Source organism: Lytechinus variegatus, chromosome 5 (assembly GCF_018143015.1).
Source record: "Lytechinus variegatus isolate NC3 chromosome 5, Lvar_3.0, whole genome shotgun sequence".
In the NCBI taxonomy this organism is placed as follows: Eukaryota; Metazoa; Echinodermata; class Echinoidea; order Temnopleuroida; family Toxopneustidae; genus Lytechinus; species Lytechinus variegatus.
Window position 1 is genome coordinate 21966814 of NC_054744.1, and position 60948 is coordinate 22027761.

The window sequence follows — 60948 nt, forward strand, 5'->3', positions numbered from 1 at the left end:
GCAATAATTTCTGCTATATGGGCCCCAAATGGATGAATTCCTTTCTTCCTTGAAAGACACAGTTGGTTTTAACAGACATACTTTATGTAGGTTGCTCTCTATACATGCAACCAACATTTGCATCCTGTCCGATGGACAGAGTGTTTTCCAACTGCATTCACACAGGTCAGCACTAAATACAGCAGTGAGGCACGCTGCTAACACGTATAGCATCATTAAAAAAAAATTAATGTGTGTTTTGGCATGCATGGGATTTGAACCGATGCAGGTTGAGATCATACAAACTTATGCGGAAAAAGTGTTCTAACCAACTGAGCTACAATGCCTCCTTGTACATGTAGGATGTCCTTTTTTTTATAGGCCCTTTGTGTATTAGGCTTTGAATGTGCAGATTATTGTACAGACGTACTAAACATAGTCCAACTTTACATATTGAAAAAATAAAAATTACAAGATCTTGTAATATAATAAATCTAGAAAATGTGTCCTTTTTCAACAATTATTATCCATCTGATATTGAAAATTTCACAATGAAAATTTGATGAAGGAACATGAGTGCAATTTTAATCACCAGCACCAATCTTTCAAAAAATTGCTATGCTTCATATTCACTAAGTCTCTCACAGGAATAGTGCAAAGAAAGGAACAAACTTTTTTTTTATTTGAAAATGATGATTGACAGAGTAATGTGATGCTGCGATGAAACCAGTGCTAAATTGCACCAATCTCCAGTATCAGCTCATCTAGTCTTGGTGAAAGACATTGCTAGGCTCTAACAACCACTGTGGTCAACTTCCTTATGTCGGTCAAGTGCCAAACATTTACTTAAACTAAAGGCCAAGTCCACCCCAGAAAAATGTTGATTTGAATATTTAGAGAAAAATCAAACAAGCATAACACTGAAAATTTCATCAAAATCGGATGTAAAAATATTAAGTTATGGCATTTTAAAGTTTCGATTATTTTTCACAAAACAGTGATATTCACAACTCGGTGACATCCAAATGAGTCAGTCGATAATGTCCATCACTCACTATTTCTTTTCTTTTCTATTGTTTGAATTAAACAATATTTCATTTTTACAAATCTGACAATAAAGACCAACTTGACTGAACCATATTATTAAACAATGCTAATGTTCAGGGAGGAATTAATTGTTGTTTCACTTGACAGTGAGGATAAAATTAGAATATTTGATATTTCATATAATAAAATACAAAAGAAATAGTGAATGGATGACATCATCAGTTTCCTCATTTGCATACTGACCAGGATGTGCATATAACCATGATAACTGTTTTGTGAAATTAAGCGAAACTTTCAAATGTCATAACTTACATCCGATTTTGATGAAATTTTCAGTGTTATGCTTGTTGGATTTTTCTCTTTTTATTCAAATCAACTTTTTGTTGGGGTGGACTTGTCTTTCAACTGTATAACCCTGGAGTTTATTTTAGAAATTCTCAGTGGATATATATACCAGAAGTTTGGGTCTGTCCACAGAAATGTATCACTGAAGATCATATCTAGAATGCCTTTCCACTACTGGAATAGACTGCAAAGATTGAATGAGAAATCGGGAGAGCTAGGGCAGCGATTGTGGTAAAATTGATGCAGAGACACTCTATGAGTACTGGAAAGAGTCTCTTTCAAATATCGAGAACAGGAGCAACAGCGATAATTCTAGGTGAAATAAAACACTAGAATTTCAGACTACCAGAAGTCGAAACCATTATATATTTGAACATCAAGCTGGGCTGCAAATCTTCAAAAATTTACCCATTAATTTCAATCACAGTGTTTGGTCTCATGGAAGTCAATTCTTGGCATGGAAGAATTCTTTCATGGGTGTGTGCAGTAAATGCAGTTGGTCAATAATCGAGAAATATTTTATGCAAAAACAATTCATTCAGTGGCAAGAAAGTTCAATAATTTTATGGCATTATTATTATTGGATTAGCTAGACTTATCATTTGACATGCATTCATTTTAATTCTCAAATGAGAGGAGTGTTTAATGAGGAATTTTGACAGTGTTTTCACTATTACTCTCAGCCAATCAGATTCAAGTACATGTACACGTAGCTGAAAAAAGCCAGGCACTCGGGGTGAGGGGGGGAGGGGGACTGTTTCCATTCATTCTAATTACATGTACAAGGTGGACACCATGCTTGTCCATGGACTTTCAAAACAGATCCTTGACGAGTATCACTCTTCGATCTCAGAATTTCCTTATTATGTTTCATGCTTTTCCCGACCCTAATTAATGCCTTAACTACATTTTCCTGATAGGGTGAAAATCATACAGTACTCCATGTATCCAGGATTAAAAAAGTATATCACTCTTTCCCGATTTCAGCAATTTTGATATCTTTTTCTACTACATAACATGTATGTACTTAATGACAGCCCCCCCCTCCCTAAAAATCATGATTTTTCATTTACTGATCAGCAGAATAGATCGTGAATCGACAAGAAAACGATTCTTCCGTCAAACTATAATCATCCTGCTTGTGGGCGATGTATCTTAGGTATATCTCTGTAATACCCCAGAGACAATCTCCCATCTGATATGATCTCCTCCTAATGAACCCAAGCTTCTATCAATCTCCTTAAAGCCTGCATCAATTAGAAGCATAATTGAGATACAATTATGGTTCATTTAGACTAAAGGATTTCAATGCAGAAAACTTCACCGTTACTTTGCTCCACATGTAAATGCCCGCATCGAATTGTATTCTAATCTTTATAGCATTACTCTTTAAAAAAAATGAAATTGATGAGAGTATAAAATGTATTACATGTACACCCTATTTTCATCCAGTTAGAAAACAATATTTCCTTGAGTTAAACAAAATTCTACAACTGTTAAAAAGTTTAATCAGCCAAAAGATAGAAAAAAAGGAATAAATTAATTCTGGTGGAAGGTCGGTAAACAGGGCTGTCAAGCCTGTCATAATATTAAGTCCAGAGCTGCCAACCTAAAGAGGAACATTTCAGTATTCTTTAAGCTGAAAATCAGTATTTCGATGAGGAAATCAGTATTTTCAAAAAATACCATAGGACCACACATACAACTGAAACTTTAAAAATTAGTATTTTACATGAAACTATCAGTATTCTTCTCACTTTTCAGTACTAAATACTGAAAATCAGTACTACTTGGCAGCTCTGCAAGTCCAATGGGATGGTCTTCCACATGAGATAGTGTACAATCAGAACTTAGTATTTACTGCTCATTGCTGTAATAGTCCACAGGGAGTGGATAATGCGCATACACGGTTTTGGGCAATCAATAATCCAATTAAAACCTAGGTAACTATATACATGTATCTGTGAAGTATACAGATCGACATCCAGATGCGACAAGCGCTGCATAAAACTGTATTATTATTACTATCATTATTTGTACATTGTAGTGGCTTCATTCTTTGAATGTGAACATGCTATCCGACACATTGACACTGATTATCAGTTTTCAGCTTTATTAGCAGAGCAGAATTAATGTAATTGGTCTACCAATACCTAAGCATATCAAGGATAAATTGATGATTGCGCGCAAAAACCTTAATCACAATACCAGCGAATTCCCAAGCTTGGTAATTAAAGAAGCATGATAATTATGCATGGGTTTTCTTTCTCTATATGGATGATAATAATAATAATAATAAACTGTATCAATTATGCCAGCTAATTCCCTAGCTTGACAATTAGAAGTATATGTAGGTTTTCTCTTTTCTATCTAGGGATAATAAACATTATCAATGGTTTCCCAATTAAAATGAGGAAGCACTTTGTTTCTTAATGATTATTAAATATGATTCCTACATCTGCATAATTATCATAAGGGATAATCTGTGCAGGTGTAATATTCATGAAATTAATGAGGTATACGACAATCAACTTTTGTATTGATATACAATGTATTTACTGGGGCTTTTAACAAGGGTTACTGTACTCTTCACTTTTTTTTTGGGGGGGGGAGGGGTCATAGAATACATTTGTGCTTATTTTCTCTTGGTATACTGCCATCCTATGACAAACACTAATAAAAGCATGGACCTACCAGCAGGTCCATGATAGAAGTTACTCTTTTTGTTTCCAAATTATTATTTTTTTTTTTGATTTGGGATAGTTTCTGTATGCTCTACATGATGCTAAAGGAATTGGAGTTACATTCATGTACATATACATGTTACACAATGTATCCCTCAAGGCCTCAACTTTTTTTTAAATCAAGTCAACTCTCCTAAAACAATCACACATTTTGCTCATTTGCAATGAAACTTATTCCACACAGTTGCTTTCTTTTTTTCATGGGATTGCAAATTATGTACCTACATGTAGTCTGCAGGCATAGACCCTGATTGACATTTCTGATCAACAAGTGGGTCTTTACATTAGCCTAGCATTGCTGTTTCAATTCTGAATGAGAGATGGATGTTTACTTTGTTATTCCTTGTCCAATTTTGATGAAATATTCAGTATTTTGCTTGTCTGACTTAATTTACTTAAATCTGTTCAAATCATGTTTTTTTAACCTGGAGTGCCCCTTTAAGTGAGCAACCAGCTACTGTAGTCGCTAGCTAGTTACTAGCTTGCAGCATGCTCAGATTTAGGTACAGGCGATTTGCCCAGTATTTATCTTCATTTTTCTGTTTTTATCAAAACCACTTCAGTGTCATTTAAAGAGTGTAAATTGAAAATTAAAGGAAAATGAAACCTTTGGATCAAGATAGCTTCAGTGAAAACAGAAAATCAAAGAAACAGATCAATGAAAGTTTGAGAAAAATTGAATAAATGATAAGAAACTTATGAGTATTTGAAGTTTAGATCATTATTGCAATGTTGATCCTCCTGATTGGCAATGTAACAAATATACACCATGTATGTGATGTCACATGTAAATAACTTTCCCATACTTCACTTAATCTGCCTTTTTTATCACTTATATCAGTAGATCATGTATTCTTCCTATAGGAGGGCATGTAATACAGATTTTCAACAAATGCATTATGGTAAAGAGGTTGTATCGCCATAAGGAAGAACAAAAAGATACATTTTGGGGGTATTTTACAGTCCACCAAAAGGAAAGCTGTTCACATATGACATCACAAATCTTTGCAGGATTGCCAATAGGAGGATCTCTATAGCATCAGTGATTGCAACAATTAAATGCTCATAACTTTGTCATTATTTGTCCGATATTTCTCAAACTTTCTTTGATCTTATTCTTTGATTTTCTGTTTCAACACAATCCCACATGCTCCCAAGGTTTCATTTCCCTTTAAATCTGTAAAAGAGGCATCCCTGTAACTTCAGTCCTTTGTCACCAGTATACCTTTAACACTGAGAGGATAAATCTGCTTGTATTGCAGGATTTCCGCCTCTTGCAGAAACACAGCTCAGGATATTTCCTGTTGATTAGTTCAGGTTTTTCCTCCCCAAATCCCTATTCTACTGCATGTGTGTACACGTAATCTCTTCAGAGAAAATGGAGCTAACGTGCTAAAAATCATGAAAATAAATATGTAAACAGATATTTGGCAACTATGTAATTTATACTGTACATCTAGGCCATATAATTGTAGAAAAATTGTGATGAAATTAACTTTTTTTATTTATCTATTTTGAAAATTGGGGCTATTAAATGTGTGCAAAAATGGCTTTTTGGCACAAATAGGAATATCAGATGAACTCAAGAAACATCATACTTGAAGAAAGCACTTTTAAAAAAAGGATGCACCTAGTTTTTAAATCTTTTTTTTTTTTTTAGTTTATTAAAATCTCTTGCCCAAAATACATGTATTCCTCAATAGATGATTACATTGTATCTGGCATCTTTACACTATCATCAGGAGTCTGTTTCATAAAGAGTCTAACGCCGTGTTTATACTTCAACTTTTCAGGCCAGAATCAGTGTTTCCAAAAGTGATTAGTCCAAAACACGGCTGCGCCCATGCTTACTTTCATTTAAATGCTGTTTCAAAATGCCGATCGTAAACTCACAAAAAGGTGCGTTTGTAAACGTCGTTTGACCAGAATCAGGCTTTCTTGGGAAGTATAAACAGAACCACGATCGTAAACGTGTTTAAATGACGTCATTTGGTAAATGCTTCCGGTGGAATGAAAATCCGCGCAGTATCCGCAAATACAGTCGTATTGCTCCATGTTATCTCCACGTTGTAACAACAATCGGATAAAAAAAACTTTCGAAAAAATTTGACCTCGCTTTACGAAGCGAAGCCAGCTGGAGATCGTGATTTGCTCTGAAAAGTTAAACATAAACAGCACTCCCAGAACCACGTTTACGTTCGGCGGTTTGAATCGACGTTTGACATCGCTGATTCTGTCCTCGCAATGGAAGCATAAACACACCCTTATACAACTATTGTAACTCTGCCATTATTTGAACTACCATGGTAACAAGGCTAAGCAGCCAATCACAACCAAGCTTTCCATTGGAAGTTATAATAATGGCAAATTTACAAATATTTCTATACAGTCCTTATGAAATTGACCCCACTTGTACTTTCAACAGTTTCAGTATTTATAATCTTTAATGATCAACCTAACAGCATCGTTTTTTAAATATTTTTTTAAATTGGAATAGTCACTAAAATCAAACATTTCAACATAATGGTGTAGCACTAGCAGCTTGGTTTTTGTCCGGAAATGCTATTGTGCAAAGCACCCTTTTCAATATACATACAATACATGGCGTTTCAATACATACAGCAATATGTGTATAGAGAAGACACATTACTTTGGAAAAAATAGTTATCTCACAATCTGATGTTTGCATAATACATGTATGCACCATGTACATGTACACATACATTGATAACCCAATAAATAGGGAACCCACTTCTCATACGATGAAGGAGAACGTGAGAGGAATTCCAATTTTACTTCCTGTCCTCAAAGCTCCACTCAGTGTTGCCACTTTGATAGGAGAAACAAATTTACATAACGTTAGACACGATCGCCAGATTGAAATAAAAACGACAAATAAAGCACAGTACATGTACCTAGTGTCAAAAAGATAAGAAAAATCCATAAAGTCCCCCATACTAGTAATTTAATTTCATACATGAACTACTGGTAAGTTGTGTGTGTGTGTGCATACATGTATATTACTTATTAGTAATTTTTGTCCCCATTCTAACGTAATTTCTAAATTTCAAGGATAGGAAAAGGCAAGAGCTACATGTACATGAACAGTTGATTCACATGGCCTTTAATAAAGGCATCAGAAAGGTATTGTGGCCAAGTGGAAAGTTCTGGAATTTGAGCAACTAGGTCTATGGTTCAAATCCCACTGCAGCACTTGTTTTCTTTTGTAAGAAATTTACAGTTGCCATTCTCCAGACATGTGTATATACTAGATGGGTGCCCAGCAGGAAGAAACATGCATGCTTACATGCCCAATCAGGGTAGCCATGCTAAAGCCAGGGTAATAATATAAGAATTAAAGCACTTGATATCATTATCATTTTTTTCTGATTATAATCACCAACATAAACAAATTGATTTTTATTATTTGTGTATTAATGAATGAGGACTTGTTTTGATATTCTGCTGATCATAGTTTGATTTCATATCCATCCAGATTTGGGCAAAAGTATTGTATTTACAATAGTGATGTGTGTACATGTATGCCTGCCCTACACTCTATTATGGCACAAGGTAAGAAGTTTCACTTTTGATATGCATACATGTACATGATGTAGACTACAGTAAGTGTTCTGAATTATTGATCTGGTTTTAGCACAGTGAGGTCATTTAATTTTAGTTCAAAACATCAACTCACCTGCTTCAGGGTTGAAATAGAACATTTTCAAGGTTTAAAACCATTTAGACAAGGGAAAATTACTGTACATGTCTATATAGTGACTGATATATCTGCACTTGTGTTCTCAGATATTTATAGGCCCCCATCAAGCATTTTACGTCACATCAAAGAACATATTTACAGTGGATAGAACACTGTCTGAATGATGAAAATCCAACTATTCCCTGGCCTTGGTAAACTCGTAATAAATGTTGCACACTATCTCCAATAAATGAGCACAATTTTACCTCCCAGGTTCGCACTATTGTGGTCAAGACTGTTTCATACTGAATGCAAAAAAGTAATATGAGAATAAATCTTTTGATTCCTTTCCTCATCAAGGACCTACATGCAGGAGACTATGTGTAGGTCCATTCTCAATTGCTCCTATGAATCCATTAATATTCCAGCATATAAAAAGTCAAGAGCTGTATCCTGTTACTATTAAAGCATTATAAATGAGCGAAAAGCAGAATCATTTATCATCCTCAGTTCATTATGCTCCCCATTAGAATTCATCCATTTGCCATAAGATTCGTCTTGAACAAGGGTACACCAGGCTGTACATATTTAAAGGTCATGCCAGTCCACCTCAGAAAAATGTTGATTTTATAAATCAAGAGAAAAATCAGACAAGCAAAATGCTGAAAATTTCATCAAAATAGGATGTAAGATAAGAAAGTTATGACATTTCAAAGTTTCGCTTATTTTCAACAAAATAGTTATATGAACGAGCCAGTTACATCCAAATGAGAGAGTCGATGACGTCACTCACCCACTATTTCTTTTGTTTTTTATTGTTTGAATTATACAATATTTCAATTTTTACGAATTTGATGATTAGGACCTCCTTACCTGAAGCACAAAATGTTAAAATAATGGAATTCCACGTGTTCAGGGAGGAATGAAACTTAATTTCACATGACAATGACGAGAAAATAAAAATATTTCATATTTCATGTATCTAAAATGCAAAAGAAATAGTGAGTGAGTGATGTCATCAACTCTCATTTGGATGTACAATGTAACTGGTTCATTCATATAACTACTTTGTTGAAAATAAGCGAAACTTTAAAATGCCATAACTTTCTTATTTTACATCCAATTTTGATGAAATTTTCAGTGTTATGCTTGTTAAATTTTTCTATTTTCATTCGAATCAAGTTTTTGTTGGGGTGGACTTGTCCTTTAAAGAACAAAGTTTAATATGAAATTCAAAATTTTTAATCATTTTGTGAAAACAATTATGTGCATGTATCATCATGAATACACAACAGCAGAAGGCTTGATGATGCTACATGTATGCTCCCCACTTTCCTTTTTTCGTTCTTTTTTCATAATCATTTGACATTTTCACATGTGTACATGTATGATTGACTCCCCAGTAAAATTTGCAGGAATAACACACTTTAAAATCAGTTTTCAATCCAATGTTTATGGAAAAAATGAATAAATACAATTTCATGTTATTCACAGAGACATGCATTGAACTGTTTTATTAAACCAGAATTATGCATTACATTTAATAATCATGTCATAACTTTGTTATTTAGTGTGCAATTCTGATGAAATTTTCAGTATTTTGTTTGTCTGATATGACTCATCTGTTCAAATCATATCATTTTCAGCCCTTTAAAGGCAGATGCCCAGCTGACTGAAGGTTAGGGGAGGCAGAAGTCCATTTTGCAGTGTGAAAGCAAATTATGAGAACTTTTACAAACCAGCGAGTAGTTTAATAGGCACGGGTGCTGTACACGCCTCTGCCTAGAATATAGGCTAGGCCGACTGCTGCTGAACTCATATTTTACCATATTTCTAACTTCACTAAACAAGCATGCTTCAAATCTTGAGAGGTGGGTCTGGCAGAACAAAAATAGCAACAGGAATAGCTCATGAATATTGATAACTGCTCTCTTGCTCCTTCTGTCAAACTATACCCATAATAATACAGCGTAATCTAATATTTCTGCTGGGTGAGATACAGCCTTGTTTTCTATTGAACTGTATTGAAGAGCAACTTGTTAACATCTCGGTTGCACCCGCAGGAAGGTTACCCGCTGTTCGGCATTTGGGTGCTTAATGGTCTGGGAGTTCGCATACTGTACATACATGTAGCCATTACAACATGATTCCACGTGACCGGAAAGAGGCGTACATGTATGCAGGTTGTAGGCCTTATAGTGTTGAAGGGGGAGTAGGGACAAGGGGTGCCAAAGGTACCCCCCCCCCATAACGTGACTAATACTTGGTTTCTAGGCACGGTGCTGCTGCTACTCCAGCTGATATTTAGGCTTTCTAAAGCATGAAATAAAACACTGTTCAATAGCGCCAAAAAGTTGAGAAGTTGCGGCGAGTGGCACATATGCAGAATTCATAAAGTTAGAAAGTTACACTCGAATCATTAATTCCTTGCTTACTCATAACCTACATTTTGCAAACTCACATGATTACATTGTAGTGTCACAAAAACTCACAATGGTCTTGATTTAATTAGAATCACTTTATCGCTTGTGCAAGCAATAGCTTGTCATGTCATAAGGATGTATTGATCAAGATTACAGGTTCAGGCTACATGTAGGTGGTTTCAATCCGCCTCGATCACAAGAATCCCTGTTTGATTACAAGAACTTTTTCAGGTTATATTCCCACATTCACATCACCCCGAAACATATATGCCCTTCAGGATAAGTTTCTAGCATGCCCAGTATGGTCTGATATTATGTAAGCAAGCAAGGTGCGAGATTCAAAATCGCTACCTCAGCAGCAACTCACGGTGCCCACGACGAACTACACGCTGGGCTAAAAGTTCCTGTAATTTGCTTGTTATCACACTGCCAAAATACCTGCGAAGGTTCTCATAATTTTGAGAAGTACCTGCTATTTAGGAGGCATTTTCTTTTGGGTTTTATGATGCATAATTTGATTTCACACTACCAAAATTACCTGGTATTTTCTGATCGGGGTACATTTCCCGATCAGCAAATACCTGGAACTGACGAACTTCGAGGCGATCTGAAACCACCTATTGGGGAATCATACCCCGACATAGCAAAGTTCATAATTATACAAAAATCCATAACAAAATTGTGCTTCATGTTGTTCTTGTCACAGACTGATCTTGGTCAGGATTCTTGGGTACTGTTGATTTTGTTCTTGATCTAGAAGGCATTCTTTGAGCTCAAATTTCTTACTTGCCAATAAAGATTACCTTGAGATCAATATTGTAAAAATAATAAGTAGGACAGGTTTATGGTGAAACACTAAGTAGAAGTCATGTGTAGTACAAAAAGGACTGTTCAGTATGTACATGTACATACTGCTCTGAAAAGATTATTGCTTCATTTGCTTGATCAACATTTTGACCAGTTGGCTATTGGCTAAAGTATTAGCTCATCAGGATTTTTGTGAAAAAAAAACTTGTGTAGTGTACCAATCATAAATCATATAAAATGCTATGGACAAAGGGCCTGCCTACACAGTTAATTCAAAATTGAATTCACAGAGCAAGAATACTAGATGGCACATTGAACCTCTCTAGATACTAAACAATGTCCAAAATGCATTATTTTTACAATGTACTTTCAATTATCACAAGGACACAGGATAATTTATGGTCTAGAGACTTGAACTAATAGGGTGCTGTTTCTTTGATTTGCATCTGTGGCCAGGTATACATGTAATCATCACCACACTGTTGGGTTAAGTATTAGCTCATTAAACAGGGACTGTGTCAACACAGACAGTGTGTAATGAGTCTGGGGTGCACTTATGGTGTACAGTATAAACTGTTCCTTCAACAACTACGGTGCATTTTTTTTTATAGAAACCACTTTTTTACCCTAGAATCATGATTCTGCAGAATCACAGTTGCAAAGAGTCAAAGTGAAAATAAACGTCTTTCAAATCAGAAACATGAAACACTGAAAAAGGGGCGTTTGGAAAGATGTTTCTATAGAATCACATATTAAAAGATTGTATAAACGTAATCGTGATTTGAATTATGATTCTATGTGTCGGGCTACTTCCAGTGTATGTGCATATATATGTTCAGTGTATGGGTCAAACTGCTTACTGTGAGGTGCAATGGAACTGCCAGAATCCGAGAAACAGCTTTAGAATGAAAGATCGGGCTTGAGGCATCACGGCAGGGATGGCAAGAACTCTGTATTAAACTAGATAAACTACTAAGAGTGGGGAATATGCAGAGACCAGGCTTGATGCATCCAGGTTGGGATGACAAGAATTCTATTAAGAGAAACTCCTAAGAGTGGGGAATGTACAGAGGTAAGGTTTGATGCATCCAGGCAGGAATGGCAAGAACTCTGTTAAAGAGAAACTCCTGAGAGTGGGGAATGTACAGAGATCAAGCTTAATGCATCCAGGCAGGGATGGCTAGAACTCTGTAAAATAAACTCTTGAGAGTGGAGAATGTGCAGAGATCAAGCTTGATGCATCCAGGCAGGGATGGTAAGAACTCTGTAAGATAAACTCCTGAGAGTAGGGAATGTGCAAAGATCAAGCTTGATGCATCCAGGCTGGGATGGTAAGAATTTCTAAGAGAAACTCCTGAGAGAGGGAAATGTGCAGAGATCAGGCTTAATGCATTCAAGGCAGGGATGGCAAGAACTCTGTATAAAGAGAAACTCCTGAGGGTTGGCAATGTGCAGAGATCAGGCTTGATGCATCCAGGCAGGGATGGCAAGAACTCTGTATTAAGAGAAACACTTGAGAGTTGGCAATGTGCAGAGATCAGGCTTATTAAATGCATTCAAGGCAGGGATGGCAAGAACTCTGTATTAAAATAATCTCCTGAGAGAGGGGAATGTGCAGAGATCACGCTTGATGCATCAAGTCAGGGATGGCAAGAAGTCAAGATCTATGCTAAAGAGAAACTCTCGAGAGTTGAGGATATGCAGAGATCAGAATTGATGCATTCAAGGCAGGGATAGTAAGAACTCTGTAAGAGAAACTCCGGAGTGGGGAATGTGCAGAGATCAGGCTTGATGCATCCAGGCAGGGATGGCAAGAACTCTGTTTATAAAGAGAAACTCCTGAGAGTGGGGAATGTGCAGAGATCAGAATTGATGCATACAAGACAGGGATGGCAAGAACTCTGTTTATAAAGGGAAACTCCTGAGAGTGGGGAATGTGCAGAGATCAGGATTGATGCATTCAAGACAGGGATGGCAAGAACTCCATAAGGGAAACTCCTGAGAGTGGGGAATGGCAGATATCAGGCTTGAATGCTTGATGCATCCAGTCAGGGATGGCAAGAATTTTAAGAGAAACTCCTGAGAGTGGGGAATGTACTGAGGTCAGGTTTGATGCATCCAGGCAGGGATGGTAAGAACTCTATAAGAGAAACTCCCAAGAGTGGGGAATGTGCAGAGATCAGGCCTGATGTGTCAAGTCAGAGATGGTAAGAACTTTCTGGGATGAACTCCTGACATGTAGATCAAACTTGATTTAATTCAGGGGAAAGGGTAATATGAAGCGAGTTCATTGTAGACTGCTGTGCAAACTTTTCACTCGAGTTAAGGACGTTCCACAGTATAAATGTTTGTGCGCATTATGATCTGCGCATACATGTAGTTTACACTCTGCGCGCTGACGTCACAATGGATGAACAGGTGATTAATTAGCTGCGGGTATGAGCTGATTTTTCTCATCTTCTGCACTTTAACTGCAGATCCGATGTGTTATTTCATGAAGCTAAAAAATTGAATTATTCCATGGACCATTAAAAAAAAATTCTCTACAATTTCAAAATACTTTACTCTGCAGTGCTGCCAAGAATCACGAATATTACCCTGAGTTTGAGTAAATGGTAGAGTGGTTTTGATTTTTTCTTCACATAGATACAAAGCATTCGGCGCATTTTTGGTGTTTTAAAAAGCACACTTGCTCTAATAAAAATGCTGATAGTTTAAAAACAAGCACATGAACCCCTATTTTTTAATGTTTGTACCTCTTAGCCCCAGTCTTAGGTATACTTTCCCCTACAACTCTGTAAATTTTGGTGAAAATGACATGGATTTTGAATAAAGTGCAGCATTTATTGTACTTTTGTAGTTTGTTACTGAAATTTCACATTTTTTAGATTGGGATTTTGTTATCTTTTACGGCATTTTTAAGAACTGACAGTGCTGTTAAACTTAAAATTGCAAACAAATATCACTATAAATAGATTCTCCATTCTAACAATACAATTATTAACTCTCTTGCAAAATTTGATGACTTTTTCATGTATTTTGACTGAGTAATAGAGGTCTAAACTCATTGTAGTAATCTTGGCGGTCTAAAAATGCCAAATTCTTTGAATGCGCAATTCTTAAGAAAATCAATTTGGGAGAACTTTGAAGCTCTATAGCAAAAAATCAAGCACATGGACCTATGTTAATTTTTGTATATTTCGAATATTAATACCCTTTTCATAAACCCATCCTCCAATTAGCCGCCTAAGAGTAATGCGGATAATTCAATAAAAATTGCGTTCACAAACTCCGAAAATAAGCCGCATTATTTTTACGAGCGCCCGTCCTGAAAAAGGCGGATAATCGTCATGACAACTAGACACGCCCCCTCCGATGCGGTTGTGTTGGAAAAGGGTGACCTTGTGACCGCACCATGGCAATTATCCGCATTATTTGGAAATGCGTTCATAAACTCAAAATCTTGTCCCGATGCTGCTATAATGCGGATAATAGCAGCATCAAAATAATGCGGATAACTCTGGTCCTCCTCCAATTTTACGACCAAATTATGCTGCTATTAGCCGCATAATTGGTTTATGAAAGGGGTATAAGATTCTAAAGTATCTATGTGCAAAGTTTGGTGAAAATGACATGGATTTCACTTTAATTGTGGAACGTCCTTAAGGGTCTGAATGTGTAGCCTACTCATGCCTCATCTACTGATGGACCTCTTGCTCTGGATTGATTTGAAACAGCAAGTTTTGTGCTAGTCTTTGCGTGGAGACACACTTTTTGATCAAAGTTTCAATCAGGGTCCGTGCCTGCAGACTACATGCAAGTCATTTGGGGCGATAACTATTAAAGGCAAGAACTTATTTGAGGAACTCTCTCTTTCCCAGTCCCCCTGTAATTTTGTATGAACAATACCATTATGCTGTCTGTGTTTTGACATGGAGCTTGTTGTATTGAAACCAATATATGAAAAGTCAACACATTAACACTCAACTGATGTTTAATTGGACCATGTACAGCGGGTGACAAATCTTCCACAGTATCATATATTGACGTACAGTACACATGGTATAATACGAACAAGTTTTTAATTTTTCCCTAGACACATGAAGAGTATGGTTGCACCTTTATCAAGAATAAATAGGTAAAAAGGAGAAAAGAAAAAAAAAGTGAAAAGGATGAAATGTTATCATATTGTTGAACATTAAGTCAAAATATGTAACAAAATAGATTTTCATTTTTAAAAAGACAATTTTCTTGCTTGCTTGCTTTGTTTACTTGCACTATTAAAGAAATGTTCTCCCGCATGTGCTATGTTGCATGCATGGATCCCCGCAAATGTTTTTTCTCATAATGCAACAACTGGACAGAAGAACTTTATATAGCAATGTACAGTACATGTAAAACCCAATTTATAGATTTGAAACTAACATGCTGTAAATGTAGACTTTCCAATGATTTTTCATTACACTGTAGTAGTATATAATGAATACTGCTTATGAAATAAATGTATAGTACAAAAATCCCTCCTAGAAAATGGTTTTAGCATTCATAAAATGGGCATAATATATTCAGTATTGGAATATTGCAATATTACATTTTCTATATCAATGAATACATAAAGCCTTCTTCGATGTTGATTTCTCTCGAAAGACACAATTTTACATGTACCTTGGGAAACTTGATCCACAACCTTTTCATGATGCATACCAGTAAAAGTTCACACCGTATCATGAAGCCGATCCTCTTTCCATTAACTTGCTGGTAGGTTTGTAGACCTCATCTCACTGCATACTGTATACAATCGCTGTAGTTTGCTTTTTACACTACATTTCCTTAACCCCGGACTATCCTTAACCCCATACTATTTTTTGGGGGGTGTCAAACCATCTTTCTTAACCCCGGACTATTTGCTTTAATAGCCGTGCTTAATGCCTTATAACCCCTGATTATCGCACAGCTCATGAATATTGATGATTTTGCCACACAGAGCATGATTTACATGTAATTTCGACTTCTGTGATTGGCTAAAAAATGCTTAACCCCACTCTTCCTTAGCCCGGTTTGGTTTGGTTTAGTTATTAGCACCGCAATTGTGATGCTAGCACCACAATAAGCTGGCTAACCCTGCTTTTTACTAGGCCTGATAGTACCATACTATTGCTAGCCAACTTAGATGGTAAAACGTAGTGTGAACCTGAAGTGGGCTAAGCTTGACCCCGGGAAAATGGTGGGGCTAGGGGGAGGGGGTGCCCTAGCCCCACTAAGGACAAGTCCACCCTGACAAAAAGAGATAAATCCAACAAGCAACAAACTGAAAATATATCAAATTCAGATGTAAAATAAGAAAGCTACATGCATGACATTAAAAATTTCATTTAATTTCATCATGGCTGGTATGCAAATGAGGAGACTATGACGTCATCCACTCACTATTTCTTTTGTGTTTTATCATATGAAATATTCTAATTTTCTCCTCATTGGGTGATTTCAAGTACGGTGTTGAAAGCTGGTGTTGGTGTTGTCACAACACCAACACCAGCCACAACACCGTACTTGAAATCAGGCTGGTGTTGGGATTGACCTCGAAAAATATGACGTATTTAAGGCAGTTCGTGTTGAAGAATGGTGTTGAATATCGTCTGCTAAACCCAGCACTGCGGCTGGTGTTGACGATCTACATGCAATTTCCCCATTCAACAACACCAACCCCAAGGAATTGGGAAAATCATGATTTCAAGTTCGATGTTGGTGTTGGCAATCTAAAGCTCGTGAACAGGCAGCGAACACGATGAAACATCCCCATAAAATTTACTTTTACTGTTAAGATGAGTTCAAATTATTTGAGCTTTATATATTTTGATGAAGAATAATATTCACTCTTTCGAATTCTTGAATTAATTAAAGCATTTGTATTCTGTACCATGAGAATTTGATGCATTTCTCTCCAATTTCAGTTTTGTCATCGAGACTTCTCACGTGAACTTGAGATGATTTAGCAGCGCAGCGCAGAGGCGTGACGTCATGTGCTATCGATAAACGCAACCGGTATCATTCCTCTGAACTCAGCTCGGGGTTGGAGTTTGGTTCAGCGGACTTTTTACGCTCTCAACACTAATGAACACCAACACCGAACAGCGTACTTAAAAGTAATCACCTATTGTCAAGTGATACAATGATAAATTCCTCCCTGACCATGTGGAATTAGCATTGTTTAATACTGTATGGTTCAGTCAAGTTGGTCCTTATTTTCAAATCGACAAAAAATGAAATATTGTATAATTCAAACAATAAAAAGCAAAAGAAACAGTGAGTGATGGACATCGACTGAGTCACCTAGTTGTGCATATCACTGTTTTGTGAAAAATAAGAAAAACTTTAAAATTCTTAACTTTTTTATTTTACATCCGATTTTGGTGAAATTTTCAGCACTGTGCTACTTTGATTTTTCTCTATTTATTCAAGTCAGCAATTTCCTGGGGTGGACTTGACCTTTAAGGAAAACTTCTGTGGTGTGAAAAAGCATATCAGAACTTGTGTACATGTAGGCCTCTCTTTTGGGTGATGTTGAATGCTGACTGTCGATTTTCCATATAGGGTGTACAGTGTACTGTTTACAAAATACACACCGGGTATGTGTATTAAAGCCAACGTATCGTATATATGAGGACATACCATCAACTTCCTTGTTTTTGTTATTGCCTTTGCAAGGGAAAGAAAACTTCAAAAAGAAAACAAGAGAAATCCTGAGCACAAACCCTCTTTCCACAAATAAAGGTCATCACTCTGCAATGAAAACAAAAGGTCATCAATAATCCACACCTGAAAATGTCAATGTACATGTACTGTATGCAACGTCAGTAGGACATCGATTTGATTACATTGTATAGAACATGAAACCATATTATTACAATGTAATTAAAAGGCTAAGGAAATAACCTTCACCAATAACGATGCTTACGTTGCGTTTAACCGACCATTTATTACACAAGTATGATGGTTTTCAATGGCAATTACAATGTAGCTTGATAGAGCACACTATTAAGAATTGATTTCATTTCTTTCAACAATGATGCTTGAAATGCTGAAAAGGGTGTATTTTGTAACAGGAATCGGCAACAAAATGGTTGTTAAAAAAAATCCTTTTTCTAACCAAAGTGAGATCTCAGTTTATAGATCAATATGATGTCAATATACCGGTAGAAAAAGTCACTTGAGTCCATTAATAATGACCTATACATACTATCTGAGCCATTCTCAGTGGTATGGTGCAAGGTTTTGTATATATGTTGAAATAAAGGGATGGTTCAGGGATCAGCAGTGATGATATAACAAAGGAATAAATCAGCACGAATAAAAAAATAGTTTGGACGGTCTCAGCAGACAGCACTACATACTCGAGAAACATGTACGGGTTACACGGGCCTAATCACTAGTGGCAAGCCATAGATATTCATTCGAGCCAACCCATTGCTATTTTTTTTATTTTGATATGGCTGATTGACAAAGTGTATGCATATGATTGTCCATCTAACACTGATTCTATTTTTGGTAATTACTGAACTTCCTTTTCCCAAATTGGGAAGAAATATCACCAATTTTGGACTATATTTTCACTGGCGGAAGGATTAGGGCTATTTTGCTATTTGAGGTGATGAATCTGCTCTCCCCGAAGGTGTCTTCAAACACGCCAATTTATTTTTAAAATGAGCCGGTCGAGGGACCCTTTTCTGACCAGATATGGATTGCCAGATATATATCCTATCCACTGGTAGTGAACATTCGACCCCCGAATTTCATCCTTATTTTTTATGAATTTTTTAAAGTGCCAATTTAACACATGAGTCTATGGGGAATGAATTAGGCCTGTGATACCTACACATAAATGTACATGAATGACTTTGATCCAACATGTAGATCCAACATGTAGACAACTGCTTAAACACAACATTTATCAGATGAGACGATGATCTGGTTTATAAACCTACAGAAGTTTCGGCAAGAGACAAATGGCCATACTAATAATGCTTCAATTATTGCATTTTCTCATGAAGTGGACACTTGGACACGTTAATTAAAATCTCATTTGAAAATAAGTTATCCGTCACTGACCAAGCGCTGCTCCATTAGGTGAAAGCAGGGTTGCTCTTTAGAGTAATTGCGGCTCATTAATATTGTGTAGTACTCTTACAATGGAGATATATTATGTACTTGCCTTATAGGAAGGCCATGGTGGAGGAAGATTTAGTGCTACATGTAGCAACCGAAACTTTGGAAGACCTGACTTTAGCTGTGATCCATGGTACATGTACAATGTACATGTAGCAATAGCCTGTTGTCTAACTTTAATACCCCACCCAAAAGAAATGAAATAAATGATAAATAAATACCTAAATCAATGAATAAAAAATATGAATAAAATACCGGTAAACAAATAAATATAATGAAATAAATAATTATTATCATTAACTATTGGCAATGACCATGAACTTTAATCTGACTGGAGTTTGACCCTCAAAAGTTCATAAGGCTAATTAATTTTCAGCTAGAAGACACTCCAAATTGGGGAAACTACCAAACTTCTTAACTTTCGATCTTCCATTTCACCCAAAATTTATAATGGTGTTGGGAAAACCATGGACCCACTATCCGTAACAGGTCCATGGGGGAAAAAAATACCATAAAAAGAAGCATCACACTGTCAGTCTGCCAAGGATTTTGAGTATACTCTGTAGGAGTCCTGCGGCAACAACCATACATATAAATGAATAAGCCTAATCAACCATGACAAAACAAGCACGGATTCATTGTATGTCCCTTTCTCATCGATTGATTCATTGCAGGTAGTTCATCCCTTTAAAATCAGAGTCATGCAAATTCATTTGGATTAAAGCCCCAACAATGCTAAAAGACATGGCTGGTGAGCTGGAAACATTATACTCTAACTGTCGAAAGCACACATTAAAAATCAATAAACCGGGGTTAACAGTTACATGTACATGTATCTGTCGGCCCAATAAAAAAAAAGGTGTGCATGTTGGCCAAAATGTTCATGTGCTGATGTACAGGCTAATAATGTAAAGATATCAATAGACATCAAATTACAAATTAACCCTTTGAACCCGTAAGACCGTAATACCGGCCTACCAGTGAACGCGCATGTACCCGATAAAAAACATGGGTTCTAAATTTTGGGAGAACTTTTAAAAATGATGTCATCTTTCTAGTACATGTAGCTGTCGATAACTTCCTGAAGACTGAGCATATTAATTTCTAAAGGTTTCAGCATAAAAATGGCCCAAATATGGCACTCCTCTGCAGTGGCTCGTGTGGCATGCGGTGATACATGTACGCGGCGAGTCACATGCTGACTATAAATATAAATCTGACTTTTACATGTAATAGTCAAAACAGTGATTTTGAACCCAAAACAGACATAAAAGTTGATATTTCTGTTTGTAGACTAGAGTCTAGGAGAAGGTCAACAACTTTAGCCGGCCCGGTCCGGGTACTAGTAGGGAGGTGCCGTTGGGGCTCGAATCATGGGAGTTTGTGGATGTGGTCGATATGCGCAAATAATTCAGGGTATGGGTCACTGCGCCCCTAATAGATTTAGGGTTCAAAGGGTTGATAAAGGTCTATCATGTTGTTTCCATTTGTAATTTTACTTCACATCTGAACAAAGTTGAACGTGCCCAAGTATTTGAAAGAGTGATCGTACATGCAAATGTGCACGGCTCTGCTATAGTTAATGAACGCTTGTTGTGCGGACTATTTTAGTGCGGGCCATTCGCAGACCAAAATCACAAGTTACTGAAAATGGTATTACACAACCAAGTAGGCCTACATGTACATGCCTTGAACAAGTAAGTACTAAAATTTTAAGAAGTATTTGAAATTTTAACTAGTGTGCATGAACACTTGGCATCAAATTCCCAGCAACTTTCTTTCCCCCCTTTACCTACATGTTCATGTGCAGCGCCATCTCGTGTTGTAATAGTGTACAGTGACATTGTTGTCATGGTGATCACGGTCGTACGATCGGTGCGACAATCATGACAATGAATGGGGACAATGATCACAACGCCTATTTCCTTTCTTTGATACAATCTAATGCCAATAATAGTAAACAAATTATGTTATACTTAAGAATTTAAGTATACTTTTCAACAGCTAACTTACACAAAAGATTAGCTTATAGTCCCAAAACTCGCCCTGGTACACGCGGTGGGGGTGGTGTAGGCTTATTACTCGTCCATCACAGGCACAGCGCAGTGCAAAATTAGAATAAAGTTATCATTTGCATGCATTAATTGTTACATAAGATCACTAAAAAGAAAAAAAAATATGTACAAAACATTGAAATATACTTGTACACATTTTTTGGTAACCCAGGGTACAGCCCAAAAAATAAAATAAATAATTCAACAAAAAGGTGGATTACTATTTGGTACCCCAGGGTACCATGTACCAAATACTGCATAATGTCCAATGTTTCTGAGTCACAGGTACATGCACACCAAATTATTTTGACAAAGACAATCTTTCATAAATGAAGGTCAGGAATTCATAATTTGGCGATATTCAAGGTGTATAGTATTTTTTTCTGACTCAATTGAGACTTGTATAGACTATACTAGCCTTAAGCAAAGTGGTATCATTTATCAAGCAAACATACATGTAGGCAGTGCAAGTGCACAGTTGTACATGTTCCAAAGACTTCAATTTTGCATGAAGCCTGATGAAGGTTCATGTACACTGCAGTATTGAACTCTAAAGCATGAATCACCTACATGAAAGATGATGAAAGGCGGACTCACGGCCCAGGAACATTATATTTACAACTAATTTCATCCTGATACAAATCGTAAACTTTGTAAACTGTCTGTGGTTTGTAGTCAGTCACAATCCAAGATACATAACATGTAGAGGTTACTCCTGATCAGCTCTTCAATTTATAGAGGGTCTGGATGAAAGGAAACGGATTAAATTGGAACGGCCCCTGAGTCTAGACGATAGTACAACTGATTACCGGCTAGTTGATAAGTACCCTGGAAGCATACAATATCCTACAATGTATATTCAGCAATCTTACACTCACTTATATGTCTACTTGTACCAAGCCTTTGATTCAAATTGAATTGTACTTTCATACAATAAGAATTATAAGATGCTGCATCAGTAACATACAAGGCTATGTTATGTTTCCTCTCAAGTTTTCTATAAAAGCTATTAAATTATGTTTTTTTTTCAATCTTGAGTTTACTAGTTTTAATTCAATTTTGGAATCATAGCCCATATTTTATATTTTCAATTTCTGAAATATCAAATCATACCTTTCAAAAAATCTTGGAATACATATGACTTTTCCAGTAATATATAGGGCCTATGTAGGTACACTAGAGTATATTAATTCTCAATACCTTTCAAATATGTATGCGTACATGTACTTTATATTCTTCAACATACTGATTAATATTCCCCAAAGTGATTTGTAAAGCTTGAGAGCTCTTTAAATGATTGCCTATTATTGTAAAATCTGAAAATCATCTCTCATCACTGAGTCTTTTCAATATCCTATATAAAGTGCCATTTTCATACACTTCATTCAAAACATTCAATGCGGGAGAGAATCTAGACCTGCATGTAATCTTCAAAGGTATAGAATTCAGATAATAGAACTTGTGCTTATTCTGTTGCTCTCAAGAAACACAAAGAACTGTTTGACAATTACAACCTGTGATCTCCAAGACAACATATACACCTTCCTATATAGTACTGCAAAGAAATTGTATGAAAACGGAATACATGTACATGTACATGTACATGTACATGTATCTCTCAATTTCAATCATTATTGTACAATATTTGAAGTTGAATGACTTGATTCAAAGCACACAGGAAGGAAGTGAAAAATTCAATTTGTTATTTTTTAAGTTGTCTTCTATTTTTATTAGCTCTTTATCAAGAAATGAATTATAAAAGTACAATCATGATGAAACCTATCAACCTTGCACAATTGACAAAATCATTGATAACAGAAGTACAGAACTGTACTGTATTATGAAACCATAAAGTCACAGTTGCACATGCACAAGCGTCCTATCAAAACAATTTGACTCTTTTGAGTACAGAATTTATTAAAGAATTACGAATTCAAGAAATATCAATTACTGTTCTTGGCTTGTTCAGTTTGCTATTCTCTTTTATTTTTCCCAACGATGCAGCCCTACCCATATCTGGAACTGTGTTTCAAAAGCTGTTTAAGTTTACCAGTTACCTCCAAGTATTTGCAAGCAACAGTGATTCAAACTAAGGGTGTGTAAATGCTTTCATTGAGAGGACAGAATCAGCGTTTTCAAACGTCGTTTCAAAACGCCGATCGTAAACGTGGTTCTAGGAGTGCTGTTTATGCATAACTTTTCAGAGGCGAAATCACGATCTCCAGCTGGCTTCGCATAGTAATTTTCATTGAGCAGGAAAGCGAGATCAAATTGGGCGCGCCCTTTTTCAAAAGTTTTTTTTTTTGGGGGGGGGGTGTTTTGGGGAAGTATCAAACAATTTCCGATATTCTAATCATTGCATGGAGCTACTTGACATCTATAGGCCTAATTTCCACCATGGTGAGGATAATAGAAAAAAAATTAAGAATATCAGAAGCATACATAATAAAACAATAAAACATATATTTGTTTATAATGCTACTGGGGAATCTGGCAATGTCTCCTCATTATAACTCATGTTCCAATGTGTTTTTGTAAATCCCTCAACATTCATTGTAATGACAAATTGGAAGAGTAATACTAGTGATAGTACTTTACATGTACGTAAATCAATCACACATGCAACGTAACATGGGAGATGAGAGGTAATTCCATGGAGGTAACATGCGACCATGCATGGAGCAATTTGCCCGCAGATTTTCATCTCACCAGAAGCATGTACCAAATAACGTCATTTAAACACGTTTATGATCGTGGTTCTGTTAAGCCTGATTCTGGTCAAACGACATTTACAAACACACCTTTTTGTGAGTTAATGATCAGCGGTTTGAAATGTTGTTTAAATGAAAGTAAGCATGGATGCAACTGTGATTTGGACTAATCATGTATGGAAACGCTGATTCTGGCCTGAAAAGTGGAAGCATAAACACAGCCTAAAAGTAAACGGCTTTGAAATTAGTGCATCTAAATGTACATTGTAGGTCCATGGTACAAGGAAAAAATATTGTTGATTGAACGCCGCCTGAATTGTCAATCAGCCTGTCTAAAAATCCATTTCAGTACACAAGAGGTCAAACCCCTTCTGACCTATATCTGTCTCTAATTCCAAAAGCTTATGAGTTTGATAACTTAAGTTGAAGTTGACTCTATGGATTATGGGGGATTTGCGCTGCATACATGTACATTTTGTAGCATTCCTCAGTGCTGTTTGGGGTATTGACCATGAGCTCTACAGCACAATGTTGGCATCAAACAAATTCAATAGCTTTTAACTCAATGAAAGTGTTGGACACAGAATGCTACATGTAGCTTGCTCCTGCATAAAAAGACTACTTTGCCTCTAAAGTCAAATCTTATGGGACCACAGTAAACTGTAGTGCTAGAAATACATGTATGACAAACAGCCCTTTCACATGGTAAAAAATCGTAATTTGAATGATGATTCCTGTGAAAAATATTATTAAAGGCTAATAATTAATTTTTAGCAGGTATGAAACCAAACTAGAACATTATTAGAATCGTGAACGTTAATCACAATCACAAAATCAAATTCTACTCCGGAGATGAATTCCAGTGGAGTTTCACTCAAATTACAGTACAAATTTTGTGCGTGAAAGCCTTGACCTCCAAAACATCTTTTGGGGAGGGCGGAGCTTATGTGACCTTTCAAGCACTTCCGTAAATTTACATTTGTCATGCACTTATCATAGTTTGTATTTGTGACGCAGTGCTTTGAATGACAAGTGACCAAGGACACATACCGCCTTCGCTTGAGAATTCAAATTCAAATCACAGTTTTCGAGTAAACGTGTGAAACAAAACAAAATGAAAATTAAAAATTGAAATTAAACAAAAACAAGGCAAAAGCGATTTTGTGTCTCGCCCACGTATGAAAATAACCAGAAATAACGTGATTCGCGAGGGCATGCAACAGAATTGTATCGAAACTTCATTGTAATATGACTGGGATGGAATAACACTTGCCTTAAGAGCCTTGCACGTAAATTTTAATGTTGACCTGAAAATGACCTTTGATCTTATCATGTGACCTCCGACTGCAGCATAACATGCAGGTCCCCCAAGTCAATCTACCATCCAAGTTTGGTTGAAAAGCACCTTACGGTTGCGGAGTTAGGTAAGGTTGACCTGAAAATGACCTTTGACCTTATCGTGTGACCTCCGACTACAGCATAACATGCAGGTCCCCCAAGTCCATCTACCATCCAAGTTTGGTTGAAAAGCACCTTACGGTTGCGGAGTTAGGTAAGGTTGACCTGAAAATGACCTTTGACCTTATCATGTGACCTCCGACTGCAGCATAACATGCAGGTCCCCCAAGTCCATCTACCATCCAAGTTTGGTTGAAAAGCACCTTACGGTTGCGTAGTTAGGTAAGGTTGACCTGAAAATGACCTTTGACCTTATTGTGTGACCTCCGACTGCAGCATAACATGCAGGTCCCCCAAGTCCATCCACCATCCAAGTTTGGTTGAAAAGTGACTTACGGTTGCAGAGTTAGGTGTCATAAGAGAGTCTTGCATGTAAACTTTAACGTTGAACTGAAAATGACCTTTGACCTTACCATGTGACCTCCAACTGCAGCCTAACATGCAGGTCCCCCAAGTCCATCTACCATCCAAGTTTGGTTGAAAAGCGACTTACGGTTGCGGAGTTAGGTGTCATAAGAGAGTCTTGCATGTAAACTTTAACGTTGACCTGAAAATGACCTTTGACCTTACCATGTGACCTCCAACTGCAGCATAACATGCAGGTCCCCCAAGTCCATCTACCATCCAAGTTTGGTTGAAAAGCGACTTACGGTTGTGTCATTAGATTTGTGACGGACGGACGACATTTGGATCCCTAAGTCTCGCCTTCACCTCTGGTGGGCGAGACAAAAATTAAAAATAACAAATTTCAAAATGATTTTTACAAGTTGCGATACATAATGAAGCCCCCTTAAAATATTATCATTGGGGTTAATAATACAAAAGCAGGAAACATAGCCCCTGCCCCTCCCGTCTAAAAAGAGGCTGAAATATGTTCTAATAGATCACATGTATTTTTCCTGTAAATCAGGGAGGTGTGAAGACACCTACAGGATGCCAGGTTGCCCCGGCCCAGTCAACAGACATCAAATTAGTGTTATTGATTACATTACCACATGGACACCTTCCTGGTCGAGGAAAAGATACTTCCTGGGAGAGGCTATGCTACGCTTGCTTATTTTCCTGTTTCAATATCTTTGTACTGTAGGTTTGGAAGCAACACCTGCATGTACTCGTAGCCTCTGTGTTGAGAAGCACTGAATGTGCATTTGGATTTTGGAACATATTCATTCCATAGAACAATCGACTTCTAAAATAAGGTAAAAAAAAAAAATCTCGAGTACAGAATCTACATGTAATCTCAAATTAATGTTAGAGATTCAAATGAAAGCAAAACGGGCATTTTTTTTTCTTCAATTATCGAGAGCGAAGTTGGCTCAGTCAGTAAAGTGTCTGCATATCGAACCAAAGATCGTGGGTTCGAGTCCACCAGGCGGATGACTGAAGCCAGTGCATTGTGTATAAAGATCTCACCCGTTTCATAGATGCAGGCTATGTTACAGTGGAAAACACTCCGTCCCTCCGATAGGACATTAATTGGAGGCCCCGTGTAGAGAAGAGTAATCACCTTTACACGTTAAGAACCCACTGCACTATTCCAATAGAAAGAGTTGGGGGAAACCCCGGTGAAGTGGTCCACCTGCATTCCCCTAATCATATGTTAAGTGTATCGGGAGGAGAGACCTCAGAGCAGGTCACAGTTTGTGCCTTTCTTGGTGACCCAGATTGGCTGGCTCCTCCTTTGAATGTATTTGACAGATATATGGCACTATACAAATGCTGTGCATCATCATCATTATCACTTGCTGCTTTTCACAACTTAAATACATAAATCTGCAATATAGGATAAGCTTTAACATTACAATGAATGGGGATTTCCAAGGCTCCTTTTTTTTTGGGGGGGGGGGTTCAGGGCTCTTTCAAGCATTCTGGGGGATCATCGCCCTGAGCACTCGTTTAATTTTTTCTCCCTGAAGAAAAGTATAATAATGGCAAGGGGATAATACATACATGTATTGTACACATACACGTACTGTAGCTCAAATCAGATATTAAAATATTCACTAACTACCTGTGAGATTAATAATCAATTATAGGTGGTTAGTGTACATTATATACAATGTAGTATACTATCCATCAGTGTTGTGGGTGCATGCATTCCATGGACATGGTACCACTGGTAAGACAGTCCCAATAACAATGATTTTGGTCAAAAATAGTAAAGTTAATACAATACATATATTATAAAGGAAATTCATATCACAATGAGAGGTAAGATTGGTTAAATATTCCCTTTTCCCCCTCCAAATTTACATTGATTTAGATAAAACCATTATTACATGTAGGCCTACAAAGAAAAAATGTTCTAAAACAACAAAGTGAAATTAAAAGTATGGTACCTAGTGTACATATTAAAACAAATTGAATTAAGTAAAAAAAATGAACTGGCATGTACTATTGCAAAGTTAAAGTCAATATTGCATGGTTACACACTAAGACTATCAGTCACAACTCCCCGACCAACCACCACCCCCCCCCAAAAAAAACACAGAGAACAATAGATTTGGTCCACCGAATCCACTATTCTCTGGTTCCAACAGGCAACAGTGAGTCAAAGAAAGCATAGTGGCCGGTAGCGTAAATGTTGAAATAAAATGTTTCAAAATTAAACAACAATCCATCAAAAAGAAACAATGACATAGTAACACTGTTGAATCACTAACTTAGAATAAAACTTGAAATATTGTCTTGACTTTTGAATGTTTAAGACTGGAGTCGCTCCAACTTGTATCATGTACATTGGCAGTGCCAGTGCTAGACAAGAATAACTGTCGTTTCTGGGGATTTATTTAACAATTTCTGGCATTATACTATTATCCCCAGTGGAGCCAACACAGTTCAGCGGAACAACCAAATACAGAGATTGAAGCTTTTGGTATATGCCAATGCCTTAAGTTAACATTAGTTGTACTACTTGTTGAGTTACATTTATATTAGACAGAAAAAAAAGCTTCAGTCTCTCTATCATTGGTTGTTCACTAAGCTACATTGGCTAACAGGACTTACCTGTCTCTCGGGATGGTAGTCAAATAAATGCAATATAGCCAATACCCACAAAAGACGGTGGTGAATCTTGTCTACCAGTACCACCTCCATGTACACACACAGGGGCATGCCTCCCAGAGTCTCTGCCCAAAACCTACCCTGAGCTAGGCCTGAGCGTCAGGCCAGCAGGGCGCGTTGGAGTCGCTCCGCCCCATATAAACAACCACCTTAAAACTTACCGGCTGACATCTTCGTGTTATCTTTCCTCTGTATATCTCCAAGACTTTAAAACTTCAGCACTGGGATCCTACAGTCAATGTTGTTGGTTTACAAATTTTGATAAAATACCCGATCGTAAAAAAAGTAAAATAGAGAGTTGTGAACTTCAGCCTCCAATTTTCCAGTCGCGGCAGAACTGCTGCTAATAACTTCGCTTCGATCTTCAGTGTACTTTTCTATACGATTTCCGTACCGGTACGGTAATAATGCGGAAGTGCTGACCGTACATGCCATGGATCATGTTGTCTGATCTTGTTGGCAGACTGGTGGGGTGGTGTCAAGGGGCTGCGGAGCCCCTATTGGCGGCGCAAAATCATCTACGGATCTAGAGGGGGGGGGGGGGGGGGGAGGGGCCCGGGTCTCCCTATCGGCGGAGCAAAATAAAGCACGAGAAAAAGGGAGGTAGATAGAAGAAGAAAAAAAAGAAGGGGAAAGAGAGGAGGAAAAAGTGGAGGGAAAGAATAATATGAAAAAGGTGAGGGGAAGACTTGGAAAATATTTCATGTATATTTATACAAAATTTTCGCTTGCGCTTCGTGCTAGCATTGCCTGTCCGATGAGATATCGAATATCAAGTTTTTAAGTCAATATACAAAACATCGAGCTTTTTGTTTTGTTTGATTTACAAATCGATTTTTTGTCGGGCTTCGTAAAAAAATCAGTTTTGTGTTCTGAATATCAACATTTTTATTTGATTTGCCAAGTACCTATACTTTCTTCGTGTATTTCATAAAGTTCTCAAAATATCTCTTTTCAAGTTTGATTTTCAAAACGTAAGCCTATCAGCTAACGCTGCGCGCTCACATTGATTGGTGAGTTATGCATACATATACAGTGCGTATCAAAAAAACGTTTACACTTAGAAAAAATCCTGTAAAATTATACATTTGTAATATCCTGAAGATTTTTCCACATTTTAACATTGATACAGGTCCATTTAAGCAAATGACGATAAAACTGTCGAAAAATATTTCCGCTTGAGTGAGCACCACTTACTTTTGAAAAGTTAGTGAAAAATGATTTGCGCAGGACTTTGAAATAGTTATGCGAATAAAAGTAGACCTTAATCATGAATAACACAGGGAATTTAGCTAGTAAAATTGATTTGAAGGTATCTTCTACCTCTTTAACTTGTTTCTTTGCCCAAACCACTTCGAGAAGTACATTGCTTCCCACCCCACTCCCCCACACACCGAGGCCATCGGGACGATATTTGCTTTACACTGAGCTGTGATTTACATAAAATGGCTTAGGCTTGATTTTAATTTTGTTAATCATTGTCAAGCTTGGGAAAAGTGTGGAGAAACAAGTATTAAATCAAAAAGTGAAATGTAAACCCACTTTAAATGTTAAAAACTTAGTGTAAAAAATGCTAGAGATGTCTGACATAAACTTTGGTTCAGATTCAGTTATGTCCTCAGATCCAGCAGGCACAAAAAGGTAAGAGTTGTGTATACTAAGTGTTAAAATTTCAATTTGGGTGGCAAAATTGTTATAAAATGCTTGAATGTGTCCGTTTTATTTCAATTGACTAAAAGTTCAAGGGAAATTTATGAGAAATGTTTCGCAGGGTAAGTTTGATTTCACCCTTTCACCTTGACACAGCGCACTAACGAGCATTTCTGCACAAACAGATTTCTGCGAGCTTTACAAAAATGGACAGTGCTCACTCAAGTGTAACATTCTGTCAAAACTTTTACTTTCATTGGATAGATGAGACCCAAACCAGGATTGTATGTGTAAAAAAATTACCCACATGTTGTATATTTTTAAATTCCCAGGGCTTTTTCAAAGTGTAAACTTTTTTTGGTACGCACTGTATACTTAAATCCTTTTTTCATGACAGTTTATCAAAAATTTCGGCTCGCGATTTTCGCTTGAATTAATTAAAAAAATATATTAACCCATGCATCCTATTTATAATTACAAATGTGCTTAAAAATCCCATTTTTCTGGCCTTAATATCAACAAATTTCGCGCTTTCATTAGGCTTATTAGATAAACAAATAAGAAACTACTTTCATGAATTGCTAACAACTAAAATGCCCCCTTTTCAGAATGGAATATCGACAAGTTTTATCTCACGCTTAGAAAGAGGAATAGGAAAATGTCCTTAGAATGTCCAGGTCCTATAGGTTGAAATAACAATAATAAATTTAAAAAAAAATCAGCTCGCGCTTCGTGTTCGATCCACGTCCACTTCACAATTCTCCTTTAGGCCTACACCGTGCTTGAAATAGTGCTTAAATCGAACTCTTTTCAAATCGGAATATCAAATATTATCAGCTTTGACAACTTGCACTTACAGCGCTCGCTTTATTGATTTTCATGATAAAATGTATGTATTCAGAATGCCGAGATTCTGGGTCTTACAATCTAAAACACACACACAAATGCTTAGTTGAGATACGCACAATTTCCTTTATTTTTAACGTGCTTCATTATTTTATCCAGTTTCAGATCAAAATATAAAAAAATAATGTAGGAAAATACCCAATTACCCATCCTTTTCATTATTTACAAAACATGAATACGATGTCCCGTTTTTAGGTCTGAAATCTCGTTTTATTTTTCCGCTCGTGTTTCGCGCTCGCATCAATCGTTTTGTTATATACCTATCCCAGAGGCGGATCCAGCCCCCGCCAGTAGGGGGGCCCAAATTTTTTTCCACCCATATTTTTCCCGATCGGCCCCTCAAAGTTGATTTTTGTTTGTTTCTTTGAAGGAGCGTAATGAGCCAAAAGTTTTGAGGGGGCTCGAAATGGCATGTCGAGTCAAATAAATAAGAAGTTACGAGCGAGCGAAGCGAGCGAGCAAAAATTTTGACATTCTTATTACAAAAATCCAAGTTTGTGATAGATTTTAACATAGTATTTGGAAAATAATATTGTATTTCACCCTTTTCCCTTTCCTTTTCTCCTTTTTTCGTGATTGTGAAATTTAGGATATGGGCCAAAACGCCCATATCCTAACAGTAATTTCTTAGCTTTATTCTTATAACAACATAAATGTGTAATAATTTCATAAGCCCTATTAAAATGGTGTGAGCGCGAAGTGCGAGCTAAACAATTTTGAAATTTCTTGTATTTTGTCCTGAAAATTCAGTTGAACATTCTGGGTAATGTTTGTAAACCTGAAGAAGATGCGTTTGTAACCAGGTAATTACTGCGAGCGCGAAGCGCGAGCAGAAATTTTTACAATGCGTTCTGGCCTTGCCGAAAATGGACCTGTTAAGGACGAATTGCAGTTTGCTATTAAGACGATACATACTTCAATAATTAAATAATACGAGCGCAAAGCGCGAGCTGAAAATTTTTGACGTTTCGGCGAATTCGGACTAAAAAAATTAACGTTCTATGCACTTTAATAATCATGAATGGTATAAGTATATAACCAAACAATTGATGCGAGCGTGAAGCGCGAGAGGAAAAAATGAGATTTCAAACCTTAAAACGGGACACTCTCTTCATGTTTTATAAATTATGAAAAAAATTGGGTATAACTTGGTATTTTCCTACATTAACAATGCGAGCGCAAAGGATGAGCAGAAAAATTTTGATATTCTGATCTGAAACTGGATATATAGGCTCATAATGACTGAAATAGAGAACAAGCTGCGTATCTTAATAAAGATGCGTGCGCGTGTTTCAGATTTAGACCTAGAATCTGGGCATTCTAAATACCCTTTTTTCATCATGAAAATCAATAAAGCAAGCGCGAAGCTCGAGCTTAAACTATATGTCTGAAAAGGGGTCAATTTAAGCTCTGTATTTCAAGCACTTTGTAGGAATATTATGAGGTGGATATGAATCACAGTAAAAAAAAATCTGATATGTTTTATTATTATTACTTTGAGTTTTGACATAGGACAGGGACATTCTAAGAACATTATGTCATCATATGAAAATGATGACTATCTTCCTATTTCTCTTCCTAAGCGGGAGATGAAACTTGTCGATATTCCATTCTGAAAAAGGGGCAATTTTCTTTCTTTATTTAATATCTTATTTATTAATTTAATTTAGCATAATGAGAGCGCAAAATCTGTTAACTTATTATGGCCTGAAAACTGGACATTTCATGCACTTTTTTAATTATGAAATAAGATGCATGAATTGATATATTTTCAATGTGAGCGCAAATCGCCAGCCGAAATTTTGGATAAGCTGTCATTAGTAGTTTGTTATAGAATTAATATTGAGATATACATATCAAATTACCAATCAAAATGCGAGCGTGCAGCGCTAGCCATTACGTTTTGACAATTTGACCTGAATAGGGATATTTGAAAACTATGGAATACAGGAAAATAACAGGTACCTGACAAATCAAATTCTGCGAGCGCGCAGCGCGAGCAGAAAATGTTAACTCTTTTCACGCTTAATTAACTTTTGGGAATAATAATGACAATTGTTTCCATGTTATTTTCTTTGAATCACGATTTCCAGTGTGAATCATTGATGCTGATGATTGTTATAAAGATGTTGTCCAAGAACTTTTGCCATTTATTATCTTCTCTGATATGAAGTTAGGGGAGAAAACTAATCATTACGATTGTTGAATTTAATAGTACGAATGTGCAAAATTGCAACATCAGCGTGCAAAGAAGAAGAAACATAAATTCTTACAGAGCACTTTTTAAAAATCAATCTGTAAATAAAACAAAATAATGAAAGTTTAAATATCCGAGTTGAAATGTGTTTTGAATATTGACTACAAAGTTTCATATTTAAGCTCCATATTGAGCAAGATATATAAATCATCTAAAAGGCAATGCGAGCGCGAAGCGCGAGCGAAAGTTTTATACTGTGCAGTGGCATGAAAGATTAAAAAAAAATATTTTCCAAGTCTTCCCCTCGTCTTATTTTATTCACTCGCCTTCCTCCTCTTATGTTTCCATTCTTTATTTACTTTTCTCTTTTTCCTTTTTTTCTTTCTTTCTTTCCTTTTTTTTGCTCCGCCAATAGGGAGGGGGGCGGGCCCCTCGCCCCCCTAAATCCGCCTATGTATCCCGTTCATGATTACAAAAAGTGCTTAGAATGTCCATTTCTTAGGTCAGAATGTAAAAAAAAAGAATCAGCTCGCGCCTCGCGCACACATTAGATCTATTTAATTGGTGAAATATGTATCGTCTTCATGGCTCACTGCAAGTCCTTATCAGGTCCCTCAGGCCAAAACGTATATTAAAAATTTCTGCTCGCGCTTCGCACTCGAAGTAATTATCTAGTTCAGGATCACAAACATTGCCCAGAGTGTTGAATTTTCAAAACAAAATACATGAAGTTTCCGAAAGAAAATTAGCTCGCACTTTGCACTAATATAGCTAATGTGATTATTTCATAAAGTTATGCTGTTTTATAAGAATAGAGCTAAGAAGTGACTGTTAGGACTATAGCCCTTCAAAGAAAGAAACAAAAATCAACTTTGAGCGGACGATCGCGGAAAATATGGGTGAAAAAATTTCGCCCGCCCCCCGCTCCCTACTGGCGAAAGCTGGATCAGCCCCTAAAAAGGACATAGGTCCCGGGAAATGGGGAGAAGAAGAAGAAAAAAAATAAGAAGAAGAAGACGACGAAAAAGAAAAAGAATACGAATAGGAAGAAGAAGAAGGAATATGTATATATATATATATATATATATATATATATATATACATATATATATATATACATATATATATATATATATATATATATATATATATATATATATATATATATAATATATATATATATATATATATATATATATATATATATATATATATATATATATATATATATATATATATATATATATATATATATATATATATATATATATATATATATATATATATATATGTATATATATATATATATAAGCATCTTGGTTTTCCACGTATTGGCAATATTAAGACATCAGGAATGCGAAACAAATTCACGAGTAATGCAGTTTTTGTAATCCCAATAATTAAGTTCTTTTATTCACTCTCCAAATTTTCGGTAGACCTCTACCTTCTTCAGGGAAGATTCGTGAATTGTGACAAGTTTGAATGACGAATCTTCCCTGAAGAAGGTAGAGGTCTACCGAAAATTTGGAGAGTGAATAAAAGAACTTAATATTGTTGGCATTACAAAAACTGCATTACTCGTGAATTTGTTTCGCATTCCTGATGTGTATATATATATATATATATATATCAACTACTGTTTGTGATATAGTTCATAAAGAGAATATATCTCACCAATCAAAATTCTAGCGCGTTCTTCTGAAGAACGTAAGATATCCCGTTCTGAAGTAAAAATGAACAAATATATACTTTTGCTCAGAATTCTAGATTTTCATGTTATTTTGTTTTAGCGAGAGCATATACATCCTGTTCATGGTCACAAAAAGTGCTGTATGTAAAAAAAAAGAAAAAAAGAAGAAGCTCATCCATGCTACGCGCTGGCATAAATCGGGGATTTGGGAGGGGCATAGGTCTATCCTCTTAATTAATTCCCTGAAACAGTTCTTGGCAAATCCCCTTTTTATGTCAATATATCAAATACCTTCAGCTCCCTCTTTGTATATGCCAATATCGAATAAGTTGTTTGGTTAGATGGATACGCATCTTGTTCATGATTACAAACAATGATTAGAATAACCAAATTTTAGGTTAAAACACACACAAAAATAGGTTAAAATTCCACCACACGCTTCGCGCTCGCATCATGTTTAGTTAGATGCCCATCCTGTTATCCTTTCAATGGTTATCAAAAATGCTTAGAATGTTTCAATTTTAGTTCAGACTATCAAAACTTTTGAGCTTGTGCCTCACATCAATTGTTTAGATAGATGCAACCTGTTCTGCTGTTCGTGTTTATAAAAGGTGCTTATAATGTTCAAATTTGGGTGGGAATATCACAAATTTTCAGCTTTGGGCTAGCTTGCATCAGTTGTTTAATTAGATACCCATGCACATAGGCGGCGGAAGCGGGGGGGACGTGTCCCCCCCTAAATTTGAGGAGGGGGGACGGTCCCCCCCTAAATTTGTTGTTGATGACCTTTTTTTTTTTTTTTTTTTTTTTTTTGCTTGTCAATTTTTTTTACTACGCCCCCCTAAAATTTTTGGGTGGAGAACTTTTTTTTTTGCTTGTCAAAATTTTTTTGGTTGTCCCCTCCTAAAATTTTTGGCTTCCGCCGCCAATGCCCATGCATCCTGCTCACGCTTACAAAAACTGTTCAGAATGTTCAATTTTCAGGTTTAAATGCACAAAATACTCCCAAATTTATTTCACACTTCGCGCTCTCATTATTCCATTTGGCCTTATGAAATGGATTTGCATTAATTAACTTGTCTGTTTTTTAATAGAACTAAGATGCTATGAACCCTTTCGTGTTTAGTAAGGACTTCCCCCTCATAAAACAACAAAAATCGGCTTTTAACGGCCGATCGGGAAAGACATGTATGACAATATTTTTTCCGTCCCTGTACAAATAATACCGAACAGTATATAAGGAAAGGTCAAATCGTTTGATATTCATTGTAAGTTTCAAAAATAGAAAACCATGGTTTTGACTTAAAGATTTTCAGGCCTTTTGCCTTGGCAATGGCCTTGAAGCCTTCCCCTATTCTCTCCCTTTTCAACTTCATAAATAAATTACATGGGGGTGTCGCCCCCTACCCCTTGTCAGGTCAGTTAATTTACCATTACTGCTACTACGAAGCTGCAGCCCAACACAGAAGGTAAATCCAACGAAAATGAAAATGAAATAAGACTGAAAGACTTAAGTAATATTTTCCGTTCTTTTAATACGGTCGTCCAAATTTTAATCACTTTAAAAGAAAACAGAAATAAACAAACTTAGTTTTAAGGAGGGGAAATTGATTTGCCATTGCAGCCATTACTAGTGTGGGCAAAAGATACAACAACAAAGTACGTTTAGTCGGACCAACGTGACCACCCAGCAGATACTCACAGCCATCCCTTCTTCTACAATTTCTATATAAAAAAATAAACTAACGGGTATGAAAAATAGCCCAACAAAACCAAAGTTTTTGGTATTTTGATCTGGAATTTTATTGTAAAAGTATGATATATTGTATGGAAACATTGAGGTGATTGCATGCCATCAATATTCGGAGTTTTTTTTACTAAAATGAAAGCATATTTTTTTTTCTTATATCAAGGGTTCTTTCTTTCTGTCTTTCTTTCTTCCATCTATCCATCCATCCGGGGTGGAATCTTAAACAGTTTAAAAGGTGATTTACAAAAAGGCCCATTGTGCACTGATATACATTCAACGTCCCCTAGGTCCACTTTAAACTAGAAAATTGATTTCGAAAAATCCACTCTCAAATTTTGAATAAAACGTGACCGGTATTCAGTGGCGTAATGAGCCAAACAAACTGATGGGGCTGGAAATGAAATGGGGAAGAAATTATAAAAAAAACTTTGCTAGCGAGCACAAATACTTTGACCCTTTCATATTCATTAACATTGATATCTACGCCTTTATACATTTTATCCATATTAATGTATATTTTATGTTAGATATGAGTGTTATATTATAAGTATTACTTGTATTGTACATGGACATTGCAATTATTTCATTCAGGATCAATAAGCTGTTAATTACATGATTATACAAACTTTTTTCTTTACATTTCTTTATTTGCTCTATATCTAGGTGATAGCTCCCAGGGGGGGGGGGGGGTTAGCTCTCTCTCTCTATATATATAATGTTTATAAGAAACTCTTTCCTTTTTTCCTGATGTCTCCTCTATCGTCGATACACTTTATTGATAATAATAATAATAATAATAGAGTACTTATAAAGCGCCAAATCCACATTTATTATGTGCTCAAGGCGCTGAGATGCATATAGAAATGCATGATAGAAATGAATGATTAAATGAAATGACCTACTCAAAATGGAAATGTAATTTTGAGATGGTTTTAACATAATACTTCAATACATGATAATTTTTTCCTCTTATTTTTCCTTGATAGGGTCAAGTACCCCCGGGCTCCCATCCATACGCTGCCCATGCAGTGCCGACAATAAAAGCTTGCTTCCAATATGCGATCAGATGGCGCTACAGCGGTTTAAAGAAAATACAACATTACACAAACATGAAGTTTTGAGATGTTTGAAGTGGTTTCTCAGTACTGAGAGAACGTAAATTTGAATGTAATATAGTTATCTTTCAAATATTTCTATTTGTAATCATTTGCATGATAATATTACGCACGCCCCTTTCTGCAAGTATTCCCTGGCCAGTCTGGGTGAATTATTCGATATGACTTTTTTTGTATACATGGCAATTTGTCAACTATTCTCACTCGATCGCTGCCCTCCCTTGCACATACCTTTAAATGGATATCATGGAAAGAGGACGAGTTGTCGCCTCAATCGTTCATTATAGAATTAATAATATTAGGGTATTTTACCACTCCAGTTACAATCAATCGAAGATCGCAAAACAATAAAGGATATAACATTGTATTCATGTCACATTTCGTACAAAATGTCCAACTGTATCCCTGTTCAAGCTGGTACTTCATATTCATCCCACAGATATTGGGTGAAAAAGAAAAATCGGAAAATTTGAAAAATGAAATATTTGTTGATAATGTGATAATTATAGTTAAATGCCAATAGACACCATGGATCATGAACAAAAAGACGGGCAATATCTGCTCATTTTTAAGGCCCCTACCATTTTACGTTACCATGGGATCTCAATAAATTTAAGAAAAATACCAATTTAATCAAAATGTTATTCAGGTTTTCATTGAGTAATTTTCCGCCTTCCATTGATGTCTATTACGATGTTGATTATTGATTTAAGCTGGTCATTCAGATGTATCCTGCATGTTTGTTTTCAGTTTGCCTGATATAGCAGACTCTCTATACTAACCGATAAGCTTTCCATTCCACAAAACAGAGACCCTTAAACATGTTAAATGACCACTGAATGACCGAACATTGACAACGACTTTCAGCAGTCTCCAAGATCACTGAAATTTGTGGTCTCTGTGGAATGGCTCCGAAAACCCCTAAGAATTCTGACAAACTAATAGATACTTCTGGGACCCGTCTTACATAGAGTTACGATTAATCCGATCAAACGTAACTATGGAAAGCCAGCAACGTCAACATCTAGATACATGTTTGTTCAAAATATTTTCTAGAAATGGTGTGTATGTATAGATTCATTGTTTTCTCGACAATTTAGTATGCTTCTCTTTGTTTTCAAAGGACATTGAACAAATTTCCTAAAGGAAAAATTATAACATTGATGGACTTCCAATCGTATCTCTTTGTAAAAGACCCTGGTCTTGTAGATTCGTCTGCACAGTGATCTTTCATCGGTCTTTCAGTGAGAGATCTTTTATGCAACAATGATCTTTCGGCCGATCTTTCCATGAACTTTTATGAGTCTTTCAATAAACTTTCAAGAATCGCTCAAGAGTCGTCTGGTGGTCTCTGCCAAAATGATGAGAGACTATTGAAATATCATGAAAAGACTGTTGAAGCAAGCTTTGGAAAGTTCATTGAGAGGCCGCTGAAAGACCACTGAAATACCATTTTCCTGAAAGACGGCTGAAAGACTGGTTTCAACACGATGAACTGTTTTCATTTCACAGAGAGCAAGGCATCTGAAAGACTACTGTAAGACCATGAAACTTGCTTGATCTTTCAAAGGTCTTTCAATCAACTTTCAAAAATCTCCGAGGTTTTTCATAATTTTTCACGATACTTTTTGAAACGATTCGAAATGGTCTTTCAGCGGTCGTTCTATGAACTTTCAAAGTTCTCATTATTCTTTCCATGATCTTTTGACAGTCTCTCAAGATTTTTGCGTAGATCACTGTGAGAGATCATTGAAAGACTAGGGGGGGGGGGGTCCATGGAAATAATTTTGAAAGATCGCTTGTTGCATAAAAGACCTCTGAAAGACAATTGAAAGATATAAGACCTTGCCAATCTTTTTGGTTTTTCAAAGGTCCTTCAAAAGTCTCCCCTCTATGGAATGGGGGCCTCAAAAGCATTGGAGTGCATGAAGACCACGACGTTAACAAAAAGACTATTGAAGAATCGAAAAAGTTCCATGGTTTTTCAGAAGTCTTACAACGGTCTTGCTCTCTTTAGAATGGGATTTAATTCGTACACAGCAAAAACTGTGGTGTTAACCGGTGTACATAGAGGACCACACCAGTTATTTTACACCGGTGTTAAATTGGTGGTGTTAGTTTTACACCTATAAGTGTTATTACAACACCATTTGTTGTTACATTTACACTCTTTGGTGTTATGTTTAATCTCTAGGGTGTAATTTTAACACCTCAGGGTGTGGTCCTCTATCAAGTCCTCAGTTTTAACACTGCAGTTTTTACAGTGTATCGGGTTAATTGGAGATGAATATTTATTTTATTTCATTTTTTTATCTGCAGAATAGATATCTCCGACGTTTCATTGCTCTGCATTTTATTTTCAAGTTGTTATTATTATATACAGAAGAGCGCCATCAACTTCGCACAGGTTTTTATTCTTCTAATCTCGGAAATGTGTGTCCCGATGGTCTTTTTCATGAAGATGCTCGTTACAAAAAATGCAAATGTAATACCCCAAATCTCCCCGTTTTTCCAACAACCCTAATTAAAATTCGACATGTGTAGTATATGCAAATAAACTGCTAATTCCTGATTAATAGCAAAAAACAACAACAATAATAACACATGAAAGCAATGATAAAGATGGTCGGATAGTGTGTTTGAAAAACTTATAGTCCAACTATCGCTGCCATCCCAACATTTTTCGAATATCTTGTTTGCAAAGCAAGTTTATTCAGATTCTCAAGAAGAATATTTTTAAAATTAATTAGTTATGCAAGTGAGCGTATGAAATTTTCCCTTAAGATATTATTACAAAAACAAATAAACTATATGTTGCTATAGGTCCTATATACAAGTACATAGGAAACGGCACCTGAAAAAAATATATGAAAGGCTCTGCAACATGTATCGTAATTGCTCCCTCTCCCGGTGAGTCCGCCTTTGATTTAACTCCAGTCACAGATTATAACATGTCATGCTACACATATCACTCCATCATTCCAGGGTCTATTTCCAATGTAGCTGCGTCATTATAGTTTATTTGTTTGGTTATAATATCTTTATCTGATATTGGAAGTGAAAAATACAAACAAGCAAGCAATGTTTGTTAAATGTAATACGCATATAAACGTGACCATTATCCTCTCCCGAATTGCAACATAAAATACAATAATGATTTAATATATTTATATGCATGTGCTTTCAAGGGCGTTAAAAGTACACAATTTTAGTCTATACTCTACATTACAGATATATAAATTACGTCTCTTATCACTATCACTGAATTTTTTGTGTGTAAATGATATATATACCGTGCGTGTGAGTAAAAAACAAAAACAAGCTTAAACCTAAAAAATCTCCAATTTAGAAAGAAATATTTAATGAACATTTATAGATAATAAAGAGCATCTTCTCCCAAATAGTTTGATACCATTTAAGGGGTGCATTTTCAGAACATTGAAAATACTTGTTTAGGGTGCTTTTCGAGACCCAATGATGGTCGCGCATGGTATCCACTCGTCAATGGAAGTGGCCCCCGGTGCCTAGAATTGTTAGCATAATGTTCTTAAAAAAGTCTCGTAATGTACTATCTACGATAATTATTTCAAATAGTATATAATTATATATATATATATATATATATATATATATATATATATATATATATATATATATATATATATATATATATATATATATATATATATATATATATATATATATATATATATATATATATATATATATATATATATATATATATATTATATATATATATATATATATATATATATATATATATATATATATATGTATGTATATATATATATATATATATATATGTATAGTCAAATGATCTGCTGGGAGATTATAAGTAGGTTCAAACAAAGAAAAGTATCAAGACTCCGTGGACAATAAATTTTAACGAATTTTCGCCCATAGGGCTTTGTCAAGATGGCAAATTTATTAGATCGCGTAAAAAATAATGCATCATAAAGATGCGCGTATCCAAAACAGTGAGCGAAAGCGCACAGAAAAGGATACGTCATGAAGGGGAAACGAAAGAAGACAGTAGGAGAGGTAGATAGAGAGAAAATGAGAAAGTGAGGAAGAGAGAACGCGTGAGAGAAAGAAAGAGCGGGTGAGAAGGGTGAGATAGGGGAGAAAAAAAGAAAGAAGTAGAAAGAGAAAAAAAGGAAAGGAAAAGCAAAGAAAGACAAGGAAAAGAAAGTAAGAGAGAAGAAAATTCTACATCAGACGAAATGAGTGAAATGATACACTGAGTCCATGGGGTTGGAGACATCAAAGGCGATGGATAATCTTCTCTTCCAAAAGCTTTCTGTCCTCATCACCTCCTTTGCATGCTAGAATTCCGAAGATCTTCAAATCAAATTGAAGTGACGGGCCACAGGAAGACCTTGAGTGTTGAGTCTAATAGATCTCAGGTGTTCGGTAGCTCTGTCGGCCATCCTACGTTTGGTTTCTCTGATCTAGATGAAGTCACAGCGAGAGCAAATAATGGCATAAATCAGGTTGGTGGAGGTACAGGTAAATCATCCCTTATTTGCCACGTGCCATTCGGCCCCTTAAGTAGAGTGCAATCAGAAACAAAACGGCACGTGTTCATAGGCGGCGGAAGCGGGGGGGGGGACGTGTCCCCTTAAATTTGAGGAGGGGGGGGTGGTCCCCCCAAAAAAAAATTGTTGTTGATGACTTTTTTTTTTTGCTTGCCAATTTATTTTCCTACGTACCCCCTAATTTTTTTTTGGTTGAGAATCTTTTTTTTCTGCTTGTCAATTTTTTTTTTGGTTGTCCCCTCCTAAAATTTTTGGCCTCCGCCGCCAATGCACGTGTTGCACCTACGTCCTACGTCTCCTGCAAGATTTTGTTCCATGCCGCACGATGATGAAGGGTGAACGAGTAAGTCCCTCAAACTCTTGTCTTTTTTGTAGGCAACAATGGGTGGTTCATTGAATATCCTCTTCACTTCAGGGTCTCTTTCAAGGATAGAGGTATTGCTCATGACGTTGGAGACGAGTTTGGCTGTCTGGGGGTGGTAAGTCATCACTAGAGGTACCCTCTTAGTTTTTTGATGATTTTTTTTGCGATTATATATATATGTATATATATCATATATACATATTTATATATATTATCACATATAATAGTTTAGAAATTGCCGTAGAAATAAAATCGTAGATTTTAAAAGGAACATATCTCTCAAAAATGAAAGGTAAAGTCAATTCCTCGTCAGTATGCTGTGACAGTCGTGTTTTTTTAAAGACTGTTTCAGAAACGGATTTTGAATTCTCTTTTTTCGTCACATCATGGGTATACTGACGAAGAGTGTGACTCCACCTTTCAATTTTGAGAGCTATGCTCATTTTAAATCAACGATTTTATTTCTACGGCATTTTCTATACTATTTGTGATTATTTCATTCCGTATGCCGAAGCAGACATTTAATATATATATATATATATATTAAATTTTCACGTATTGGCTTCTGTAAGGTAACAAAATAATGCTGAAGATAATGTTTTCATTGCCAATAAAGTTTTGATTGTTCACTCGAATTTTCGACGGTCCTCCGTCTTCTTCAGGAATTTACAATGTCATTGTAAACTCCTGAAGAAGACGGAGGACCGTCGAAAATTTGAGTGGACAATAAAAACTTTATTGGCAATGAAAGCATTATCTTCAGCATTATTTTGTTACCTTTTACATATATATATAGCTGTTGTACATGTATAATTTCTCACATTTATGTTTACAGTAAAGGTGTGTGCGTGTACCTTTGTGTAATTTTGTGTTATGTTCTTCCTCAAAGAGATAATAATAATAAACTATTGAATAGAAGGAAATTCAAAGAATGCTCGACCTTTCTTCGTTTTCATTATAGTTTGGGCATATAATATGGGGGGAATAAACGCATGAAAAGAGTTATCTTAAGGAAAAATCATTTAAAATTTTCGAATCCTCATATGATTTTGACAGATTTGCAATGGCTCTTCGTTGTCCTGCAAGCTTGAGAATATTCCATTGAACAATTCAGGGGTTTAAATTACTATAAGACCGAACAATAATAGTACACGATTTATTGTATACCGAGACGATAAGTCAAAGAATACTCGGCCTATAATGACCAAACCCGTCTACATTAACATTTGAATTCTGGATAACCGAAGACTTTATTCTTTTTCCACACGTACATAATTTTATGCAAAACAGCAATTCCTTCCTGAGGAACATAACATTACCATGAATACAAACATGACAAAATTTTAGAGATACAAAAGTTGGGTCAATATCTCGACAATAATTTCATAAACACAAATGTAATTTCTTTGACGATCACAATGAACGAATATCATTTTTGTTTTCATCTCGGGCTCATCGGTAATCGAAAGAGTTTTATGTAGAATCAAGATTTCCGTCCAAAATGGCTTCAAAAACTATAATAAGTGTACCAGGTATAGATTCAAGCAATATTACCTAACGACCTAGCCGCCTTTCTTCAACTGTCGATGTGCCTGTTTCGCAATTCCCGTTGGGTGTTTCATGAAGCTGTTCGTAAGTTAAAAGTGACTTTAAGAACGACTGGTGATCCTTTCTTGTGGTAAATGATATATTCATTGGCGATGGTTAAGCGCGTAAGAAAGGATCACCAGTCGTTCTTAAAGTTGTTCTTAACTTACGAACAGCTTTATGAAACGGCTCCCGATCTAGTGCTTGGAGTCTCATTCATCTTTAAAAAGCAATTAAATTTCTCGAGAACAGTGAATTGCCAACGAATCAATTTTTCCATTTGAAGTAACTTCTTGTGTGTAACTATAAATAAACGAGTATTGTTTGATTGAATCGCCTGAGGCATTAAGGTAAAGATTGGCACTTGGTGGTAATGACATGGAGAACGCATTATCATCCAATGCACATTCTTTGCGCGGGCAGTGTGTGGTTTCAATGGAGAAGCACTCTCGCGGTATGAGTTTACCATGCCTTTTTGGCGGTATTGATGTGCTTTTCCCGAGATATTCTGAGATAAAATCAGCTGGAAAATGAGATTTGGGAGACGGTTCGATCGAATTTCGGCGCTTGCACATGCATCGGTGGTTCGGCAAAATCTCCACAAACACTCGGCGGAATTTCCGATTAAGAATTCCATAAATTAAAGGATTGACGGCAGAATTGATGAACGAAAGGAGGGATGTGATTCCCAATGCGACAAAGATTCGATCAGATACGTTATATGACGATATCAGATACACGACACAAAATGGAATCACACACAAGATAAATACACCAAGGACAGTACACAGAATAATGATCGCCTTTTTATCTCTCCGCATCCGTGTTTTTGGCCTGCCCATGAAAACTGGGCGTGGTGACTCAAAGGAAGTCCTCTCCAGCGAGACCACCTTTCGTGACTGTCGCTTTGCTATGCGAAAAATGTTACAATAGCAGTAGAGCAATATGCCCATTGGTGTAAATAGGGTCAGGACCAAGTAGGTGTATGCATAGGACCTGGTCCCGGTCCAGTCTGCAACGCAGAGGCAGACCCAGGGAATGAACTGGTACTTGGACCATCCGACCAGGGGCAGGGTTGCCATCGAGACTGAGATCGTCCAGATGATAGCTATAATGATTCCTGTTCGTACCGAGGTGACAATGGTCGAATACTTGAGTGGCTTCATAATAGCAATGAATCTGTAATAATTGGAAGAGAAGAAAAATATTACTTGATTAACAATATTCATACTGGGGATCAGATGAAAATCAATAAAATCTGATGCGTTTTTTAAAATATAGAAGCAAGATTTTTTAAGATCCTTGGTAAAAGTCACGCTGGAGCCTCTTGTCTCTCGTTTACCACAATAATAATTTGCCTAGACAGTATTCGATTCATCGGTTGTACAAAGGATTTATGTGATACAAGAGGTCTTCTGAACGTCTGCTGATTAAGATTATCTTGACAAAAAAAAAATTATAATTCGGTGACCACTCCAATAATTTTGGTCAAGTTAACTTACAGGTGCATTGGTCGGTCAAATATTTAATGAATCGATTGTCCTCCTCAATGTTCCCCAATGGTACTTTAAGCTGGGAATAATGTGATTTGAACAGATATTGCAAAATCAGACAAAGAGAACAGTAAAGCTTTGAATTATTTTCGTAAAAAACAGATCTTTACACGTCTTCATGAATATGCAATTAGCAAGCCATGATGCACACATGTATGAAAGTACCGGTACAAAATAATCATGATTTCACGCAATGACAGTAGGAAAAAGTGGGGACATATGTCATTGACAGCCCATTTAATGAACATTCATGACGGCATGCATCAGTTTTCATAAAATATTGGTAAACTTCAAATTCATGAACTTTGTCATTTGTTATCAAGTTTTGATGAAATTTTCAGCGTTTTGCTCGCTGAATTAAATCTATTTATTTGTATATAATTATCTTCAGTGCCCCGTAATACCCTTTTAACAAGGATTTTTCTATTGTTAATCACACACCTGTAGATATTAATGAGACCCCCCCCCCCAAAAGTGGATCATCTCCTCTTACCTGTCCAATGAGATAGCAGCCAGTGTCATGGTACTGGCACTTCCAAACAGAGTATTAAGAAACCCAACCACAGCACTAATTTCAGGTCCGTGGTTCCAGACCCCGAGCAGGACAGATGACTCGATCACGAAGGGAAGAACGATGCACCCACGAAGAAGATCGGCAATGGTAAGGGATGCCATGCACATACCAGTCCCGCTGTTGATACTACGTGTTCGATAGATCACGTAGCACACCTGAGAGGGGAATAAAGAGACACTGTAAGATGAACTACTGAAATATTGAACTTCTAAAGAGTAACCTATCAAGTAATGTGGGAGATGCACTCCCAATATAGTAAAAAAGAAAAAAAAAATTAAACTAAAGAGCCATATAATATCTTATAAAAGTCGGACATGTCGGATGTAAGGGATGATGGCGATATCAGAGAAGAATTTCCAACATAGTAGAAAACTACTTACACAATTTATAGTAAGCTGTATTCGTGTAAGCTTTGCGTAGAAGGGATAAAGGAAATAAGAACAGGCTTGAGGAGAGGGGATGGAGAAAAAAAAATCAGAGATGCACTCGCACAAACAACTTCTTAAGCCAATGAGTCATCTTTACTTACATTAAGTCTTGTGTAGGGGTTGATGTTAATGGAAGTTATATCAGAAATGTATTCCCGATTCGATACATGTATTTTGTTTAAGAAAACTAACTACTGTAGGGAATCATTTATGTCTTTATGTCTCGTGTAGAGGGGGATGATGCAGAAAATTCAAATCAGATATACACTCTAGATTTCATTACAAAAGTACTTAAACCAATTACGTGCTTTAGCTGTTCGTAAGTTAAGAGCGACTTTAAGAACGACTAATGATCCTTTCTTACGCGCTAAACCATCGCCAATGAACATTTCGGTACATACGAGGCACAAGAAATGATCACCAGTCGTTCTTAAAGTCTCTCTTAACCTACGAACAGCATTATGAAACAACCACCTGATACAATTACAAAAGTACTTAAACCACTGAATTACGTGCTTTAAGTCTTGTGTGTGGGAATTGTAGAGAAAAGTTAAAACCACAGATGTACTATTGTATATAAAGCAAGGACTATCGAGACGTTTGATTCCTGAAGAATACATTAATCAGGTGTGTACCAAAGATTAGATATGGCTTCTACTTTTTGAGTGGTTTATGGAGTCTTTAATCTCGAACGATTTCTTGACATGGGGGGGGGGTGCTCTATTTTAAAGGGGTCGTCGCCCCAAATGAGGTGAGGATTTAAACTTGAATGATTGGGCGAGACATGTTGCTATTTTGATGAAGGAAACTTTATAGTGAACACACCGTATACTGGACCGGATCCAGCTTTCGCCAAAGGGGGGGGGGGGATCGATATCCATTTTTCCCCGATCGGCCGCTAAAAGCTATATTTTGTCGGTTTTAAAGGGGCTTTCCAAACTAAAGACCGAATTCCATCTCATATTATTCACCCAAACAAGATAAGGTATCTTATAAGGTTTCAATTATACAATTTAAACATTTTTACATGAAATCATTTTGAGTAGTTTTCAAAATCATGAGAAATATGCGTACCTGTCTAAATAATAATTTTGAGCGCCAAGCCCGAGTTGAGCCTTTCAATATACCGACATGAAAGGGGACCATTTTACATGTTTAAAGATAATTTGCAATGACTCATTATCTAACCAATCAAAGAATGCGAGCGCATATTGTCTTGGAAGGGGTAATTTTTAAGCACCAATTTCTCCTATTATTTTTTTTCTCGGTTCCCCCTTTTTTCTTTGCGCCAACAATGGAGGGGGCGTCCCATTTGACCCTCTCAAAAAATTGAGAATTTGATATTGCAGTAAAATGGTTATTTAAAAAAATCATTGTTTTTTTTCTGCGTGTATAGGCCTATAGGTTTAGCCACCGACATGACCGAGCGAGAAAAGTTGCTATATCGACTCAGGTTTAATCTCATGTTCTTTCGAAAGGTTTGTGTGTGTAACACCCCTATTCTTCCAGTTTTTTGTACCAAAGGTCTGGAGTGGAAATACCGAGAAAAGAGATTTTTTTTGTAACAAATGGCAGTTTCAAACTTCCATAAATTATAAAAAAAAAAGAGTCAAGATGTGAAACAACAACATTTTGATAACCTCTTCCTGTTATATTTTTCTTAGCTTTGATATTTGTTTCTAAAATTGAAGTAGGGTTGAAGGGATGGTGGTGGTGATGGGTGCTGTCCCTATTTAAGTTTGCACTACCGAAATTTGTCTTGCTGGCAATTGACAGCTATTAATTGACAGCTATTAATTGACAGCTAAATTCGGAAATCCGTTAGTTTGAAGAATGAAAAAAAAATTACTGTGTCCTACTGTCCTCCGATCTGTTAGGAAGTGTAGTGAAGTAAGATTATTTGCAAAAATATTCCTTTAATTTTTTTATTGCAACCTTATTGTATATTTTCCATGGTTGGATTGTGTAACGATAAGAATGGTTGACAACAAGACAAGGTAATAACCGACAAAGTAGACAAAAGTCGTCGGTGTGGATAATTATATGAGTTGATTATGTGAACTTATTTCCGCAAACTTTGAAATGTAGGAGGTGAGCTTAATATAGACCTAAACATTAAATCAATCGTGAATATATCACAAGTCCCTATAAAGCGCATTATCCTATGCGTTATTACGATGCATATTGTTATTCGTAAGAATTGAATGAAACAAATGCATTACACGAAAGGTGATCGGAATTCATTTTAATTAATCTACATAAAACGAATCATTAGAATACAATTAGTTGGAATAATGAAAAAAAGACTTACCGCAACATTGCCAAAGATAGTTGATACCAAGATAATAGAGAGGGATATTGCTTGGAAAATAAGATATGCCTTTGGAGGCCTCAGAGCGAATCTTTCAAAATCGGTAACGTTTTCGTAAGTGCCACTTTCGTTTCCTTCGGCTTCCATTCTGGGATTACCGGTGGGCAAAAAAAAACAGAAGCAAAATCCTATCACACGTTCAATCGCTAGTTAAACAGAAACAAAAATGCATCCTAAACGGTTATCCAACGCCCATAAGCAACTGAAATTTACTTAATCCAGGCACTCAAAGTTTGTGGAAATGTATGTAGCGCCAACGAGCTGTGAACATCTCTCGAACATTCGCATGATTTTGTAAAATGAAGAAACTAGTTCCAAAGGATGAGATAAGTGCATTTTGTTTGTGACAGTACGAGGTTGTGTCCGCGTGCGTCTGTAATGAGTGGGGGCGAAGCGTACCCTAACCTAGATACATACTGCATCTCGCGACTAATTTATGAGAATGCTCTAAATAGCTTCTTATATGGCTGCAAAATAATGACATGGAATTTTTCTTCTCTGTTAATGAGGCAAATAGAACAATCATGGAATTTCCAAACGTATTTCCAGCGACTGTTTATTTGATTTTAACTCGATCGTTTCTTAGTAAAGATTTTGATACTCATTACTTTGGTAGGTCAACTAGACTTATGCAACTGAATAATTAGAAAGGCAAATTTTCTTCATTTGAAATACATCTGACACCAAACACTATTTTTTAATGAATATCATTGCTTCTATCGACATTGCCATTTGCCAATCTGTTTGCTCAGTGGTTAGGCTACATACTTTGGTACTCGCTCTGATTTTGAGAAAGTTTCTTAGACAAAATTATTGAGGTGTTATTGTCCCCGCAGTTGTGATTTACTAAATAAAGATTTATTAACATGTTTAACAGAAACTCACTTAATTAAAGTTTTTGTTTAAATATGAATTTTCACGTTCATAATTTTTTTTGCAAATGACACAATGAGGGTCCCGATAATAATGCCAGTCATTGAATGACTATTGATATCAATGTAAAAGGAAAAGAATATAAAGACAGAATTTGGGCTCTGAATTGTTTGAGAAGTAAATAAAAAACTGAAATGAATGTCGAAAACGCCCTTTTTTAACCTTATTCATTCTACATGATTTTGTGGAGATGAATATCACATGGGTGTTGTGCATGCGCATGCATGTAATTCAAGCTAAATTTGGAAGTTTAGATGGACAGAGGGCTTGTGACTGCTTTACTCTTACTCGATCTATCCTCCGCCTTCGACACAGTAAACCATACTATCATGCTAAATACTTAAGATTTGTTTTGTGTCAGAGGTAAAGCATTCTTTCTTCCCATTCACAGATTGTATATATAAATGGCTGTCAATTAGCTGCTTCACCTCTGATCCTTGGCGTACCGCAGGGCTCTGTGGGCGGACCGACCCTTTTCCCAATTTATATGATTAGATTGCGGCAAGTGATGCTCCGTCACAGAATTGACTACCATATTTACGCTGACGATATTCAACTTATGATTTCTTTTGATTCAATTCAGCAAGCAGCTGATAATGCTATTCGTCGTCTTCAATCATGTATGATTGATGTTCATCACTGGATGCAAACCCATTCCATGAAACTAAATTTAGATAAGCGTGAATTTCTTTTATTTGGCTCTAAAGTGCAGCTCAACAAAATTGATGTCGATTCCTTTTCATTTTCTGTCCACAAATTCATTTGCCTCAGACTTGCCATAATCTTGGAGAAACTTTTAATTCACATATGACAATGTCTTCCCAAATCTCAAATATCTGTAAATCAGTTCGGTATCATCTTTGTTGCCTAGAATTTATCCGGAAAGATTTATATAAGTTTGCGACCGAAAAGATAAAACATGCCTTGATTTCCTCCCGCCTTGATTTCTGTAGTGTCTTTTTGTTTAATTTACCGCAGGCTCAGTTATATAAGCTTCAGAAGCTTCAGAATGCAGCTGCTCGCATCGTCACTTTGTCAAATAAACGCTCTCATATATCACTCCCATCTTGAATTCGCTGCACTGGCTCCCTATCAAAAATCGGATTATCTATAAGATTTTGTTGCTTGCTTTTCCTAGTATTCTTGGATCAGCACCACAATACAGTCTTTCATTTAATTATTACTACAGACCAAGTAGATCTTTGCGCTCTCCCAATTCTGGCCTCCTTGTTATTCCAAAAGTTTCAAAAGCTGGGGGGGGGGGGGGAGATCGTTTGCTTTTGCATGCCCCACTTTGTGGTATAGCCTTCCTGAAAACATAAAAAATGTACCTGTCGAAACTTTCAAAAATATTCTATTAAAAAAATAACTCTTAGCTCTTTATGCGCCTTGAGCACTCTACAGAGTGGATTTGGCGCTTTATAAGTCACATTATTATTATCATTGATATTATGATTATTATTATTAAGTTACGAACTGATACGGAGGTTTGAGCCTTGGTCACGTCTTTCGGATAGTGATGTTAAAGGTCGGTCCCAGACCTAAATAATTATCTGATACATGTCTGCAAAAAAAACGGAGCGTGTTTTTTAAGCGAAGCCTGGCTGTAAGGTATCTAGCCTCATTTCATATCTACTGTAGATTTGAAGCAAATACAATGGGACTGCATTATAATATATAGAGTGAACAAAATGTGAAGGCTTGTATGGTGGTACAGATAACAAAGATAGAGAATTGAGGCTTACCGTTTACAGTGTGATAGTCGTGAAAATGACTGTTGGGATAGACGAATGAAGATAATTTTATACGAAATGAAAGTGAGAGAAAAGAGTTGGAATTAATCAGATGGCAATCAGCAAATCTGCTGGAAAATAAAGACCCATCCCCATCTGCGCTTTGCAGCCAAGACTTCTAATCCTAATATCATGTACCCAAGTGGGCGCGTCGTGGTCTAGTGGTTCTGACTCTCGCCTTTCAAACAGAGGGACTTGGGTTCGAATCCTAGCCATGGCGTGTTTTCCTTCAGCAAGAAATTAATCCACACTGTGCTGCACTTGACCCAGGTGAGCTGAATGGGTACCGGCAAGATGAATTCCTTGAATGCACCAAGCGCCTTTAGCAGCTGGAGCTACAGCGGGGGAAATATATAGTGCGCCACTGAATAGGCAACTAGATAGATCGGCGCCTCATAAATACTATATATTATTATTATTACTCATCAGGGCGGTTTCGAAACGGTTTTGAAAGTGTGAGTGTGTGAGTATGTAGGTTGGGGGAGGGGTGGTGACCATACAGTACTTCACAATCAGATGGTAATTTTAAGTTTTGTATACGTTTAAAATAAATTGGGGACCAAAGCCCCACCCCCTTTGTTTAGCGACCCGAGACTCCTCAACTCAACTATTTTTCTCCTGCTCCAAGTTTTTACATCCCGACCGAACCCAAAAGTGAAATTGACAACCAGCTTATTTATTAATCGAAACCTCATATACTGCGAAACACTATGGAATTACAACCCTTCTGGCAAAGTGTATAACGTCACGGAATTATGGCCGTTAAGAAGCGAGATAAAATATATTGTCGAACCCGTTAGTTTTAATTTCTCAGCTGTTAAGCTGGTGAATATGCATAGAAATCACACCGTTGTACTGTGTAGCTTAGATATTTTCCATTTGTCAATTTCACTTTTAGCTTCGGTCCTGGTCTTTTAAGATTTCAGTTGGCCTATTTCGAAGGAAAGATCCCAGTACTCTCAATGGGTGATTTCAAGTACGGTGTTGAAATCTGGTGTTGGTGTTATGACAACACCAGCCACAACACCGTACTTGAAATCAGGCTGGTGTTGGGATTGACCTAAAAAAATACGTCATATTTTTTTAGGTCAATCCCAACACCAGCCTGATTTCAAGTACGGTGTTGTGGCTGGTATTGGTGTTGTCACAACACCGTACTTGAAATCAGGCTGGTGTTGGGATTGACCTAAAAAAATATGACGTATTTCCGGCAGTTCGTGTTGAAGATTGGTGAAGATTGGTGTTGAACCAGGATTGCGGCTGGTGTTGACGATCTCCTTCAATTTTTCCGTTCACCAACACCAACCCCCCAGGGATTGGGAAAATCATGATTTCAAGTTCGGTGTTGGTGTTGGTGTTGGCAATATCAAGCTCGTGAACAGGCGGCGAACAAGTTGAAACATCCCCGTAAAATTAGCTTTTACAGTTAAGATGAGTTCAAATTATTTGAGCTTTAAATTTATATTTTTTTATGAAGAATAATGTTCACTCTTTCGAATTTTTGAATTAATTAAACCATTGGTATTCTGTACGATGAGAATTTAATGCATTTCTCTCCGATTTCATTTTCGTCGTCGAGACTTCTCGCGTGAAGTTGAGATGATTTAGCAGCGCAGCGCAGAGGCGTTACGTCATGTGTTATCGATAAACGCAACCGGTATCGTTCCTCTGAACCCAGCTCGGAGTCGGAGCTCGGTTCAGCGGACTTTTTACGCTCTCAACACCAATTTACATCAACACCGAACACCGTACTTGAAATCACCCAATCTCGGCTTAGAATTCCACTCGGTTACTGTCGATTTTATTTTTCTGGTTTATTTCTTTTATTCCACCATCCCCAAAACGATCCCTTTTCAAGACTAACGACGTTGTAAACCGTAAGTCTTGTTTTATTTATTCACGCATAAAAACACAATATAGGTGTCCGCAATCAACATATAGCTGTTTTTCAGCGAGGACGTGATTAAAAGAAGCAATACAAGAATAAAAAGCAAAACATTCAAATATAACCAAACAAAATGTATGATGACAAAAACAAAGTAAAATAGATACATTAGCAAATAAAAGTCACATAAAAGGAAATAAATCATATCAACATAAAAAGAAAAAGTACTCGCGAAATGCAAAAGGAGCTAATCTGGTCCCTAATCGAAATCCTCTCAGAGTGAGATGAGGGACGGGTCCTGATGGAGTGAGATTTCAGTCTTTCAAGAGTGAATTTTCACCTCTTTGGAGTGAAAGTGTAAAGAGATGCACACTTTCACTCCAAAAAAGGGTAAAAAAAAACCACACTGCAAAAAATCCGATATTAATTTAATACCAGCCCGGAATCTATATATATGTCCACACCATGCAGAGAAGTGTTAAACAAGACCGGTTTTGGTATTAGTCTAACACCAGTGTTTATAAAACACCAATTAGTTTTAAAACAGCATCGGTATGATTCCAAACTGGTGTTGTTTCAATACTTCTCTGGAGTGGACATATAGATTCCGAGCTGGTGTTAAATCAACACCGGAGTTTTTGCAGTGCACTCTTGAAAGACTGAAATCTCACTCCACCAGGACTGGTCCATCATCTAACTCTGAGTGGAGTGTGATTAGGGACCAGATTGGCTCCTTTGCATTTAGAGAGTAAAACAACATAATGTTAAATAATAAGAGAAATGTTATATAAAAAAATGTGATCATGCACGATCGTAATCATGATCATGAGAGACATCAGCTGCAATATATAGCTCCATCATCTCAGTTATTTGATATGGATGTGTCTCCGTGAGAATTAAAATAACACAATCCACGTGAGGCGATTCAATTCAATTTATTGACCATTAAAAAAACCCATCAAAATATTTGCAGCACCACCATGATACAAACTAATACAAAATATAACGGGTACAGGACCCAGGCTAAGAAGCAAAACTGCTTATAGCCGGGGCCATACAATACACAAATATCATAACCGGTGAAAAAAGGTTATAAATAAACACACACACATACATACCCACACATTAGTCTGCTGGGCAAACCCTTCACTCGAAATAAGGGTCTGAATGTGCAGCCTACCCATGCCTTGTGTACTGAAGGCTCTCTCTGTATGTGCTAGTCTTCGCGTGGAGGCACACTTGTTTATCAAAGTTCCAATCAGGGTCTGTGCCTGCAGACTACCCACACATCATCACACAATACAAAAACACAGACGATAGAATAGAAGATAAGACAAGAAAAAAAAATGATAAAATACAATTACAGGGGTGGATTGGAGTTGTTTAAATAATTGAACAAAAGTTACTTTGGTAGTGACTTAAATCGTGAGAGTGTTGTGCTGTTTTTTTTAGGGACTCATTAGGTCTCAAACCATAAAGCTGTCAACATGATCTACCTGTGCGATATATAATTCATATGCATTTGAATTTTGAAGAATCATATTTGATTACCAGGTTTTATATTGTGGAAATGTATCAACTCTCGCCTTGTAATCTGAGGGTCGTGTGTTCGAATCCTCCTATATATCGCTGCCTAATTTAGCGTCATTATTTCGAGACAGGGCCCTGGGAATGATTTTCTTTTATTTGGGTGCTGAAGTAAATTTGACAAGCAAAAAAAAAGAATAAAAAAGAGGGTTTACTGAAAATGAAGGTGGTTTCAGTCCCGATAAATTTCACAAGAATTTTTTTTCTACACAATGTCGTTCATTTTGGCTACATTTCTGCCATTTATCCTAACTACCATATTTTCAGGGGTACTGACTATGGAAAATAACACACTCAGCACGGCGGCTTGTCAAAAAATTGTGATGGTCCCCCTAATTTTTTTTTTTTTTTTTTTTTTGCTTGTCAATTATGTCAATTTTGTTTCCTGCTCCTCCCCCCTGAATTCAGTTGGATACCCCTAACATTTGTGTAGTCCCCCCTAAAATTTTGGTTGATAACCTTTTTTTGTTGCTTTTTTTACCCGTGTCCATCTCAAAATTTCAGGTGAACCCCCCCTAAATTGTTTTGCTTCCGCCGCCAATGCTCAGCACCCCCCTTCCCATGGCCATGATTCGACATGGTGTCATTTTGTCAATCCACACCCATAATCTGGTAGCGTATAGAACGAGAAAAGGGTGCTTATTAAAGAGGAATTAGTAATGGGTATCATCGTCTACAGGGAAAAGACCTTTCTGTTTGTTTTTGTCATGTTGCATGTTGTGATAATTGTGGATGGTCCTAATTTGATTTTTAATCCCATTTAATAATGTTACAAACTAATTAAACTCAGCTGGAACATTTTATTAAATAACATAACCACAAATGTACCATTCATAAAAGAAGATACGACGAAAACAATATCTTCGATGAGATAAAATTTGGATATTTGCTGCCTCAGGAAATACAGGGTTTGCCTGAAGTCATTTGTTTTCGCTTTTTTTTTAATAAAGTGTGTACTGGGTTTCACTCACGTGTTGTCTCGTCACGTGTCATATTTTCATTAAAGTATTGATGAAAGCATTGATACTGCGGATTTTAAAGAACCATATCCCAAAAATCAATAAACCAAACGTTTATTTAGTCCATGTTGATTAAGGGCTGCGGCTTTTGTTTTAGTAAATGGAGGAAAACTTGGCTGGCATATTAATCAATGCAAATCTGTACGCCAAGGAAATATGTGTTTGTCCACCATGTCACCACATGTCATTTATGTCGTGGAAAGAAATAATCCAATGGAGGTAGTTCACCCTCAGAACAAGTCGGTTTTAATAAAAGCACATTTTGGGAAAATGTTGGTGCTTTGATGAAAATCCAGCTATGAATTCATAATGAATGTTTATAGTTTTCGATTTATGACGTCGTGTGCGAGCAACTCCCCCATACACAGCTAGTAAAAACGCAGTTTGAATTTTTTATACAACGCTCTTTATTGAACCTATAACAGCAAATATTCAAACGGTTTAAACTGGTGTTTCAAATGTTTAAACAACAGAGTTTGATTTTTGATAATTAATTAAATTAGACATGGTTGTTTAAACCGTTGAACAACTTCTGTAAGGGTCAGATAATAAACATTGTTTTATTGTGCATACGTCATGTAGTATGATTTTTATTATATAAATAAATAAACTGGGACGTCGCAATAACAAAAACTTAAAGTAAATTCATATCTTCATTATTATTCTTTGACGGAGTTTCATCAAATTTTTACGAATGTTATTTTTTTCTTCTGCTTTTATTCAAACCATCTAATTATCATGGTGAACTCCCTTTTAAATCTACACTTGATTAGCATTTTAGTCACACACTTCCTGAATATAGTTTTCAATACCTTATTCAACATTATTGAAAAAATGTTTCGTTTGAATTCATTGTAAAGTGCATCATATTTAAACCTTTTTGAACTCGAGGCCTACTTCTTTCACAAAACGTGTTATCTTTTTATATTTGAATAAAAAAATAAAACAATTATCACACTTGAAATTTGATCAAAATCACATTTGATACAATACAATTATGACAATTTAGAATTTTACCCACAAAAACAATTTTCACAAAATTTTTCACAAAACAAAATATACACCACATGCTAAAACCCTTTAACTGAACACAATGTTGTTGGCCATAAATAGTGGGGTGAAACGCTGGTTTATAATATTGTATATTCATAAAATCCTTTTTTCACACTTCAAATTGAAATATATATGGACATAAATCTTTTACATTATACTAGTACAGTGCCGACAAATTTCATGAAACGCAACCGAGATCCGCCCGAGTTTATACACAGGTATCATTCCAACTAACTTGACTTTCTTGACGCCATTAAGCCTACACGCGCCACCAAAAATCTCCTCTGACGATTTCAAATTTGAGCCCCTACTTCATCCGCTTTAGTTTTGGCACCGACAAGATTTTGACTTTTTTTAAAAAGCGAAGCGGTGTTTATCTTTCACAGTGTGTTTTTAGCGCTTGCAAAATATCTTCTAATCAACGACCTTATTCTTCTCAAATCTTGAAATATAAGGCATTATCTAGTGAAAATAATAACCTTCAAACATTTTTTGATATGATCAAATAATTTTGTTTGGCGCATATATTCTTTTTTTAATGAGAGCGCCGTCAAAAACCAATTAACAACAACAACAACATCCTGGATCCGTGCCTGGCTACACCCCCCAAAAAGGAAACTGAATAAAAATGAATAAATAGATAAAAAAATAAATAAATAAAAAATGAATATATAAATAAATAGATAGATGGATAAATAGATAAAGATAGATAGATGAATGAATAAATAAATAGATGAATAAACAAACATATAAATAAATAGATAAATGAATAAATAAATAAATAAATAAAAAAATAATAAATGAAATAATCAATAACTAAATGAAATGATTATGATTATTACAGGGAGACGGCGGGGAGGGGGTCACTTCTTTTTAGCCCAGCATAATGTAGATTGGCAGATCAAGCAGGCCCTTTCCCGAATACACCACTTCACTCAGGACAAGTAGGTGATCAGAGTCGCGACAAAAATGATTTGCAACAAAGGAATGTGGTGATAAATGAAAGATTATCATCTGAACCGATCAACATCACTGTGTATTTAGACCAATGGTGGAATTCATGAATATATTTCAGATGACAGATCCACGTGTCTGGCAATCTTGTGTAAGCCAGTGGAGTTCTGAATGGTAGTTCAAAACAAAACAATTTTTTTTGCTTCTCCATTCCATGTGAAATAGATTTTAAAAAGCATGCAGTTCATTATAATAGTCAGCAAAGAATACTGGATGTGAATTCATAGGCATACAAGAGTTGTAGATATCGATGCAACCAATATCGCTTGTGAGAATGATCTTGACCTTTTAGTTTCATGTACATAAATTTTCAAAGTCATTTCATTGTACTTTTAGTATATCAAATTTATATTTAACAAGATTTCAAACTTATATTAAAACCATGAATAAATAGATTTAAAAAACAAAATCACTGTTGCATTTTTGTATGCCAATCATGTAATACAGTGCGTATCAAAAAAGTTTACACTCTGAAAAAGCCCTAAGAATAAAAAAATATATAACATGTGGGTAATTTTTTCACATATAATCTTGGGTTTGCATCTCATCTTTCCAATTAAAGTAAACGTTCTAACAGAATGTTACACTTGAGTGAGCACTGTCCATTTTTGTAAAGCTCGCAGAAATCTGTTTGCGCAGAAATGCTCGTTTTCACGCTGTGTCAAGGGGAAAGGGCGAAATCAAACTTACCCTGCGAAACATTTCTCATACATTTCCCTTGCACTTTTATTCATTTGAAATAAAACGGATACATTCAAGGATTTTGTAACAATTTTGCCATCCAAAGTGAAATTTCAACACTTAATAAGCACAACTTTTGCCCTTTGCCAGCTGACTCTGAGGACATAACTAAATCTGAACAAAAGTTTATATCAGACATCTCCAACATTTTTCCACTAAGTTTTTATCATTTTAAGTTGGTTTACATTTCATCTTTCATTTAATACTTGTTTCTCCACACTTTTTCCAAGCTTGACAATGATTAACATAATGAAAAACAAGCCTAAGCCATGTCATGTAAATCACAGCTCAGTGTAAATATCGTCATCACGATGGCCTCGGTGTGTGGGCAATGCACTCTTCGAAGTGTTTTGGGCAAGGAAACAAGTTTTAAAGGTAAAAGATATCTTCAAATCAATTTTACTTGCTAAATTCCACGTGTTCTTCATGATGAAGGTCTACATTTATTCCATAATTATTTCTAATGTGAAAAAATTACCCACATGTTATATATTTTTTTATTCTCGGGGCTTTTTCATAGTGTAAACTTTTTTCCTTTTCCTTTCCCTCTCTTTTTCCTTCTCTTTCTTTCCCCTTTTCCTCTCTCTTTTCCTTCCCTTCCTTCCCTCTTCCCTTTTTCTTCTTTTCTTTCCCCCTTTCCTCTCTCTTTTTTTCCCTCTTCTTCCTTCCCCCTCTTCCTCTCTTTTTTCCCCTCTTCTTTTCGCCCTCTCCTCTCTCTCTTTCCCTTTTTTCTTTCCCCCTTTTCCTCTTTTTTTTCTTCCCTTCTTCTTTTTCTTCTTTTCTTTCCCCTCTTCCCCCTTTTTTCTCTTTCTTTCCCTCTCTCTTTTTTTTTAGCCGAAGGGGGAGGGGCAAGGCCCCCTCGGCACCCCCATGGATCCGCGCCTGTACATATCTCACCATAGTCATCTAATGCGAGTGCCAAACGCTTGCTGATTTTGTAAGAATTACATCTAAACAAAGGAAGCACTTGTAGTCATTGTAATCATGATTAACATACTACGCACCTCACTGATCAAAATATTACGAGCTGAAAATTTAGGAAATTCAGACATGAAGAGGGACATTTTAAGACTTGTTTGTAGGAATTCACGAAGACCATATACGTATTTAAATAATCAAATGATGCGAGCGCGAAACGCGAGCTGAATTTTTTGAAATTCAGATCAGAAAGAGGGACATTTTAAGAACTGATTTTAGGAATTCATGAAGAGCAGACATATCTCGACCAATCCACTAAATGCGAACGTAAGCACGGACAGGAAATGTTTTATATTAAAACCTTAAATGGGGCAATCACTTTAAGTAGTCATGAAAAGAAGATATGTCACTACATAAAAAAAAACTCAAAGTGCGAGGAAATATATTTGGTTTATATTGACTTGATTTGACACCGTCAGGTCTCTCAAAAAATATATTTGAAAACTATAGTCTTCCGAAAAAATATTTGATCTATTGTATCTAGTTAAACAGACAATGCGAGCACCAGGAGCAATGAAGACATAGGCCCTGAGCAAATTATATTTCATAAAGTTATGAAAAATGTTTCTTACGTAATATACAGTGACATAACATAATTATATACGTTTCTCTTCCTTTCTCCCTATTTTTCTCCTTTCCCCCGGATATTTTATTTTTTATTTGGGCACGTGCCCCCAGGCCCCCGTAGTTACGCCACTGGTATAGGC

General features: G+C 36.3%; 1 protein-coding gene across 1 annotated transcript; it reads right to left on the reverse strand.

Moving 5' to 3' along the window:
* Nucleotides 1-44545: 44545 nt before the first annotated feature.
* LOC121414946 (5-hydroxytryptamine receptor 1-like) lies at nt 44546-49520 on the reverse strand. Its single transcript, XM_041607991.1, has 3 exons — nt 49179-49520; nt 46359-46594; nt 44546-45491 (listed from the first exon to the last, which is right to left on the reverse strand). Exons 1-3 carry the CDS (start codon nt 49323-49325, stop codon nt 44546-44548), a joined length of 1329 nt encoding a protein of 442 aa, XP_041463925.1. The 5' UTR covers nt 49326-49520.
* Between the last annotated feature and the right edge of the window lie 11428 nt (nt 49521-60948).

What these genes read in the sequence shown, in the direction of transcription:
- LOC121414946 (XM_041607991.1), bottom strand. Translation starts at nt 49,325, where the DNA reads ATGGAAGCCGAAGGAAACGAAAGTGGCACTTACGAAAACGTTACCGAT. An exon ending in CTATCTTTGGCAATGTTGCG is followed by an intron (nt 46,595 to 49,178) that starts GTAAGTCTTTTT and finishes TTCCCCTCTCAG; the next exon opens with GTGTGCTACGTGATCTATCG. An exon ending in GCTGCTATCTCATTGGACAG is followed by an intron (nt 45,492 to 46,358) that starts GTAAGAGGAGAT and finishes CAATTATTACAG; the next exon opens with ATTCATTGCTATTATGAAGC.